Source organism: Brassica oleracea, chromosome C6, assembly GCF_000695525.1.
Source record: "Brassica oleracea var. oleracea cultivar TO1000 chromosome C6, BOL, whole genome shotgun sequence".
Taxonomy (NCBI): Eukaryota; Viridiplantae; Streptophyta; class Magnoliopsida; order Brassicales; family Brassicaceae; genus Brassica; species Brassica oleracea.
In genome coordinates, this window is record NC_027753.1 from 31,588,735 (window position 1) to 31,653,381 (window position 64,647).

A 64,647-nucleotide genomic window follows, 5' to 3' on the forward strand; every position below is an offset into this window, starting at 1 on the left:
CCCCGTTCCTGGAGACACCTGTTCAAAGACAGTAAGCAGTTAGTGAAACACAACAATGACAAACCGAAACACAAGCATGAAAGAAGAACTAACCTCCAGCCACTGGGGAAATCCGAAAGAGCCTCTTGCTCGATGGTCGTGTGCCTGACCATCTTCCTCTATGATAGATTGACCTTCACAGATTATTTTGAAGAAAGCAATGTGCTTCTCGCTCTTATTCGTGACACGCAGAATCGTTGTATCATGATTCTGGAGAATTATATTATTAGTGCTGACAACTGTTTCTGGAACCTTGCTTAACTCTCCAAGCATGACCTTGATTTTCTTATTCGTGTTTATGATGTTCCCCAATTCTTGTCTCCTAACTGATTCATCGACCCGGGCGATCTTTACGCTAAATACACAGCGCACAGGCTTGTGGTCACTGTCTGTTACATCCATGCACGCATCATACCTTCCAAAATCAAAATAAAGAAGTGCAACTTTCAATCCTTGCTCAATTCTAGGTTAATTATAAAGGAAGGTCAAGGACTGTTAAGTAGCAACAACCTATGCTTAAGTCCTTCGTTAAAGTAAGCTAAAAATTTGTTATCTCAAATGAGGACTGAAACACTTCTCATCATCTGTTAATGATCTAATAAAACATATGGAAACCTACTACCGTGATCCTCTATTTAGTCTGCTTTCTAGTTTTTTTTACCGTGAACTGACACAGAAACCTACTGAACGTATCCAAGGAAAAACAGGAAGCTTACTGTGATACAGAAGACACCACTGGACAATCCAAACTGCAGTCAGCTCCCACATGACTCTTGCTATCCCGATATAGAATCCTATCGCACCAGGCAGGAATCCGCTTCTTTTCCCCAGAATCATATCCTGCAGAAACACAGCTTCAATGTTCAAATACGATTTCGGCAACTCAATGCCCGTTCAATCCCAAAAGCCCTAGGCCTGGATATAGTAATATTATCACAGATACAGCCTCTTCCCATTGAAAAAAATCACGTGACCATATTATAGAAGCCAGTAGAAAGTTTGATATCACATATATTTAAATTTCCTAGGTAGATACAAGGCTAACTTTTCAAACTATAGTTTGTACTTTTCCTCTTAAGTACTACTGTACTAGGAGAAATCCACATTCTCAACTTTCCAAAGTATCGACCTTTAGGTTTTAGGCTACCTACCTAGCAGAGAAGAGCTTGGATGTTCACAATTCATAATGCAGTCAACTTAGGAAGATTTGGAACGATGAAAGAGAAAAAAAAGAAAGATTTGGTACAGAACCTTGAACTATGATTATACATAAGAAATTATTAGAAGCAACAAAGAGAAAATCACTGACCTGCTAAACCAGCTTGGTGCCTTTCAAACTTGTATGTTGGAGGAAACCTGATAATTGCCTCACGCATCCCTTGAAAGACATTCCCAGCTTCCATTTCAGTATGTAGCTGGTCTTTTTCTCTTAGCCAGTCAAAGCATCTTTGAGAAATGAAATCCCTTGTTTCATCATAAGTTATATCGTCCAAGCGGTAGTTAAAATCTCCAAGAAATACGATCATGTCTGCTTCAGATAATTCAGGCCTTGCTTCAAATGTGTTGACAGCCTGTGAAAATATAGCTCTTAGACTTTTGAAGAAATTACATATTACAGTCTCTGATAGAGAATGATAGCAAAAAAAAAAAAAAAAAAAAAAAAAAAAAAAAAAAAAAAAAAAAAAAAAAACTACAACAATCGAAGGAAGTACGTACATTTCCACCACGAGGCATCGAGACACCAACTGAAGCACTAGCTGCAATGGAAGAGATTAATAACAAGAGAGACCAATGAATAGGCCAAAATCGATAAGCCAAGAAGGCAACAGAGCAGGAGAGGAATATATTTCGCAGCATACCAGCTCCTGAACTGAGTGAACTAGACTGGCGTGAAAAGGCCATTGTTCGATAAACATGGTCAAAGTCAGCATTTCGCCGGCTAACAGCTTCAAGGTGTGCAGCAAAATGACAATTTACAAAGCACAGTATTCGATCATACATTCTGAGTCGAACACCTACTGCTCCCTGAAAAGACAAAAATGTTCTGTAATTATAGAGATGAGATGATAAAGAAATCAAATAGTGGACAAGAACCATAAGAGTTAACATCAAAATAATACTTGAGATAATCCCCTATTTTTTGTTGATGATACTCGTGAGCAACTATTGCCGAAACGCACCATACCTTATTACCAATCGCTCGTCCAAAACCACAAGGAACCGCAGCAGCGTCTACATCTCCCACGTGAGGCTTAAGGTCATGTCTCACCCTGAAAAATGTATCTCCTCTATAAGAATATAAACTTATAAAATTCATTCAATACTGGCAAGTGAAATGGTAAAACACGCCCAGAGAGAAAGTATGCAGCATATAAATCGGGGGAAAAGAATCGCCAGAGTCAACAAAGGAAGGATAAGTAACACCGTAATCTTTATTCTCTCTCCTTAACTTTAGGACCAAATATTTTAAAAAACCCAATAAAAATCAACCAAATCTGAAATAAGATAATTCAAAATGACAAGTTATTCCTATGCTGTTATTTAAGAACTGCTCTGTAGAAACAAGAATGAAAGAGAACATTTGGCAACTGACAATTAAACAACTCAGATGAGCATAAATAACACGGAGTATGCTTCATCTATAAACATAGATTGTCCAAATGAAATGAAACAATATAAGTGACTTCAAGAAGGACTAACCATACACATATGAGCAACCCTGCTAGCTGCCTAGAGCCAACACGAACAAACGATGAACCCTCATCCAAAGTTTTCCCTATCAGATCCATCCACCACTGACCTAGTGGACTACCCTCAAGTCCCACCTGCGTTTTCGAGGAAACAGAGTTGAGATTCAGAAAACCAAAACGCAATTTTTAACCAGAAAGAGAATAAAGAAAGATGTGTGTGTGTGTGTGTGGGCGCGCCCGTGTGCTTCTGATATTTTATTTACAAGAAAAAACTTAAAAGCAAAACAAAAGTCACGAGGATCAGGCAAAATGAGGGCCAATCAACTGAGGCAGTTAACCAGATTATGTTCATGTTGTCTACTCTTCTCTGAATTGCATAACTTAAATAGCCAGAAGAATGGCATACCCATAACACACAAATCTTTCCCGGTAATACTAGGTAAACGGCAACTTACTGTTTCTCTTGCTGCGGACATTGCAAGAACTCCTGCTCCCATTTCAACTTCTTGCAGTCCAACAACTACGATCTCAACTCCAGTTGCAGCACAGCCTAACCAAGATACAATTGAGTCGGTTGATGCTCTACCCTCTCCAACGTTCCACGTGCCAGCTAATATTTTCAGATTCTCGATCCTTGAATACAAAAATTCTTTCCCAGCCAACTCAGCCCGCAATACATTGTCAAGGGGACCTGGAGAAGTAACATTCCAACCTCGGATACCTCCATGATACGCAAGGGTAAATAAATAACCACCACCAATAGCCATTTTTATTACAGGGCCACTATGAGCCACCCATCCTCCAAGCAGCTTTCCCTCAAGGTCCAATACCTGAACAGTTCCATTGGAATAACCAACCCAGAGCCGAGAACAAAAAGTAAACATGCAGAGAATACCAGAAGACTGGTATGAGAACTCTTGCAAGCAATTACCATTCCCATCCCATCGCATAACTACGCCGTTTGCAGTTCCAGTCCAAATGAGTCCATCAGCAGATGTGACAATGGCCTCAGTCCTTTTACTATCATCACAAAACCCCCCTTTCACTGCAGCACGGCGAACAGCATCAGCTGCTCCCATAAGAGCATTACGCGACCGCTGAAAGAATCCAAGAGAAGACTGACTTTTCTCTTTCCTTGAAGCAGTGGCAATCCTCATCTTGGCATCTTCATCAATGCCAAAATCAGGAAATGCGGACATGTCATTTCGATTTTCAAGCTGCCCATCAATGTTGAATACTTTGATCAAATCCCTTGTGCGCGCATCCCTGACATGCAAAAAACAAACAGAAGACAAACAAAATTCACAACAAAGTTACTCAATGGTATACGAAGGTAGATAATGTTTATCAAGTGTATTGATTAAAATGCTTTGAAATTTGGAGATCAGACAGAATCATAAGGCTGAACATAAGAAAGGCAGACAAAAGCGTGTCTCCAACTTACCACAAAGCAAACGTCAGGGGACTAGCACTCCATACTTTTGCCCTTGTGTGATCAGATACCAAGAATGTAACATCTGATGTCAATGTATTAGCAAAACCATAGGCCGAAGTCTGGTTCCTTGGGTCAATATACGATCTCTCTACTGATATCACAGCCATGTGCCTCTGTTCCATTTTCAAAGAAAGAGACTTCCCCAGACCTTCCCAGGGCCAAACTTTAAGAGCGCCTCCCTCAGACCCGGACCATATATCTCCTAGACAACCGATAACAAAAGTTGTGACATGAGAGAAGGTTAAACAAACTATAACTCGTCTGCAAAGGTTCCATAGTTTATATTCAGAGGTAGAAATAGAGATTCCAAAAGGCAGTGAAAGGCTAACTCAACGAGATCATATATCCACCTAAGGAAGATCAAGTACAGGAAGTTTCAAGGTCACAACTTTTAAAGTGAAACAACGATAAATGAAAGCTGTAGAATCATTACTATATTTACTGTCTAAATTACTATATTTACTGTCTAACCCATACAAGTAAATTGAGAGGACCATTTTGTAGACTCCATAAAATAAAAACTCTAGCCAACTAGATCTAGAGGAGCCAAAATATGCGTTAGTCAGCAAAACAAACTGTTGTGACGGACCAGATAGAAGGTCAGATGCTCTACTAGAGCCAGACCGAATGCCCGTGTTGGGGCTAGACGCTCAACTAGAGCTAGATGTCCGTCTCCATTCTCTTGCTTAATATGATATTGTCTGTTTTAGGCCTAAGCCCTCACGGATTTAGGATTTGTTCTTGGGTCGGTCACTCCCATCTGGCTCTAGTTGAGCTGGCCCCAGCATGGGTCTGGCTCTAGTAGAGCATCTGACCCAGAAGGGCATCTGGTCCGTCACAACACAAACAGAATCCATCTAGCTAACCAAATAACATCAAATAGGTCCTGAAGCCAAGACTACCACAATAAAAATCTCAATATCCACATCCAATCTTCTTACTACTTAATCCATATCTATTGCTAAAATATCAAAAGACTCACCGTAAGAGGAGATGGCAATGGAGAGCACCGGACCGCGATGAGCTTGCCATGACAAAGCTTCTTCAATCACATGGTCATCTCTCAGTTTCCAACACCTAATCCTCCCGTCCCTATGCCCACTCCAAACCACTCTACTACCTTCATCTCCAATCATACAAACAACAGAGGACCCAATCTCAACCTCCGAGGTCTCCTTATACGGCGCCGTATCCTCCACCTCTAATCTCCTCCAGCTTCCGTACAGTCCGTCGAAGTCCCACACCTTCAACCCACCGTCCTCGGCTCCAGCCCACAGTTGCCTCTCCGTACTCGTCATCGTCCTCAAGAACCGCCCGATTTGACTTTCCCTCAGAGGATGAGGCCTAACCTCGAGGCTGGGAGGCCGATTCGGATGAACTGCGGACCTGATCGGAACCTTGAAGATCCCGGTCCCCCCGCACTTCCCGACGAACTCCGGCAGGGAATCGGAGCCGTCAGCGTCGTTCTCAGGCCCGATCGCGTCGAAATTGCCGTCTCGGCTGAGCCTCCGGTCGAGGAACTGGATCATGTAGTCGATTCGCTTGTTGCTGTCGTCGACGGAGGGAGCAGAAGGGTGAGATTCGTCGCCGGAGGAGGAGGAGGAGTATGAGCAAGGGTTAAAAAGCGTCGACGGAGTAGCCGCGGCGGAGGAGAAGTCGGAGTCGTTGGGAGTTGTGAAGAAGGAGAAAACGTCGTCGTTTTGATGATCTCCCATGACTTGGAGTTTTACTTTGAGCAGAGTCGAGAGAGATAGATAGAGAGACGAAGTTTTGGATTCGGTAAAGCCTCTCGAGAGGAGATATTTTTGAGAAGCAGAAAGAAGTGCTGAAACGTGTTGCTACGAACCTCCTCTGGTTATTATTATTTCCGGGCCAGTAAAAAAAAAATTATAAGATCAGATTGTACTAGACGAGAGTTTCCCACGATTATATGGCTACCGTGAATCACATTTTTTATGAATTTTGTAAATTAAAAAAAACATCGATCTACTGCATATAATAAGATTTTGACTAAAGTACATGTGGTTGACAAAAGAAAAAAACTAAAGTACATGTCAATATTAGTACGGGCTGCTTTTTTTTATCTGTTAAATTTATTCAACCAAAAACAATTTTACATCAAATATATCTATAAAAAAACTGTTTACATAATAATGAATCAAATAATTAACTTAATTCTACACTCTTGTCAATGATTTTTGCAAGTTGATATAGCAGTGAAATAAAGTTCGCCATGTCGTCTTTGATTCATTTCTCTCCAGATGCTATGAGCGCAGCTTGAAACAAGTATCGGTTTATGAAAGTGGTTGTCATGTCATGTATACTCTGCGAGATCAAAGCAATAATGGTATATCATTCTTTTTTCTTTTTTGCCAACAATATCTATACTAGTTCGAATTACACATTGATTCTAAAAACAAATCAATGAAATATAATCAACATAAAATATATTAGAAATCAGATTCTAAGCTCTTGTCTGAACTGGTTCAACTAATGCTCTAAGTCTGAAAATATCCCACTAATACTCTCAGTCTGAACTGATTTTACTGAGTCTATGTGAACAAGCTCAAAAATCTTGTTAGACATAATGTCTAAGAATTATTTATGTTGCATTTAACTTGTTTTCCACATATAGAAACATGTGTCACAAACATTTTCATTTGATGTCTCAAGTTTAGGTACCCCTTGAACCACATCTCTTTTGAAGTGGACTTTGAACATGAAAACTCATGTGTATCGTCTTCTTGCGCCGTAGATCGAGTTGAGATTTTACATACACCAAACGTTTACTGGATGCCCCTCACTTATAATAGTTCTTACTTGATCTAACACTGAGCATAACTCTACTTCTGGTTGCATCAATAGCCTTGAAATCAGTTTTAGTGAATATGACTTTCAAGTCATCATATCACATAACTAGCAAATACTGATGAAATTGGCTTTTAATCCTTTGGAAGGCACTCACAAGTTATGGCTGGTTTGAATTCTCAATGGAATCAACACCATGATTTTTTTTTCTTGTCCACGTCACTAAAAGTAACTCTTCCACCTATCATAGTAGAAAGCTAATCCAATATATCCTTTGTCTTCAGTCATATGTTGTGAACATTCATTGTCGAAATACCAAGAATTTGAATTTCCAGTCTCAGCTGAAGTGTAAGCTACATTCCCTTCATATTGATTTCAGTTTGATCCAATTGTCTTGAATTATTTTGACAAAGTTTCACACAACAACATCAGTCTTGCAATGCCTGCTTCTAGGAGAGTATAGATCCTGCTTTGCTATCCATATCTTGCCATCACATTGGTTCAATGAAGCACTTGTTAGACTCCAAGCTTGTTTGTCCTTTTCAAAAGTTAATACACGCAAATTAAAAACAATCTATTTTGAATTAGAAAAGCTCATCTATAATTTGAGAATTTAACAATATGTTTACGTGAATTCATTTGCGAGAAGACTAATAAAATTAATAGTCTCAAACAATATCCGTTCTAGCTATTAGCAACATGGATGATCTCCAAATAAAATAAAATAAAATACAAAGTAAATATTAAGAAATCATTTCTATTCTATGTTTATCAAATAGAATAGTACAACACAACGTGTACTGTTTATCTTTTCCGATAGCTATGTGCATTCTCTGGTTTTTAATCAACATATATCAAAAGTAACAAAATTGTAAAACCAATTAAATATATGAAGAAAAATAATCAGACAATCAGTTGTTGTGTCTGGAGATTATTTAGCGAAATCATGATCTTATGCTCATTAATCTAACCAGATTACTTTGATTCGTTCGTTTTGATTGCAAAGTTTCTTGCGAACTTTAACGGTTCTGTGACTTTTGTGTGATGAAAAGGAAAAAAAAATAGAAAGGAGAAGCGTGTGTGTTAATTGGTAAGAGCTTAGGGTAATTTTATATATATTGTAGATAATATATGCAATATCATAGCACATGTCTTATTATAGTTACTAGGTTTGTGTCCGTGCTACGCGCAGATTATATAATTATATATATTTTATAAAAAAATATTGAAAATATGAATTTGTTTCACAAAAGTCCATTAAACTATAAATTATGATGTAAAAAGATGGCGATACATATTGTATTTTTTATTGTAAATTTTGTTTTTAACTTTAACTTCAGAGTTTTCAATTTTAAATTATATTTTTTCTCATTGACAATAAATAGAACATTCATTTTGTTTTTGTAATAAATAAGCACTATATACTCAAATTTTAGGAAGTTAGTAGTACAACCTTTTTCTCCCCGCTTTTTACTTATTAATATTCTAAAATATTTAGTAGTTCTAATATTTTTAATCAGTTTTGATTAAATATTTATTTAGATAATTTCCTATTTATTTTTTGCTTTGAAGATAGAAAATATTTTGTTATATTTTATTTCTGTTTTATTATATAATAAGTTAATAATTTTCATTACATAAAATGAGTAGTAACTAACACATTAAAGATCAAAGAATATAGTTTATTTCTGAGTTTGTATGACTGTGCAATATTTTTAGAAATTAAGCATGATAACAAAAAAAACATAAAATCATTAACCATCTAAACCGACTCTTCTCTCTCCTACGTACTTTCTCTTTCTATTTCTCTCTACCATTTCTTTACAAATTTAATTTTCATTTTTTTGTTATTTGACAAATAGACTCTAATATTTTTATATTTTGTTTTTTTTTCCTAATTTCACTCTAAAGTTTTGAATAATTTTATCGGAAATTATATTCAATAACCAAAAAAACTATTTTCACTAACTAATTGTATCACTCTCCCCTTCTTTTCTTCTCTCTTCCTATCTCTCTCTCCTCTCTCTCTAGAAAACTATTTTTTTTTTGGTTATTCCACAAATTAACCCTAATTTTATAGAAGTAAAATTTTACTGATGGTATTTGAAGCGAGTGCTACTTTTGTTGTAGTTTGTTAATTTTGGTTATGTTGAATGTAACTTAGGCCATGATTATTGGCGTCCCACTTAGAATATCTTAGCATTAATAGGATTATAATTAAATGAAAAACATGCAATTAAAACTGGGACGACCTTAGTTAAGAGTTTTTTCGGTGGCGTCCTAAGGAGTCACGTGCCGTGTCGCGAATGGCCGAAAAAAGGGTAAGGCAAAATCGATTTGGGAACGAGAAACACTTTCCTCTTCTCTCTCGATCTCTCCTCTTCTCTCCCGATCTCTCGATCTCTACTCTTCTCTCCCGATCTCTCGACATTCGACGGTTCTCTCTTCTCTCTCGATCTCTCCTCATCTCTCCCGATCTCTCGACATTCGACGGTTCTCTCTCGACATTCGACTGTTCTCTCTCGACTCTCGACGGTTCTCTCTCGACTCAACAGCGGTTCTCTCTACTCAACAGCGTATTCATCTATTCGAAGTTGAAGAGGGTAGGTGTTCCTCCTCCGTATTGAGTCTTTGCATGTATTAGGATTCGCATCGTGTTGTAGAATTAGGGATTTCAGAAACCTATAATCGGCTTTCTAGTCTGTGAGAGTGTGAGAGAGTGTGATTTTTTGATGAAAGTATTCAACATGTGTTTCGGAAATCAATACTAATTTGATGAAGATAATTTTATTCTGAGTCTTTTGTTAGGTGTGGTTCGTCTGCAATTACCGGGAAAGGAAACAACTCTAAGTAAGAACAATCATTTCGTCCAAAGTTGAAGGTAATTGACTTTCTCTTCAGCTCTCAAAGTAATCTTGTTCGTATAATGACATGATAGTAATCTAGTTTGTATTCTTGAAATTACTCTCTAGTTTGTTTGCAACCAAATCGTCTAGAGTTGGACTCTTGTTTCTGTAATGAACTATGCTAGTTTGTATACCTTTATTGCTAGTTTGTCATGTTTGAAATGAAAGGCTAATGAACTATGCTAGTTTGTATACCTATATTGCTAGTTTGCCATGTTTGAAATGAAAGGCTAGTTTGATTGAGACCAAGTCTATTATGTAAATGTCATCATTAACGGTTACTTAATGCACTTGCAAAGTTGGTTGTGTAATGTGTATTAACTGAGATGTACTTTGGTAGTTAGGTCATTATGGTTGTGTTAATTACAGTTTCACCTATTAAACCGAGCTTCTAGGAGATAATTTTTTCACCATCATCTTCTTTCTCTTCTCTTCTCGGGTCCCTTCTCTCTTCTTACTGCTATGAATCCGTATAGCCAGTCCTCTAGTTATATGGGCCTTCTTCACAGTCAACAGGAAAGTGTTCTCCATGAAAACTCTCCTTATGAGAGTTTTCATTCTGGATCTTCAGAAATCCCTCAATTCAGTTCTCAACAATGTGAGGCTCCAACTCCACCTACAGACATACCCGTGGAGCGTGGGAAGAGACACAAATGGACCCCAGCGGATTAAACACATCTAAGGATGCTATAGTCGGCAATAACCAAAAGTCTGGGACCTTCTGGCAACGAGTAGGAGATTATTTCTTAGCGGCACTACTTAGAAGAGATGGTCGTCAAAGTAGAGAACATCTCCATTATAAGCAGAGGTGGCACAAGATCAATGATCAAACTAACAAGTTTTGTGGTGCATATGCGGCTGCAGAGAGGCAAATTAGTAGTGGTCAGAATGATAACGATGTTCTGAAGGTGGCCTATGACATCTTCTACTCTGATCAGGAATCGAAATTTACACTTGAGCATGCTTGGTGTGTGTTGAGGCATGAACAGAAATGGCTTAGCCTCAACACCACTAAAGCTTGTGGAAGTTCAAAGAGGAAAAGCGGTGAAACAGGTTCCCAACTGTCTTCCACCAGTGTTACTGACCATGAGATCCGGCCTGAAGGTGTCAAGGCTGCAAAAGCTAAAAGAAGTAATGGTCAGGGGAAGTCGGTTGCTGATTATACAAGCGTTTGGAAAATGAGGCAAAAGGATCTCGCGAGGAAAGAAAAACTCTCCAAGCTTGCCATACTAGACACTTTACTTGCCAAAAAAACCACTAAGTGAGGCTGAAGAAGTTGCCAAAAACAAGCTACTAGCCGAGTATATATAGCTTTCTAGTGTCGCATAAACCACCTCCTTAAGTGTCTTTAATTTATGCCTAGCTTTCTATGTTTTAATGTACTGCTTTGGTTACGAGCTCCTCTATGTTTTTAATGTCGCAAGAACAAGATCCTCTATGTTTTTAATGTACTTCTATCTTTATGTTGGTTAATCTATGAATGTATGTGCTTCGTGGTTGTTGAACTTGGTCGTTGGCTAATTAAAATGAATGGCCTTCTTTATTAATTAACTCTCTAATATTACCCTTGTTATTTTTACAGGTTTCATCAAACATGGGTCTTGACTACAGCTACACCCAACCTTCCCAATCTGAGGAGTTTGGTGGGGATGAGGCGGAAAGTGACAGCGAAATTGAAGCGCTAATTCGTCAAGGCCAGGCAGAGCTAAGTTACGTGAACGGTGAGGAGATTCTATACCCTCCGCAGCCTGAGGTTGAATTCGGTTTTCCACAGACATGCTACTGTGGTAGTCAACCCCAGCTAGCTACATCGTAGAGTAGAACCGATCCAGGTAGAAGATACTACACATGTTCTACGTTGATGATGGAGAGTGCCATGTTTGGAAATGGTGGGATGAGGCTGCAATGGAGGAGATGAGAGCCAGGGATAGACACACACTTCAGTTAGCCGAAAAGGTAGATTCTCTGAACTTCTTGAGTGACTACGACACTGAGCAGAAGCTGGTTAGGCTAGAGAACCTTGTGTTTGAGTTGGCAAAGAATAAATTAAGGTCTAGCTTTGATTACTTTGTTGCGGTTATGGCCATTGTCATTATTGTAATAGGTATTGTCCTCATCTTTATGTAATCTGTTTATGAGGAATTGATCATTGATCATGTTTATGTAATCTGTATAATGACTTATGTTTTTGATGAATTGATCATTGATCTAAGCTATAATGTGTTATGACTATTGGAACTCTTTGTATTTTCGTGAATGTCTTATGTATTGTCTTAATTTTGTCATGTCAAGTGTGCGAGTACTTGTATTGTCAAGTGTGCTCGTGAGTGACGGTCTTGTGATTGAATATAACACCAAAACTTAAGTGTGCTCGTGAGTGTATTGTGACAAGAAATAAAGTTAAAAGGTCACAAGTTGTAGTAAAGTGTCACAAGACTAACAAGAAACAATCAAAGAGTATGATCTTCTTTTTCCTATAAATAAGAGAAACCAATTTCACAATTATATATATCCACTTCTCGTTAAAAACATACTTCTCCTCTCTACTTATCTCATTCAAAACCTTTGTTTTTCTTTTCTTTCACAATGGCATCATCTTCCCATTATCACTACCACAAAGATGATGATGCTGAATTCGAATCTATGTTTGAAGAATTCTTAGAAATCCCAGATATTATTCCCGAACCAAAAGAGCGAAAAAACGTATTTTTATTGAGAGAAACCGAGAATACGGTCACAAGAAGCTTTGGAATGATTATTTTAGTGAAACTCCAACATTCCCGCACAATATATTCCGGAGACGGTTTCGAATGAACAAGTCATTGTTCTTGGGTATTGTGCATCGTCTCTCCCAAGAAATTTGAGTATTTTCAACCAAGAGAAGATGCAGCCGGACGGTCTAGTCTATCTCCGCTCCAAAAATATACCGCAGCAATTCGTCAATTGGCGTATGGTGGTGGGGCTGATGCCGTTGACGAATATGTCCGACTAGGTGAAACAACAACTAGAAAATGTTTGCACCATTTTACCGCCGGAATAATCCACTTGTTTGGCGATCAATACCTAAGACGTCCAACACCGGAGGATCTGGAAAGACTACTATATATTGGAGAACAACGTGGATTTCCAGGAATGGTTGGAAGCATCGACTGTATGCATTGGGAGTGGAAGAATTGCCCAGCCGCTTGGAAAAGAATGTATTCACGAGGAACCGAAAAACCCACAATTGTGTTGGAGGCGGTAGCTTCGTACGACCTCTGATATGGCACACATTTTTTGGAGTTCCAGGTACTATGAACAATCTTAATATTCTTGATCGATCACCTGTTTTTGATGAAATAATTAACGGAAACGCTCCGGAAGTCAATTTCCATGTCAACGGAAGGGAGTACCATTTGGCTTACTATCTCGCCGATGGTATTTATCCGAAATAGACTACTTTTATTCAATCTATCTGACTCCCACAAGGTCCAAAACATTGTTTATTTGCTAAACACCAAGAAGCCGTCCGAAAAGATGTTGAGCGTGCCTTCGGTGTCCTCCAAGCTAGATTCGCGGTTGTTAGAAATTCATCTAATTTATGGTATAAAAACAAAATAGGAAATATTATGAGAGCATGTATCATACTCCATAATATGATTATCGAAGATGAACGAGATTCATACATTAACGCTTCAGAATTTCAACAAAGAGTAGATGTGGATCCCACTTTTGTAGTCAAACGGACTACAAATCTCGGTACTACAATGGGACGTCGAGCAGAAGTTCGGAATACACAAGGCCATCAATAATTAAAAAAAAATTTAATTGAAAATATATGGGTTAATTTTGGACATTTCCCGAATATCTAGAATGTTTAAGTTTCTATGAATTCAATAAAATGTTAGTTTGCTTTTTTTTATAATGTTTGTAATTTTTCTCCTTGTTTTTTTTTCAAGTTTGTAATTTTCTCATGTTTTATATTTTAATGTTAAATATTTTATTTTAAATTTATCTTTAAAATGTCATTACTTATTAAAAATGTATACTTTAATAACTAAGAGATATCTAAAAGTCCTACCAATAATCCTAACTTTTAGCATTGTTTTTAACTTTTTCTCTTAACATCAAAATAATAGTAAACTAATCTAAGGACTTAGAAATTAGTCCCACCAATAATCATGCCCTTAGTTACAACTTCTTTTTCTTTTGCCTTGCTACGTTTTACTATTTGTTTAGAATATTTATGTTGTCTATGCCTAACTCCGTTGAAATTAAAATATTTATATTTAACACTTAACAATATAAATTAAGATTTCAAAAATACAACTAAAATAGAAACCAACTATGATTTTATATTTAACCAATTAGTTCTCTTGTATATTATGTGGACCATAAAACAACGTTCAAGAATTTATTGGAAGACTAATTTTAACAACTTAATTTAACTATAATGTTTGTGTAAGGAAGATTTGGAGCACAACAGAAGAGGGAAAATAAACATTAAAGAAAAGAGCGGAGGACAGTAGACAACTTTAAAAGCCATAAAGAACTGATGGTGAAATGGTGGTCTTAGGCAGACATGGTATGTGTAGGTGGAGAGTTGGAGAGTTGGAGCAATTAGGTGATACACTTGGAACGCTTGGCTTCCTTCTCTTCGTTAGTGTCTTTGGTAAGTGTACTTGTCTCAGCAGACCTCTTTTCTACCTCATTTGGAGCTCACGACTTATATAGTTGCAAAGCTGTTGTGTCCATCCCCTTCGTTTATTGGATTGTCATTCACTGGTTTGGAAGACGGAAGTCTGCAGCGTATACAACCTTAGTGACTGATGGTCTGTCTTTTGCAATGAAGTTGTAGCTAGTCAGACCCTGAATTTGTGTGTCTGGCCAATTGTATCCACCATACATTGTGGGACTGGGACCTCATGCTCAGCACCCATGTATCCATTAGCCTAGGAATATAGAACATAATGTGAGTGAGTTTAAATGGTTAGGGAGGTGAACGCTGTGGGAGAATAGGATCCCTCCAAGTAGGCATCCATTAATTCGGAAGCATGTCTTCCCGTCAGCTCTTTAATCGTGACACCAAGCAGGACAATAGTAGCCGTGTCAACTGTCAACATTGCTGTAGAGCGATATTTCTACTCGATACCTAAAATTTTAAAACACACGTCATAATGTTTTCATTTAGAAACATACGCTAATAGACAGAGCTAACGCGACATGTAATCTAAAAATAAAAATGATCAGATGTTTGAAACAACACGTACAATAATTGGTAAACAAAATTTTTTTTTGGTAAACCAAGACGGACGACCTAATGTTTAATTTTAAAACAAATACTAATATGCAGACCAAACACTATTTGTAATTCAAAAACAAAGCAATCCGTAATTTGAAAACAAAGACGAATTGAATTTAAAACAAACACGACCTATTGTTTAATTTAATGAATACTCTGGAGGGGGACATTGAGCTGAGCGTAAGGTTGCGTATGGAGCAAGGAGATAAGAGAACATTATAAAAATGACAATGTTAGTTAACAGGTGAATAAGCATCACAGCAGTGTAGTTCTTCTTACAGGAAAAATACAATGGAAAACCCAAAATAATAAAAAGCAACCAAAATGCTAGGCATGAAAAATGTGGAGACATTGTTTTATCTCCCACTCTTTTTGGATACACGATTGTAACCAATTAAGAGTACGGTAGCGGTACTTCCACTTCGTCGAAACTCTTCCGCAACTCTGTCCCACAAATACACATTTAAAATTGGTCCCCTACAGATGGTGATATTTACACCGTTAGAGGTATTATGCATGACATCTGAAGAAGAGTTCTAAACTGAAATTGAAAATGCTTGCTCTTTAGCCTGTAGATGAACATACACTCGCCCAGTCATTGTTCCATCAATGCTCTCAAGAACAGCCTAACATGGCGTTACTGTTCGAGAAGTTGGCTGTTGATTAGCTTAATGTGCTCCACCACATTTAAGACACTGATGGTAGATATTTTTTCCGGGGGAGATGTTAACCAAATCATGTTACACTTTTGAAATATTTGTTTGTGAAAGTTTTTTTTTTGGTAAAATTTGTCTCTGAAAGTTGCTGTAAAGATCCCTTATTTGGACGCAGTTAGCTTCGAAACCTGAACCTCTGTGATTCAATCATCACCATATATCTTCTATCTCGAGAAAAACAGAATTGTGAGAGAAAGCTTGAGCCGACAGAACTCTGTCCATATACCATATAAGAATTAGCGAGTTTATAAATTGACAAATACGAAAAATATAGGAACACATGTCGAATGTTGAATGTTGAATGTCGATGTATATGTTCTTAATCATAAGCTCTTAATCAGAAGCAATTCTACCAATGAGCTTACTTGGGTTACAGGCTTCCCAGATCAGCTTCGTCTTATCCAAAATCGAATAAAACAGCTGCTTGACCCACGCCCGTTGATTTTGAGGAGTTTGACGCCATAGATGCGGTGGTTTAGTTTTCCTGGTCTATGAAATAGGTTGCGAAGCATAATGAAATTATAGAGTGAGGAGGGAAATTGAAGGGGTGACTGTCATGGTTGAAAAGTCGAAGAAAATATTAATGGATCACGTAGTTTAATATTGAAGAAGATCTATTTAAGTAGAGGAAGAGATGGCTGGAGTTAAGCCGCAGATTTGAAACGGCGTAAATTTGTCAAAAAGAAGGGTTGAAGTTGAATAAAATAGAAAAGGAAGGTGAGTAGTTACGATTGGATTTAAAATGGGCTTAGAAAGAAAGAAAATAAATTAACCGATCAAGCAAATACTATTCATATTTTAACCCAATATTGAATGAATGTGTTGACATGTCAAAATGATTGGGTAGGAATATTTCTGCCCATGTGACAGTGTTTAGAAGTTCTTATTTTATATAGTAGTGATGTACTTAATTTTTCTTTTGCGATGGTCATGTCCCCTAATTTCTCTAAATAATACGATATCGATGAACATAATCCTCGTTGACAAAAGAAAAGGTAACATAGCGTCATAGCCCAGTTGACCTAACCAATGAAAATCACATCAACAATATCAATATTACCAAATTCTCACCAAAATCATTAACAGATAAACGAAACAGTCTTCAATTATTCACCTATTTTCTTCATACACCTTTTGCTTCTTCTTCTTCTTTCTTTTTGTAAATATTTATTTAAAATAAAATTCAACGCATCAAATAACATGAGACTATATTATTATGTAAAAAATACTATGTTACTGGATTTTTTCGTACATCCATCTTTCTTCATCAAACACATAATTTTATCGTCAATCAAACATGCTCCTATACGGTTCAAAATATTCACTAAACAATATAATATACTTTTGACCCAAAGCCGATATAATATACTTTCTATTATTAATAAGAAAATCCATTTTCGCATTTCTAGCATATGGTACATGAACTAACACTAATTCAGAAAACACTCTTTATACAGCCCCCAATTTCGTCAATTTAGAGGGTAAAATCAACTATTCATGTGAATTGTATATAGTTCTCAATGTACATGTAAATAAATATTATCCACGTTTCATAATAAATATTCTACGTTTTATAATTTTGTATTACAAGCAAGAGTTTTTTTTTTTAAATCACTTTAACATGAATAGTATTTCAGCTTATCTTTTTTTTTTGCCAGCAGTACTTCAGCTTATCGAATAGGTAAAAAGGTGTAGTTAAACTAAGGTATCACAATTTATATATTTTCCCTTAATACGTGTAAAGACAATTTTTTTTAAACTGAAGTGTACAGACAATTTTTGAGAATTAGATTTTTTTTTTAACTTAAGAATTAGAGATTTGTTGATTAAAAAAAAAGAATTAGAGATTTATAATGAAATAGATATGTCTATATAAAGAGCGAGATTTCTAAGCTTTGAATCCTGAGATTCTCCTTCATTTCTGCTACGAAATTTTTTTATATTAAAAACCATTTTTGTTATTTTACTTGTTCCTATCTCCCTGACTGAGAGAGATAAAATGAGAGGTATAGCAACAAAGATCTCCGGCGTTGCGCCGTTGTTTTTGCTATTCATCGCCGGGGCAGTCTCCGCCTTTGAGGACATCGAAAAGTTAAGGATTTGGCCTTTACCGGCGGAAGTTAGCCACGGTGGCCGGAGAATGTATTTAAGCGAAGATTTCAAGCTTGTGACGGAGGGAAGCAAATACGAGGATCCTTCAGGCATTTTGAAAGAAGGATTCGATAGAATGCTTGCAGTTGTGAGGCTGAGCCACGTCGTCTCTGGCCATCGGAACTCTTCAAGCTCCGGCGGATCTGCTCTGCTTGAGGGACTCCACGTCATCATATCTTCCTCCACCGATGAGGTTAGCTTCATCATCCCACTCACTGTCAACGAATAAAGTCACTTTTTCATGAAATTAATGATGAATACTTTGCTTACGTTTAGTTTTTAGAATGATGCCCTTATTATTTGAAAAGTATAAAAAAACAGTTATAAGAAAAAAGTATTAACAAAATTGAAAAGGAGAAGAAGAAAAAGTTAAGTTGATAAGATAAATATTCTTCTTCTTTTTTTTGTTTGTGGATGAAGATCATTTTCTTTGTTTTCTTCTAGTAAATTGTCATCGCATTTTATGCTGAAAACTTTTTAAGTTGAAATTATCATTTTTAGCAAAAATTTTTTTATCATTTATGAAAATGTTTACCATTCTCACCCTAACTAGTACAAAGTAACTACTGGCATTATCTTCGTAGAAGAATTTCTTATTGCTTAAAATAGAGTATTTTAAATATAATATTTTTTATATGTGCAGCAAAGAGATATAAAATTGGATCTGTAGATGTATCGATTCTCCAACTTCTTATTTTTTAAATGTTTGCTTGCTTGGTTTTGCTGATTGATGTCTGGCGAGTCGTTGGTTGTGTGGTGGTCCACCGCAGTCACGGACATCTTCATTGCATAATTAAAGTTCTTAACTCTTGGCACAAAACTGGGAAAACATAATTTACGTGAGTTTTGAAAGACCTTATTAAGTAAAGGTATATTTTCGGTATATTATTTTATAGAATTTTTTAATATATATGTTTTGCTAATGTTTAATTTATCGTAGATGAATTCTATTCATTTTGAAAATCTTATATATTAAAACAAAATTCACAACCTTAGTCACAACTTTAATTCATGTGTGATTTTTTAAAAAATGGATCCAATAGACATATTTCTATAAAGTCATGTTACATTTAATCTCTAATCTTATCATTTATATTTTGGGCATACCAAAAAATTTTATTGGGCTATCAATAATTAGATTTAAACAATAGATGATCCATTGGATTTATAGATAGTATAAATTAAATAAATATAATTTAATGTTGTAATACTATACCTCCATATGTTAATTATTTAAATATTTGTCGATGTTAACTTTTAAATTATAAAGATTTTTTTTTAAATAACAAAAATCATATTATCTAACATTCATTAATCTTTACTACCTTAAACCAATGAAAACAAATTTTAAAGTATATAGTTTATTTTAAAAATTAAACAAAAACTAAATGTTTAATTATTTACTCGATAATATAAATCTATGAAGCGAAAATTTTAATTTTTTAAAAACTTTCTAAATTTTTGAAATGTTACAATATTTTTGAATATGACAATAAAACGATATTTTACTAATCTTTATATATATATTTACGATTTTAATAGTGAAATAATAATCTGAAAATATATATATATAGAAGAAGATACAAATACATGTGAAAGTTTGAAACACTCTATTCAATGAAAAAAATATACCATAAACTTATGTATTAAAAAATGATAGACACATAAAATGATATATACCAATTTAGAATTGAAAACAAAATGTTTATATAAAAATAAATGAAAACAAAAACTCGCGCGGTTGCGCGGATCGAAATCTAGTACTAGTACTTAAAACAATTCTTAATTAGTAGGGGTGGGCGTTCGGATACCCGTTCGGATTCGGGTCGGGTATTTTGGATTTTCGGGTATTTTGGTATAGGGATAGAGAACCCGTTCGGGTATTTCTGTACTTCGGGTCGGGTTCAGGTATTTTTATTTCGGATTCGGTTATTTTGAATCGGGTTCAGATATTTAGATTTTAAAAGAAAAAAAATTAAAATTTTCATTTTCTAAGTTTCTTGTATTTAAAAATATTGATTTCACTTAACTGATTTTTTATTTTTTATAAATTGAATGATTAATAGGTTTTGAGATAATATTTTAAAAACAAATAGATATTAATTTGGGTATTGTTTTTAAACTTTGAATGTAACTTTTGTTAATAAATGAAACAAAAAGTTTGACATGCATTTTAAATGAATATCAAATCATTTTTTCCGTAATTATATATATACTTATGATCTTAGAGTATGTGTAACATCAATATAAATATTTTTAAAAAATGAGAGATGTAAACTAGAAATATAAAGGTAAGTTTATATATGTTCGGTTATCTTCGGATATCCATTCGGGTTCGGATATTACCCGTTCGGGTTCGGATATCCAATCTCTCCTAACTTAATACCCGTTCGGGTATTTTGCTACTTCGGTTCGGATTTTTCGGATCGGGTGCGGTTTCGGGTATCGGATAAAGTACCCACCCCTATTAATTAGTACACTATTTAGACTGATATCGTTTCATCATTTATTACAAAATTATAACAGCGACCATTGTTCTAAAACGCTGTCGCCATGACCAATTATATTGCGGGTTGTGTTTGTGACCGTGGCCATTTGCCAAGATCAGTTACAAAATAGGAGATAACAAATTGAATGTCAAGTTTTAGCATCTTCCGATCAGTAGCATAATTCCAAACACGACTGTAAATAGTACCCACTTTTTATTTTGTGCATTTTTTATGAGTAGTTTAATTCTGAATCATCACTTTGCTTAAAAATTAAGGATGCAGGGTCCTTACTGTTTGATTTGAGTAAAATAATACTTTTAGTTCAAGGATAAGATTGCAGAGATCCACCAAATATGCAATATTAGAATCCTAGATCCAGATTTTAATCAGATTATTTTCTTTATGATCCACGATGTATGATAGTAATCCAATGTTCACAATGGTTAAAGACACTAAATTCTATTTATTATTTTCTTCTTCTGAACAAATGCAAGTCTGTAAGTCGGTTATAAAAGTAGTGACCTATATTTTATAAAATTTGAAGAAGTTTTTAAATACAAACATTTCAATATTAGTGAGATATGATAATGAATTCATCGTTTATTTGTTTCTTTTGACTTCGACAGATTATCTGGTATCCACTTCTAATAGTCATTAATAACGAATTTTTTTATTCCATTAACTTTTTTTAAAATTAAAAATCATTTTTTTTAATAATTTGACCATTACGAACTTAAAGAAAATATTGTCTGCGTGATTTTATTAAAAACCAAGCAATATTATATTATTATTACTATTATTATTATTATTATCGGTGTGATTGGTATCAATTGACTCACAAGGCTTTAGTTTAAATAAAAATTGATGTTTTATTGTTTTTTTTTTCTGGTAAAATGTTTATATAAAAAGGTGGTTTCACCTCTTTGCTAGAAACCCAAACATTATAAATAGTCTCTTTCACAGTCAATTGAACCCGAATGGCGGTAGTTACAACATAATCCCTTTGCCACTAGGCCAACTTTTTGGTCTTTTATTGTTTTTAATAAACAAAGTTCTTTGTTATGGTTATGAGATTAGTCATCTGATCATTTGGCCGTTACCAGTTTAAAGAAAATATTGTTTGTGTAATTTTATCAAAAATCCAAAAATATTGTTGTTATTATTAAAATCTGTGTGATTGGAATGGTGCAGTTGGAATATGGAGCAGACGAATCGTACAAATTAGTGGTTGCATCCCGAGAGAAGCCGTATGCACAACTTGAGGTTAGTAGTTCCCACGCACCAACTAAAAACTAGTACTACCTTTTATCATTTTTTCTGCCCACTTATTATTATATATCCATAAAAGATTTAAATGTGAATTCAGCTTTATTAGCCATAAAAGACACCAACTTTGAATATTTGGTTGCTCTCTTTTATAGTTGAGTTCGACATCTAATTGATTCCACTGGAAAATATACATTTAAGAGAAAAACATACGTGTTTCAAAATAAAAAGGGGAAATACAAATACTTCTATTTGACGTTGCAGTTTTGTTCCTTCTAATTGTAAATATTTCATTTCTCAAAAAATATATTTCATTTTCTGTCGCCAATAAATCAACAAATAATGATATTATTCCTCATCACCTTCGAGTCGAAAAGATTAACAAAAAATCCATTATTCTGGCCACTATATATCACAATAGAGGCTCATGTAGGACCTGCGATGGTTGCCTCCACGTGAACCATACTTAACCATGATGGGCTTAGTATGGTCTTTTCTTTATAGTTTGTTCTTTCATGTACTAGAATACAAATATGCAAGCAGAAGTCGTGATCTGCTTATGTGTCGATTACTATTTCCCGTTGTTTTTAATTTAGAAAATACATACACAGACCACTAATTCAGACAATAGTACAAAAAAAAACATGAAAGGGTATGATAATGTGTGATTCCACTAGTGTTTGTTGATCTCTTGTGCTAATATATGAAAAAGAAAAACTTAATAATGCAATCGTGAACCTCTCCACTGATATCTGTGTTGCAACGCAGGCAAAAAGCGTTTACGGTGCATTGCATGGCCTACAGGTTTGTGTTTATTATTTTCTGAACTTAGTTTTCATTCTACGAAAGAAGGATGTAATTAGTTATCGAAGAAAATAAATAAATAAAATTATAAATGCAGACATTCAGCCAGTTATGCCATTTTAATATGAAGAAAAAGGTAATAGAGATTTTAATGACTCCATGGAATATCACAGACCAGCCCAGATTCTCTTACCGTGGTCTTTTGATCGGTAAGCAAGTTTTCAGTTATTTCTAAATTAAACGTTACCAATATATATTGAACTTGTTTTTAGGATATAATAAATAGAATTGCAATATCTTCTCTTAATATGTGAAATGGATGAAATAAGATATGAGACATTGTTTGTTGCTACAGATACATCCCGACATTATTTGCCACTACCTGTTATGAAGAACGTGATTGATTCTATGACATACACCAAGCTAGTAAGCTCTTTTTTATTGTTCAATTTGGTTGGTTGATGAATCGTATCACTTATAATTCTCTGGTTGGGTTGTACGCGTAGAATGTACTTCATTGGCACATTGTGGACACACAGTCATTTCCCTTAGAGATTCCTTCGTATCCAAAACTATGGAATGGCGCTTATTCTCCCACTCAGAGATACACCTTCGAAGACGCTGCAGAGATCGTCAAGTAATGTTGGGATTCATAAATGATATATATAAAAAAATTATGACTGTTAGGAATCCCATATCTGAACTACTTTTGTATATATGTAAAATAAACATATAGTTATGCTGGGCGACGAGGGATTCATGTCTTAGCTGAGATTGATGTTCCAGGCCACGCTCTCTCATGGTAATTTCTTTTTGTTACCCTTCTTCATATCCCATTTCTTTATATTCAAAATTATTTTCGATGAGAATAATTTTCATTCAAATAAATAAATAAAAGGGGAAAGGGATATCCTTCCTTGTGGCCGTCCAAGAATTGTCAAGAACCGCTTGACGTGAGTAGTGACTTTACATTCAAGGTCATTGATGGCATTCTCTCCGGTACGATCTTTAAAAACACTTTCTTTCAGCTCATCATATTTATATCATTATACGCTTAACCAAACCTTTTCTAATGGAATTAACTTTTTCAGATTTCAGCAAGATCTTTAAGTTTAAATTTATCCACTTGGGAGGTGACGAAGTAAATACAAGTAAGAAATTATCCACTGTTTAACAAATACATTTCTTCTCTATCGTGTTTAGTTTCCTGGTATATTAACTTCATGTACTTTCGTTGCAGCTTGCTGGTCTACAACACCTCGAATATCCAAATGGTAATGATACTTGTAGACATTTCATCTGCTCATGTTATTTATTTGAACTATCTAACCTACAGGCTAAAAAAACATCGGAAAACTGAAGCAGAAGCTTATGAATATTTCGTACTGAGGGCGCAAAAAATTGCTTCGTCACACGGATATGAAATCATCAACTGGTAATTTAAAATATCCTTTCATTGGACAGGAAAAAAATGCTAACCAAAGTAGCTTTTTCTTAGTAACTACATTTTGCTCTAATGTTATATACTGTAGGGAAGAAACCTTCAACAACTTTGGAAACAAATTAAACCCAAAAACGGTGGTCCACAACTGGTAAATGCAAACCATAAATTGTGTACAAGACAACATTGAATACTTATCTTTTTACTTGGTGAATCAGGCTTGGTACAGGAGTTGTTGGGAGAGTGACGGCGGCCGGTTTAAGGTGCATAATGAGTAACCAAGACAAATGGTATTTGGACCATATAGACACACCGTGGCAAATGTTTTACGCGAACGAGCCATTTGAGATGATAAAGGATGAAAAGCGACAAAGTCTAGTACTTGGTGGTGAAGTGTGCATGTGGGGTGAACATATTGATGCTTCTGACATTCAGCAAACCATTTGGCCTCGTGCTGCCGCAGCTGCAGGTACATATATAAACCTTTTCCTATACATCTTGCAAAATATTTTATTTTTACATTTTGTATGCTACTTTTTTGCTAAAAATATTAACGTTTTATATTCTGGTGTTTGATAGAGCGGTTGTGGACACCCTACACAAAGTTGGCTGAAAATCCAGACAAGGTAACTACGAGGTTGGCTCACTTTAGATGCTTGTTGAATGAAAGAGGAGTTGCAGCTGCACCTTTGGTTGGTGGAGGACGAGTCGCGCCTTTCGAGCCAGGTTCATGTCTCGCTCAGTAACGATCGAAATGGTTTAGATTGTAGAATATGTTACAGTCAGCGGTATCGTGGCTGAGCACAAGCAACAGCCAGCAATCAAGTGAAATTCAAATATAAAATAGTTTATTTTAACTGGAGATGGAAATTTATCTTTTTGTCTTTATGATTTGATTCTCTATGTTATAACTCATAAGTTATAACTGATTCTCCAATATGTATTTCTTTTGTCTTATATGGAATTATAACCACTCTGCTTCATAATAGTAACTAGTAAGTAATGAATCAATATATTATAGTTGTTTTGAATACATATTTTGATTAAGACCACAATCTTATTCTTACTATTTCAACTTATATATATATTTATATATTTTGTTTTTTAACATCGAAAATCTATTTTATTACTCAAATTTGAGGTGGTCTGGGTAAGCAAACCGGAATAAAACAACTAATGAAATAGAGTACTTTATGGAAAGATCTTGCAGTCCTGACTAAGAAATCTAAAATCTGATTTTGCGCTCGTAAAATATGAGTAATCTTATATATCAGAGAGAAGCTTAATCAATGCTTTAATAATGGGGTCTTTACTAATATAAATTTACACAGTTTCTTAATTAATATTTGTGGATAATGAACTAAGAGCAATACTTCAGCCAATGATGATACTACATTAATTTTTATGTTGTCTAGTTACCGTACAAGTAATTTATTGATTCGTATTTCGTAGCAACGATACCCTTTTTCTAATTCATTTTTATTCTAAAAAATAAAGAAAAATTGCCACATATAGCTTCTTTTTTGTTATCAACTAATACTTGTTTTTAACTTTTTAATATTGGATAACACATTACCTTATCAGATAATCTCTCTATTAGATATGATGATCTACATATAGCTCTAAAACATGGATTTGTTTTCAAACTAAGCCATAAGGGTTTATAATGACTAAATATATTACATTAAATGGGTAAATGATAATTATACAATTTCATACATATATGTTAAATAAATAAATATTTAAATATTTTTTTGATTTTTTTTCAAATTTTTGTTTTTTATATTTTTTTCAAAAACTTTTTTATAAAAAAACTTTAAATTTAAAATATATTGATAAATATGAATATATATTTACTCAATTTGAATTATATGTATATTTAGTAAAATATTCTTAAATATGTATAACATATTTCTAAAGTTTAAGTAAGACCTTCTTGAATTTGATATCTAAATTTTATAAAAATCTTATACAAATTTATATATTCATATAAATAAAATTTAGTAAAATGTCTTACACATTTAAGAACGCTTTCCTAAATATATATACAAGTTACATTTAAAGTAATAATAATCTAATTATACGTTTATGAAGGCATTCATGAATTAGATATTTTTTCACAAACTCAAAAGAAAATTTGATTTGATTTGATTTGATTATTTTTAACGTCTATTTATTTTTATATATGTCATAAATAATTAACTAATTTTATAAATGAAGGAATAATTATTATTTACCCATTTAATAAAACCTAATTTGGTAACTTTGATCATATATTGGAGGTTATTTAGAAACAAAAACTAAAAAGGATATTTAGGAAATCTCCCCAATTTTTTTTATCACTGAATAATATAATAAACTTTAAAAGTGCTAATTTAGAGATTTGACATTTTAATATATGGAAGTAAAAGTAAAAATCGAACCGAAAGCTCTATCTATAAACAGGTCCATATGATTTTCTTGCAGCACATTTAGAGGTTGCTTACTCTCTAATATAAGCTACAACTATTATAAGATCGTCAGAAGTTCCAACAAAGTTCAAACAAAAGAAATGTTTTTCGGGTCTGTTCGTATTCTTATTCTTCGTTGCTCTAACACTAGCAGCCAGATCGTTAATACCACCTTTTCTCGCCGCTTTTCTTCCGTTCCGGCGGCGGAAAAGGCAAAGGATTCTGTTATTGATTTGGCGCTGAACTCGGTGGTGAAAGTGTTTTGCAGCTCTTCCAAGTCTACTAACGTTTTGCAACCTTGGCAAAAAAATCTCCCGCGACAATGTTCTGGCTCTGGTAACAGATAGACAGACATACGTCACATACCTCTCCTCTTGTGGATTTTTTCTTTTTATCTTTTTTACAATATTCGTCACATGACGCTTAGATATTGATGTATGTGGAATTAGGATAATCATCCAAAATATTTGTATTGTAATCATAATTATATTTTGATAGTAAGGAAAGAAACTAATTATTCATGTTCTAGTTGTTTTTGGTATTTTTGCAAAAATCAATATCCGAGAAACCCTAAATTTTGGATTACTAATGTGCATGTTATTTGTTTACTTAATTAGGGTGTTACGTACACTTGCCTGTTTGTTTTTCTTCTTTGCATGGTTTTAAATCATATCGTTGTTTCTAATTCATGTAGGATTTGTCATATCAAACAATAAGATTCTTAGTGGCTGATCACACATTCGTGCAAGTCAGAAAGCATGGTTCACCAACCAAATTCAAAGCAGAAGTCGAATCAGTTGGTCATGCTTGTGATTTGGCAATTTTGAAGATTAAAAGCAAAACGTTTTGGAAGGATTTGAAGCCTTTGGACTTCGGAGACGTACCCTTTCCTAAAGAAACTGTGTTTGTTGTTGGATATCCAAGAGGTAAAATTCAGATTATTGTTTGAGTATATAGGAAATAATAGAGTAACTAAGACAGCTAAAATGACCATGGTTTCGTTTTATATTTCAAATATCGTTAGATGGATATTTTAGTAAAAGATTTCATGTTAGTCTATCTGATACAATGCTATATTTGGAAAACCATAGACAATAAAACGCAGCACTTGTTTTCGGTTTATATCATATGATAGGCAACAATTTTGCTGAAAGTAATAAGAAAATGACTATTGATTTATGTTATGAACTCAATTTGCAGGGGGTGATAACATTTGCATTACGAAAGGTGTTGTCTCTAGGATTGAAGTTACCAGATACTCATCTCACAGCAAAACTAGTTTAATGACAATACAAACAGACGCAGCTATTAATCATGGAAATAGTGGTGGTCCAGCATTCATGGATAACAAAGTTGTTGGTGTAGCCTTTCAAGGTTATAAGAATACAGGGTAAGTTGAAACTGTTATAATATTTGAATAAATGGAGACGAGACAAGCCTTTTTCAAACTTTTTTGGTGATTATCATATGCAGCTACATTATCCCAACTCCAGTAGTTAAGCATTTCATATCTGGTGTAGAAGAAAATGACCAATTCCCTGGATTCTGCTCGTTGGGTATATTGTGTCAGCATATGCAGAACGCTCGTATGCGTAATTACTTCAAGATGACCTCTAAAATGACAGGAATTCTAATAAAAAGAATAAACCCGTTGTCTAGTTCTCATGGTATTCTGAAAGGATGACGTTCTTCTCTCGATTGATGGTGTTTCCACAGGAAACGATGAGACAGGTAATACACAAAACTCTTTTTCAATATTGATTCAATTGTGAAAATTCACCATCTTTATGTTTGATACAGTTGTTTTTTCGGAAGACAGAAAGCATAAATTTCAGTCACTTGGTTTCTATGAAGAAACCATGTGAAACAACAACTCTGAAAGTCCTAAGAGATGGAAAAACACATGAATTCAATATCAATATAACCCCCGTAAGTTAATGAACGTCCATTTTTTTTTTAACTTCGTTGTATGATTTTTGTAACTTCTTTCTGAATTATTGGATATTGTGTTTTTTTTTTCTAGTTCAACCGATCTTTTACATTTTGTGTTATGCATGGTAGCTTACGTAGGTGGAACCTCTAATTCAAGTGTGTCAATTTGATAAGCTTCCAAGTTATTACATATTTGCCGGTTTGGTCTTTTTGCCCTCTACTCCTCAGCCAGGAACGATACCCAAGAAAGCCGGTGAACATATCGTCCTACTTTCTCAGGTGTCAGAGGATGAAACCACTGTAGGATACACGTTTTTGAACAATTCGCGGGTAACTTTTGTTCTCGAGTCTTGTTTGTATTATAATATGGCCGGTGACACCATGAATCGTCTCAGTTTTTAATTTAACTGACTTAACGTTGAAAGATATGAATCATATAGTTTCACACTTGTAAGATAATTTTTTAGACTATGCAAATCATATTTGTGGTGGAAACAGGTAAAGAAAGTGAACGGAGTGCAAGTGGAGAATCTGAAGCATCTACGTCAGCTCATAGAGAAATGTTGCACTGGGGGTTTGAGAATTGATCTAGAGAACGATAATACCATCATCATCGGCTACAAGTCTGGGAAAAAAGAGCAACTCCTAAGATTTTAAAACGTTACGGAATACCATCGACCAGGTCTAAGGACCTTCAGTCTTTGTAGCCGAATTGTAGCTAACCAAAGAGTTTTGATCTAGATCTTTTGATTTTCTTTCGATCAACTTCTGATCAACAAGGAAAATTATTTTGTCATTTTAGTGAATATATATGTGCGAAAATGTTTTAACTATGTGGGATTGAGTAGGGGACAAGACTGAAGTCTATGTTCTCCATGCATGTTGATCAAATACCTTACACTTGCCATAGCATACATGCTATGGGCACTTTCTCCACTACGTTCAGTACCACAACCTTGCCTCCATAAATCTTTGAGAAGTCGCCAATGTTCAAGAATCTCACATATTTACATTCCATGATTCTTTTTATTCTTATTTTTGTTGGAGATGGATTACTTCTCTAGAATAAGGCACATTGAATCAAGTAAAGTGAATCTCGGTCTAGTTGACTAAGTACCGGCTAAGAACCATACCCTAATAAGTAATTTCTTAGCTTTTTAGTCAAAAGTTAAGAAACATATTCTTAGAGCATGATTAACGATAAACTCGTTTATGCGGTTTTCCAAAAAAAAAAAAATTTGATTTTTTTTTGATCTAAAAATAAAAAGGGTGAACCAATCGCGGGTTGCCACGTGTCGGTGGGGCCGCAAACAGTGGCAGAAATATCCCAAGATCGATCCTTACTTCGCGACTTAAAGGACCGTTTTTTTAAAAAAAATTAAGGCCTACACGTTAATTTTCTGCAGAAACCAGTTTAGGAAACCGCGATATTCATGACCTTATATTCCGCGAGAAACCCACCCTAATTCGGCACGAAAACTAGAAATAGAAATCCAGTGTCGTCGTTAGAAATAGAAATCCAGTGTCGTCGTCAGATTGAGTTTATACAGTTGATGGACCTCTTTCTTGATGGGCCGAAGACATTCTTAGTGGGTCTTTTGCGATTGGACTGTGCCAACTCGAGGGGGACTTGCTATTCTATTGTAGTTGGTTTAAATACAGAGGCAAAAACTTGGTATGTCGAGATTAACTTTGGTTAGTTTCTTTTCATAAACTCTCAAAGAGAGTTGATCTTGCTTGACAGAGGTCTCATAACACACTATTTTTAAGTTAAAAACCTTTCAGATAGAGAATTTTAAATGTAAAACCAACAAAACCATTAGAAACCACCTTCACGTAGAGAAAATCTATTTCTTGTGTGATAAAAAACAGAAACACAAAAGACTTAAATAAACAACAAGAGAGTGTATCAAATGCTTTTTTGGCAAGACCGACATAAACAAGTTCTGGTTTTTCTCAAGTGGAGCTTTCTGTTTTCTGCTTCTTGGCCTTCTCAATCAGAGGTTTCAACTGTTTCTTCTCCGCAAGAAGCTTGAGGAAGTTGAACAAAAACGGAATGTAATTGTGCTTCCTCCTAACATTCTCCGTTTTCCACTTCATGAACTTCTCTTCCTCCATCACAATCTTATCGCTCACAGCTTCTATCCCACTCTTCACCTGGCCAATCAACACCTCGAGCTCTCCCGCACGGCTCTTCTCCGCACCAGCCAACTCCTGCAGCATCTGCTCCTTCTGCCTCTGAAGCTCCTTGAGCTCCGCCGTGTAAATATCCTTCCTGTTCTTAATCACAGCCAGAAGATTGAACCTGATCTCGCTCTGCGAGTACCTCTCGATCCTTTCTTGGATCACCGGCTGAACCAGTTGCAGCCACTCGATACCGCTTTGGTCCCCAGGGCAAGGGCCAAGGCTTATAGGTCCTTCCTTGAGACCATCGAGCTCGTACAAGACTCCGTCCACAGGTACGTAGCTTATGAAATGGTAGACGTCATCGTCTTTTGTAGCAGTCTTTTGTTCCTCTGGGACGAATGGCTCGGGCCTTGCGAAACTGTTGTGGGCAGTCCTTATCGCCTCGCTGTTGTTGATGGCCAAGCCCTTGAGGTCAGATGGAAAGTTCTTGGTGAACTCTTTCAGTGTGGATAGTTCGGGACCGATGTCAACCTGGGGAGAGTTCAAGAGGATAGACAAGATCGCTTGGGTCGCACAAGCATTGTTAATGACCTGTGAAGTATAGAACGTTTAAGATTTGAGGTTGAATAAGAAAAAGATAATATGTTATTTAATACAAAACCTGGTTTGCAAAAAAGAGGTTAGAAACTGGATCTTGTATTGTTGGACGATCATCTTTTACCCCAGCTTGCCATTTGAAGAGAAAGATCAAACCGTACACGGGTCTACAAGGCAGCCACAAGGTTGGAAAAAACATATATTAATAAGGGCATAGATATAACATAGAGTTGAAAGTCTTAACCCATTTACGTTCCATTGAAAAATAAGGTGGAGCAATATAATTGTAGATGTAACTACTCACTTGAGGTTATTGAGAGAATCAAGATCAAGGGAGTACAATTCTTCAACCTACAGAACAAAGAGTATACATCAAAATGGATTGGAATAATCATAAACAAGTGGTAAAAGCTGACAAAAAGAAATCGTTTCAATAGCCAGTTTCAGCTTTGACGATGCACTTGGACATCTAAAAGGAACGAGTAAAGATGTTTGACAGTAAAGACACTAAATAGCATCAGTTCAGAAGGAAGCTACAGAACATGAGTACGAAAAACTTAAGAAAGTTTAGATATCTTCTTCAGGATTGAAGTCTGCTAAAGAGTATACAGAAAATTAAAAACAGAAAGATAACATGAAGAGTAATATTAATTACCTGGACACCTTTGACTTGCATTTGTTGAATGAGCTCTGTAAACACACCTGTTGTTACATATACAAATCAATTAGCAAAAACACACCAATGGAACATCAGTAGATTAAAAGCTAAAGACAGTTACAGAGTGCAGAACCTTGGACACAGATCTATATACGAACTTGTTTACTATATAAACTCCAAAAATTACAATCAGTTTCTTTAACTTCCAAAGCCTAACACTGAACTCTTGAAAACAGGAGCTAAAATAACCTTAGACCAGAATTTTCAAAGTTTGAGTCTTTGAGATAAGACTGCATGTTTTATATAGTACCAAAGGCACACATTCAGATACTCACAGGGCTTGAGAACAACACTAGAAACATAAATTTCAAATCTTTTTTTTTTTTTTATAAAAGAATTAAAATAAACAGAACTTTGGATTTAACATATCGAATTCAAGTGAGTGAGAATTAGTAACCCAACACCATTATTTATCCATCGCAAGAGAAGATGAGGAAGAGACCAAACGTACCAGGATCCGACTCGATCGTGCACCAAGACATGACGAAACGAGCTAAGAGAGGAAAAGCGAACGCCTTTTTTGAAGGAGAGAGGGAGAGAGACGGACTTGGGATTCTCGAGATCGAATCCGATTTGGGAATTAGGGTTTAAACCTCACTGATTTCGCCATATACTATTTTCTTCTTTTTTTTTATATACCACCGCCTTCTCCTATCCTGGTTAGTCTTGGTTCCTTGTTTTTTTTTTTTTGAGGAAATTTCAACTCTTTTACCATCTTTTAAATTTATTTTTGAATTTTTTTTATAAATATTTAAGTTTGTGATTAAAAGACTAAGCTAACTTTTTCTAATCATAAAAGTAATTTATAGAACATTTATAAAATTTTATAAATCTAATTCTTTATCCTAAACATTAACCTTTAAATAATAATCTGTAAACCATAAATTCAAATGTCAAATTATTTTAATTGATTGTATTTTTAACACGTGGTATCTAACTTATAATATTTCAATTAATTTTCTTTTTTTATCAGTTTATTAGTTTAAAGATGATATAAATATATATGAAAATAAAAATAATAAATACTATAATAAAAATGACTAGAAGACAAGAATAGATCAAGTGAAGTAAACTGTAGAAATGATTTACTTTCCAAAATTTCTTCTAGTGAGCTTTAGAGATATAGAATCGAAGATATTAATTCAATCGTAAACATTAAAATTTGAGATTGTCAATTTTCTAACGATTATAAAAAAAAATAGTCATACAACAAATAAAATACATCTTCCATTCTGTACTGTAGCTTTTTCATATTAAAAACGAACACTTTAATTGGTTCATTTGCATTTGATTAGTGAGTTTCCTCAAATAAGTTTTGTATTCGCTTCAGCCTTCAAGGATTGGAATAAAAAAGCTCCCGAAAAACATTACGGAAACCTGGTTTAGAAGATAAAAATTATCTCTCACTAGGATCGCAAATGAAGTCTAAAGCGTTTGACATAGAACCTTAGGATAGACAAAGCACACAAACTCCAAGACAAACTAATCCAAACTGTTTGCAATCTTTCTCTTCTGTTTAGTACTCGTCATAACTATTTTTCAATCAATGCACGACGGGTTTCAAAGGATGAGCCCTCAGTTTCGAAAAATCCAGGCTAGCATCAAGCTCCTCGTCCAGCTCCCCAATAACACCTCTGATCAAAAACATATAACACAAAACTTTTATTAAACAAAAAAAAATCATCAAGACGATAATGTGAGCAGGGATGAGTCTTTTTACATGTTGTCGCCTCTGATAATGTACAAACCCAACACATGTTGTTGTACTCCTTCCTGAAAACATCAAGACACGTAAAACATCAACAACACTTTAAGAGAGGTCCTAGTGCTCATTAACTGACCTTGTTTAGGTTTACAATAGACAGTAATGGAGGGTAATTAACAAGAAACTAAAGACACAACTCATTTGAGATCACGTGCCTTTTCTCCGTTTCCTAACATGTTTTAATTACACACTCACAATGAATACTGGACTCACCTAGAAGGCTAGAACTTCTAGCGAATGAACTCACACTTTTCTCATCTAATCATAACATTTGACGAATCACACTATTCACTAGTACTAAATCAATATCAATGTAGGGTTGTAAGCTCCATCGCCATATCCGTACTGGCAAATTCACACTACCTGAGGCCAATTATTTTTTCTGTATCCACCATTCTCTCACAAAACAAACTACTGCACGGACCAGCCTGTCTAAAATGTCAGAATATGTTTGTTCCACAATGTAAAGCTAGAAATCAAATGACCAATACCGGATGAAGAGGGATGCTCTGACAAAGAACAAAGCTAATCTCGCACAATCTATTTCTAGTATTTAACTCCACACAAGACGTAGTAGCCACTTAACTGAAAGTGAAGGATGCACAAGCCATTCTAAAATGGAGTGAACAAAGTTACACAGGTCATGAAATATCCATTTCTTTATGGAGAGAAGTACTTATATCCATTCAATTTGGTAAAATTTAAAATGAAAAAAAAAAAAAAAAAAGGGTTAAACCCGGGTCTATTAAAGACACATACCTAATCTCCGGGTGGAGGTACAGAAAATTTAAAAAAAAAAAAAAAAAAAAAAAAACAGGAATCAGAAGCTTTACCTTAGTGGAGAAGACGCGTTCATGAGATTCATCCAGGATTATATTAGTAGCCTGGTCAAAACCTTTCAGAACTCCCTAATAAGCAAAACAACAGTGTTCTTTTTGCTAAGTTACTTGCTTTTAAAATCAATATAACAAAATAGAGAGAGAGAGAATAATAACATACCACAATGTTGCGTCCATCGTTGGTAATCACCGAAATAATCTCTGCAGCACCAATCCAAAAGATAAGATTTTTCAGACAAATGATGCGACAGAAGATCAAGAAGTGGCAAAAAAAAAAAAAAAAAAAAAAATCGAAAAGACAACTTACGATCGACAAGAGACTCAAGTCCAGTAGTTGTCGCCATGCTACAGTTGAAAGTCCTGAAAAGGTTACAATGATAGTTCAGCAGGAGTTTCATCGAACACTTGGTGGGCATTACGGATAACAAACATAAATCAACAGAATCCGGATAAGAACCCAGAATTACGAGAAAAAAACAAAGATCATTCCAGCATAATTCGACACCCTTCCTTTCGAAAAAGAAAAAAAAAATCTTAAAGGGAAGGAATCAAAGGAAAACGAATGTAAATTTGGTTATAGCTCATGGAAGAGGGTTCAACAGTATTCAGGACACGTATGAGGAAAACGAGAGAGAAAAGATTCTACCTTTGCTGCTTCTGAATCTAAGCCCTTTTCCTCTCAATGTTAAATCCCTAATTAAAACTCGGGTTTGTGTTTTCTTAGATTATTAAACCCGCCTTTGAACCGGTGATCCATATAAAATCCAATTCGAATTAAATTAAAAATCATCAATTTAAAAACACAATAATAAATGAATTTTTATATTGACTTAAATTTTCATTGGTTAAAAATCTTTTACTAATATAGTATTATATAATAAAATTTATTAATTTATTTGTTTATATCTCATTCATAAGTATCAGTGACTGGGCGATCCAAAAAATAATTAGATTGTGTCTAAATTCACTTTAAATACATTGAATAACTTACCATAAACAAATCAGAATCTTTTAAATCCAGATCCATGGATAAACTTAGATTAATCTTCGAAAGGAAGACATATGTTAGTCTTTTTGATTGTTCTACAAATCGATAGGCGGGCTGACCAGAGCATCTCCAACCTATAACACTATTTATTGTCAAAACCACACTATTTTAATGTAGTTTTAACACTAAAAAATGTTTTTTTCTAACCACAACACTAAACTTCACAATAAAAGTTATTTTATAATATTATATATATTTAACTATTTATTTATCATTTATTTAATTATATATTTTATTAATAAAATAAGTAAATAGTATTATAATGCGGTAAATAGTATTATATTGCGGTGAATAGTATTATAGTGTGGTGAATAATATCACACCAAATTTAATGTAAAATTATAGTGTGACATTAAAATAATATGATTTTTGTAGTTGGGTTGGAGAGGTTTTAGTGTAAAAATTACACTAAAATAGTATTTTGAGTTTGGTTGGAGATGGCCTAAGTCGAACATTTAAACAGATTTTTTTAGAAAAATTAGTTTGAAAAAATTGTTTGGCTCATGTTCAATTTGCCTAAATCATTAAGCCGACGCATACGTGATTTTTTTAACGTTTAAACCCGATTTAAAAAAAAAATTATGAAAAAATTGTTTCGCTAATATCAGATTCGCCGATTAGGCCAGCACCTAGACATCTACACCAATTTTTAGAACACCCGTTTTTCCACAGATTTTCAAAGGGAATTTTCAAATAAAAACTTATACCTATGTAGCCAAACGAGTTTAATGCCGTGGAGACAACTTCAAATAGGAATTTCCATTAAATTCACTCACTTACTAATTATATCAAATCCGTGTGTGTGTTTTTTTTAATATTATTTGTTTTCAATTTTATTAAATGTTAATTTATAAATAGAAATTAATTCCTAACACATAATTTTACTAACGAAGTTTTTTTTGAACTCTGTCTTCTTACCAAAATTTTCATCTCATTTCTTTTATTAGAAATAGAGTGAATAAGAAGTCTATAATACCAAACTGACTTTATGACTCGTGACTCGTTTTCGACCGCTTATCCGCTATTACCCATCCAGATAATAGACAGCCCCAATAAATAAAATGTGAAAGAAACCTCTCTCTCTCTCTCTCACCCATCTCTTTCTCTCACCTGTCTCTTTCTCTCTCTCCCTCACTACAGTTCCAAGGTCCTTTTAGACAGTGACGGAAACTGCTTCGGAGCTGATTTTAATTCCACTGAAAGCGATGTGAGACATCTCTTTTCCTTATCTTCTTCCTCCTCTACTCTCTCCACAAATATCTGACCGCAAGTTTTTTTTGTTCTTTCTCTTGTCTCTTCCTCCAATGTTTTCTGCAGTTGAGTGTTCCAATGCGTATCTGTAGCTCTGAAGACTGATTTCAAGTTGTCAGAAAATGGGTTCTCTCTGATTCGACTGTGAGAGCAGAAAGTGTGAGTTTTTCTTTGGGGGGGTAAGGAGAAGAAGGAGATGGAGAAAGAAGAGTTTGTCTTGCTAGACCTGAAGATTTATAGTTGGTGTAGTAGTTGGAAGTGAAGAAATTTGTACGGACAATTAGGGCTATTTGCTAATTTCATTTTAGTTTTAATTTGGTGTGTAAAACATGAATCTTTCATCATCTGGGTTTGGTCATCAGAGTCATGAAGGTAAAGTTTAAACTTGTCTCTCTTGCTTTTTGCTTTTAGTACTTGGCGTTTCAAAGAGTCTGTTTTTGTTTCTGTAAACAACAGGAGAGAAGAAGTGTTTGAACTCTGAGCTATGGCATGCTTGCGCTGGACCATTGGTCTCTCTTCCATCATCTGGTAGCCGTGTTGTCTATTTTCCTCAAGGTCACAGTGAACAGGTTCTCTATCTCTAATCTTTAATTTTGTTTTTGTGTGTGTTTTCCTCTTTGAGATTTTTTTTGTTGCATTAAATGATTTTGGAACTTGCAAACAAGTCACAAGCTAAGGAAGCCTTTATTCTATTTATAGGTTGCTGCTACGACTAATAAGGAAGTGGAAGGTCACATACCCAATTATCCAACTCTACCACCACAACTAATTTGTCAGCTCCATAATGTTACTATGCATGTGCGTAGTTTTGTTAGTTCCCTGTCCTTTTCTCTTGGGATGTTGTGTTTCGTAAGTTTATGGGTCTTTTTTGGTTTTTTATATTTTTTAGGCAGACTTGGAGACCGATGAGGTGTATGCTCAAATGGTACTTCAACCATTGACACAGGTAACACACAAGAAATGGTTTCAGTATTTGTTACAATGCAATGGTTTTTTTGAGCTGTTATTGATTTTTAGGAGGAGCAGAAGGATACATTTGTACCGATTGAATTGGGAATCCCAAGCAAGCAACCTAGCAATTACTTCTGCAAGACGCTGACGGCTAGTGATACTAGTACACACGGAGGGTTCTCTGTTCCTAGACGCGCTGCTGAGAAAGTCTTTCCTCCATTGGTGAGTACTTCTAATTAGCATAGTGGCTAATACTGTGAGATATGTTCTGAGATGTCTCGCGTTGCTGCAGGATTACACACAGCAGCCACCAGCGCAAGAGTTGATTGCAAAGGATCTCCATGACAATGAATGGAAGTTTAGGCATATCTTTCGGGGTAGGTTTCACCTTTCTTCTTTTTGTACATCCTTTTAACTACTTATAGTTGCCTTGTCTGCTTGGTTTTAATCCTTTTTTGGCTATTAAAGTAAAATATCTTAGAAAAAAAAGATTCTTCACTTGTGTGTTGCAGGACAGCCCAAACGGCATCTGCTTACTACTGGATGGAGTGTCTTTGTCAGTGCCAAGCGACTCGTAACGGGAGACTCTGTCATATTCATCAGGTCTTAACTCCTCTCTTTTTAATTCGTTATGATTACAAATATTATAACCTTTATTTCTTGCTTTTCAGGAATGAAAGGAATCAACTCCTTTTGGGAATACGTCACGCCACTCGGCCACAGACTATTGTACCATCGTCTATGTTGTCTAGTGATAGCATGCATATTGGACTCCTCGCTGCAGCTGCTCATGCGGCTGCTACTAATAGCTGTTTTACTGTGTTTTATCATCCAAGGTTGAACAACAGCTTCTTCCTCCTCTCTCAGTTTCTTACAATGCCTACACTGAAAAACATTGTCTCTTTAATGCTCTCATCAGGTCTAGCTCATCTGAGTTTGTGCTACCACTTCCTAAGTACATTAAAGCTGTTTTTCACACGCGTATTTCGGTTGGCATGCGCTTTCGTATGCTCTTTGAGACAGAAGAGTCTAGTGTTCGAAGGTAAAGTCACTTCGAAAAATGCAATTTCTACCTTTTCTGCTTGAGAAAAAAATTATCAGTTTGTCACACAACTGTTTCATATTCTGACAATGAAGTGGTGTTTTTTTTTTTCAGGTACATGGGTACTATAACTGGCATCGGTGATTTGGATTCTGTTCTTTGGCCGAACTCTCATTGGCGGTCTGTGAAGGTAAATCATATTTACACGCTTTGGTTTATAACAAGAAATCATTATTTACAATAATCTGACGATATATCCCTCATCTTGTTTCCATAATTAATCTGATATTCTTTTTCAATAATTAAGTTGCCTTTAAGCTGAGAACTTTTTTCTTAAAACTTCATTTAATATGAAAGATATAAATATTATTTGATGAAGGTTGGTTGGGATGAGTCGACGGCTGGAGAAAGACAGGCAAGGGCTTCTTTATGGGAGATTGAACCTCTTACCACTTTTCCCATGTATCCATCACTCTTTCCTCTCAGGCTCAAGCGTCCTTGGCATCCTGGTGCTTCCTCATTTCAAGGTATACACCATTGGCTCTTGGATCTGCGTCCCTTTTTACTCAAAACATACAGGATATTAGACAATCAACTATTCATTTAATGTCTTATGAGCAAAGTTGTAGATGGAGTCTAACTTTCTACATATGGAAGTCTTGCATGCAAATAGTGATGCAGATGTGATAATGTAGTTGTGAGTATGCTAGGATTCTAGATTCTTATGTCAGATTAGCTTTAAGAGAAGAGAGCCTTGGGTTGCATAACTCATTTTAGGTAATTTACACAACTCATGTAATGTTGTTACAGATAGCAGAGGTGACCTAACATGGCTTAGGGGTGGAGCTGGAGAGAACGGATTGCTTCCCTTAAACTACCCGTCTCCTAATGTATTCCCATGGATGCAACAGAGGCTCGATCTACTAGGAACCGATCAGAATCAGCAGTACCAAGCAATGTTGGCAGCCGGTTTGCAGCTAAACTTCGGAGGTGGTGGTGGTGATCCTCTGAGACAGCAGTTTGTCCATCTCCAAGAGCCAAACCACCAATATCTTCAACAGCAATCAGCTCCCATCATCCACAATTCAGATTTGCAGCAACATCACCAACAGCAGCAAATGCCACGTCATCTTCTGCAGGCTCAGCCGCAGATTCTGACTGAGAACATTCCTCAGCAGAATATGTCACAAGAAGTTAGTAACCAGGCACAACAACCTGACCGTGTGTGGCAGCATTCTGATTTGCTTTCACCTTCAGATTTTACCAACAAGTTCACATCAGCGGCTAGTAATCCAGTGCAACAACAAAACTTGACCCTTCAAGGCTCTGGAGATAGTAGTAGCCACCTGTTGAATTTCTCTATAACTGGTCAGTCTGAGCAGTTACCGACACAGGATTGGTCTCTAAAACACTCTCATCATCCTGAAACCAACTATTTTTCTGAGCCATTGTCGCTTGGACAAGCCTACGGTAGAGCAAGTCCTTCCTCTCTGGAACCTCCTCCAAGTACCCAAAACCTCTCTCTTTTCGGTGTTGATTCGGACTCTGGACTTTTCCTCCCAACCACGGTTCCTCGTTTTGGTGGTGATACCTCCTCAATGCCACTGGCAGATTCTGGATTTCAGAACAATTTGCAAGAAACTACCGAGTTAGCAGCACATGGGGTGGTTGAACACACAAATAACTTTGTTAAGGTGCTGTGTTTTTTGTCTGACTTTTTTCCATCCATTGGTTTGTTTTTATGTAACATTAATTGTATGGTGAAGGTGTATAAATCTGGATCGGTGGGGAGGTCACTGGACATATCACGGTTCAGCAGCTATAATGAGCTGAGAGAAGAGTTGGGTAAAATGTTTGACATCAGAGGGTTGTTGGAAGACGCCTTTAGATCAGGCTGGCAGCTTGTATTCGTGGACAAGGAGGATGACATTCTTCTTCTCGGCGATGATCCTTGGGAGTTAGTTCTCTTTCTCTTCCTTCCTTTTCTTCCCTTCATATGTTCTCAAGTGTGATTGAAAATGGGTGAAATTTATGCAGGTCATTTGTGAATAGCGTTTGGTACATAAAGATACTGTCGCCAGATGATGTTCACAAAATGGGTGAACATGGGTCCTTCCCACAGAACCTCACCCATTTCTGATTGATCTATCTCGTTTGGGGGCATCATCACAATGTTTCCCTTGCTTTTATCTGTTTGAATGTGTCTGTATGAACGTATCATTTCGCAAGTACACTTGGTCTGTACGCACCGTCTTAAAAACATATGTTTCTTTGGTTAACTCGTCTTGCTGTAATAATTAGACTCTTCTGTTATTGTAATGCCCCTGTGCTACTTTTTATCAGGCTTTATAAACATAGTTTAGTCAATAGCGGAAATGAAATTATATGATTTGAAAGCAAAATCTGAAGTTGGGAACTCTGAAGGAACTGATGTTCTTGGAGAAAAATTAAGGCATAAAAAAACTACAATCAAACTAATAGAAAGGGACAAAAAGGATTCATATCTGAAAGTCGGTATCAGGATAGATCACTGATAGACTAGAGTTAAACCAAGAAGCAAAAGGTTGAGAGGGACAGATCCAGAAAAGAAAACCATCTAACTGTTTCTCCACTTTCAAAATGATACACGCTTTAAGGCTCTAGACATACAAAAAGATCATCACTAAACTGTCATAAGCAATACAAACTAATCAAATACATATTGCGACTTACTTAGCGAGTCAGCAAGACAATAAGAAATGGAGTGTATCATCTCCAAAACGATCCACCACATGGGTGACGAGATAATGAATAAAAATCTATCTGCCTATCTCTGAAGACAAGAGTAACATCATAATCACACTTTAAATTATAAACATCCACAAACACAAATCGTAAAGCACTGATAATATTTCATCAGTATATATATATATAAAATAGCTATAGATAAATCCATAAAAACACTCGAATTTAACTGATAATCAACGCGACATAGATAGACGTAATATGTAGAAACTAAATTCACGAAAGGTCTGTTTTGGTAATTAGGATAGGAAGAGCCTCGAATTTAAGCAGCTTCCTTGACAGGATCAGGGATCTTGACGTAACCCAGCTTCTTCAAGCTAGCTGCATCGGACTCCTCGTTCTCGTAATCATCCTCCTCGAAATTGTACCCATGGCGATTCACAACCAGGGCCCACACGAGGTACATGGTCGCCGCGGTCAAGGCGCCGCATCCGACTCCGAACAAGAGAGCCATCACGACGCTGAGGATGTCCCTCGTGCGATCTTTGACGTTCTCGGAGACGAAAGGGAAAGACGGCTGAGAAGGACGATTCTCCTGGATCTGAGGCTTCTCGGAAGGGAGGATTCCGTGGCGGCGATTGACGAAGAAAGGGACGGTCGGGTTGGGGCTGAGGCGGCGGATCGTGAAGACGGTGACGAATCGGGTCGAGGGGAGGTCGGATTGGGGATCGAGGTTAGGGTTTTCTGGGGTTATCGAGAGGGAATAGGAGGAGATGAGGAAGGTTTTGCAGGGACGTGCGGAGGTGGTGGAGATTGAGAGGGAAGAGACGGTGATCGCGACGAGGAGGAGGAGGAGGTAAGAGGATGAGGACGACGCCATTGTTGTTGTTGTGTGTATCGTCTTTGACTTCTTCTTCTTCCTGCTTTGGAATAAAAGATGCCAGAAGATTCGGCGGAGATATTATTATTAACAAGCCCCTCTATTATTGTGTTTAACCATAAAGACTACTTAACGTTAGACACATTTTCCGTCAATGTTCGAAGCTTTACGTCGTCAACGTTACATTGGGAACGTCGGGTTTGTTTTTCTCTTTTTTTTTCTTTTCTTCAAAGAAAATTCCATAACGTAACCCTACTATCACATGACTTTTTATGTGGTAAATCCAAGCTAATTGATGAGCTCAACTTTGGTGGTGGGGACAATAACAAGAACAAGTGTGTAAGCGTTCAAATTTCTGTTTTAAATTTTTTATATGTGAATGTTTACTCGTAGCATGTTTACGGGAGAGTTTTAGGTTGGGATTCTTAGTGTAATATAAAAAATTGTCTGTTAACTTTTATAGTTAAAAGTTAAGAGACAGTTTTTTATATTCCGTTAACAACCCGAACCTAAGAACCCCCAATAAACATGCTTTTAGTGATTACAAAAATATTAATTTATCGGCCAAATGTGAATTGTTTAAGACATCTACAAGCCGCTTTACAGTTTACTACAAAAAAAATAACAAATATTCTAATCTCACTTTATGTTACACCCCCCTAAAAGAGTAAACATCAATAAATAGAATAATAATTTCATTGTTTATTTATTACTTCATTTATTATTTCATTATTCATCTGATGTTTATAGTAAGATTGGAATAAACTTAACTCCATTACAAATTATTTTATTTTAGAAGGTTTTACATTGCAAATACTCTCAGAAATGAATGAGTATCAGCCAACTATTCACGTAGATTATCGATATGATTTAAATCTGGTGTTATTCAATGAATGATTTAAATCTAATTTTGAAAATCTAGTGTTATTAAACTTCAGATGATTTAAAAAAAATACAGGGTTTGTTTTTCTCTTCTTTTTTTCCTCAAATGAAAATTCCACAATGTAACCCTACTATGATACTATCACATGACTTTTTATGTGGTAAATCCAAGCTAATTGATGAGCTCAACTTTGGTGGTGGGGACAATAACAAGAGCAAGTGATGTAAGAGTTCAAATTTCTGTTTTAAATTTTATATGTAAATGCTTACTTAGAACATGTTTATTGGAGGGTTTTTTGGTTGACATTCTTTAGAGCATCTTTATCCCACAACTCCATAATGGGTTTCTTATTTTTTTAATAGTATTTAATGAATAAAGTTGGTTAAGAGACTTGGTTAAGAAACTTGAGCTTTTTATGCCTCCATTGCAAGTCTCTTATTTTGGGTTTTTAAAAATAAAATAATATTAAACATTTTTTTATTAAAATTAAAAAATTTTAATTACATAAAACATAATAAAAGATAATATTTTAAACAAAGACTTTTAAATAAAAACATGAAAACAAAGATTATTACAATAAACGAGAATTATTTGAAAGAAGCATGGGAGATCAGTTGTTTTCTTCATCACGTCCAAATTTTTGCCAAATATGTTCAACCAAATTATCTTTCAGCTGTTGATGCATTTGTCTATCACGAATTCTTGTTCGAACACCCATCATATTAGCGATATTTGTAGGGATATCTGTAGAATACGTGAGATCGACATGTGAACTTCCGTTGTCTTCTCATTGTTGGAACTCTGAAACATCAAATTGAGTGTATCCATCTCGTTCGTCTTCTACTATCATATTATGGAGTATGATACATGCTCTCATAATCTTCCCAATTTTGACTTTATCCCAAAACAACGCCGGATTTTTAACAATGGCAAAGCGAGCTTGCAAGACTCCAAAAGCACGCTCGACATCTTTTCGGACAGCTTCTTGACGTTGGGCAAATAAAACTGCTTTCGGCCCTTGTGGTAGTGGAATAGATTGGATAAAAGTAGTCTATTTCGGATAAATACCATCGGTGAGATAGTAAGTCATATGATACTCTCTTCCATTGACATAGAAAGTGACTTGAGAAACTTGACCTTTTATTATGTCATCAAAAACAGGTGAGCGATCAAGAACATTGATATCATTTAAGGTACCTGGAGGTCCAAAAAACGCATGCCATATCCAGAGATCATACGAAGCAACCACCTCTAACACGATTGTTGGTTTACCCGAACCACGAGAATATTGCCCTTTCCAAGCGGTGGGACAATTCTTCCTCTCCCAATGCATACAATCGATGTTTCCTATCATCCCGGAAAATCCACTATGCTCTCCAATATCAAGTAGGCGTTGAAGGTCAGCCGGTGTTGGTCTTCTTAGGTACTCATCGCCGAATAAATATATTATTTCTTCTACGAAATTTTGTACACATAACCGAGTAGTTGTTTCACCGAGCCGGAGGTATTCGTCGACCGTATCAGCCGCAGAACCATATGCCAAGACACGAATGGTTGCAGTACACTTTTGAATAGAAGAGAGACTATTCCTTCCGATACCATCTTTCTTTTCCCGGAAGTATTGAACTTCGTTGGAGATTCGATCAACAATGTGCATGAACAACCGCTTGTTCATTCTAAAACGTCGTCGTAAGAAATTTTAAGGATACGTAGGAGTTTCACTGAAATAATCATTCCATAAACGATTATGCCCTTCTTCACGATTTCTTTCTATATAAGCTCATTTTTTTCTTTGTTTACTTGCTTCTTCTTGATAACCAATGACTAAATTCTCTAAGGTTTGATCAAAATATTGATCAAACGTATCATCAAGTGATTCTTCAAAAGGGTTTTGAGAAGAAGATGTCATATTTGTGATTGAAAAGAGAATTTTTTTTGAATAAGTAATCTTGGTTTGGTAAGAAGAGGGTAAATGGCTTTGATCTTGGGTTGATAAGAAGTCGGGAAATTATTTTGTGATTTGGCGATGACTTTGTGATCAAAGATGACATTGTTTTTGAGAATGAGATTTGAGGATTTTGTGTTTGGTGAGAAGGAGAAGGAGATAATAAGATGTTGGAGAAGGAGATAATAAGAGGTTGCAAACGATTCGATGAGAGCAGATGATATTGTTTTTCATTCTTATGTTTGGTGAGAATGAGAGAATGCAAACTATATAGAAAACATTGGCCAAGTTCGTGATACAACACAACAACAAACAGTCCGTGATACACAAAACACAAGTACAAAAGTTATACAACCCGTGATACACTAAACAACAAGAACATGACTCAATGAACTGACACTCTTCTTGACCGGTGACACTCTTGTGAAAAAAGAAAACAGTCCATGACAAGTGACGCCAATGCTACACGCCAATGCTCCACTTGTGACCAACAACAAGTTCAGTACAAGTGACGCCAATGCTCCATGCCTGAAAGAAACAAGAAGATGAATCAATAACCAGATTGCTTAAATCAGAGACATAAATATCTCAAGAACAATGACCAATGAGAACATAAATATTACAAGAACATAGAACACGAGCAAGAACAAATAGAGAACTAGTTCAGTTAACCTAAAACAAAGAACCTAAAACAGAGAACAAGCAACAACAAATTAAGTTAACCAAAAATAAATAGAGAACTAATTCACTTAACCTAATTAGCCATCAACTCAAGAATGAGCTTCTTCTTCATCACCTAGTGGTCCTTGCTTTGCAATCAGACTGTCAAGTAGCTTAATCTTCCCAAGCCTCTCCTTTGTATCCAAATCCGCCTTCTTGATGCTCCACATCATCTGAAATTCAAAGATCTCCTTCCCCTCAACCACCGACTTCTTCTTCCCCCTGGCTTTTGCTGCCTTAACACCAGGGGGTGGGTCGTTCCGTCATCATCTACAACAGCATCATTATCTTTTACAGATTCGCTTGCTGAATGAGAACCATCATCAAACTTCCTCCTTTTGTTGTTGCTTTCATTGCCACACCATTTCTGGTTATTTCGAAACTCCTTCCACGCATTCTCAGGTGTAAACTTCTTCTTATAGTTGTTGTAGAAGATCTCGTGAGCATGTTTCAGAACATCAGTCTCATTTTGGCCGCTTGTCTTCTCTCTTGTTGCAGCTTCGTACGCTCCACTAAACTTGGACACAAGATCATTGATCTTGTGCCAACGTTGCTTGTAGTGGCTTCCTTCTCTCTCTTCACCGGGTGCAACCTTCGGACTGGCCGTATAGTATGCTGCAATCCTTGACCAGAAGGCACCAGAACGTTGCTCATTCCCTACTAGAGGATCTTTACTGGTGTTTAACCAGGAGGGGATGAGCACCACATCATCTGATGGCATCCAAGTCCTTCTTTCTCTACGCTCTATACGCTTCTCTGTACCATCTTTCGAAGCTTCACTACAAGAAGAACCGAAGACAGGAACCTGTGATGAACAAGGTTCAACACTGCCTTATACTAAACGAAAGACACTGTCTTGTTGGCTATTAAGAAGCTCAACAAAGTTGGCTGTGTGCGCATATGGAGTAGAATCCATATCCGGAATTGGAGAGAAGAAGATGAAAAGAATGAGAAGATGATATCTCCAACAGAAGAAGGAATGAAGAAGGAAGGCAGATGAAAAGGAAGAGATTAAACTTAAGAAGATGAAAAGAAAGAGAACAAGGAATGAAGAAAGAAGGCAGATGAAACTTAAAGCTCATATTTAACTCTAAACATACATCACAGCCAACCAAATGCATTCATCACAACCAACCACCCTAAACGACTTGACATTTATCCACCACATTCAACACACTTGAACTACGATTTTCTATCTAAGCATCAGTTCTATTTATTATACACAACCATAATCCTACACTAAGCAAAGCATTAATTACAATCGACACTAACACTAACCTAACTGCAAATTCAATTATTTTCATAACAGAAGCTAATTCTCCATTCATTTCATTCCATTTGCGAGAGTAACACTAACCTGAGAAGCAATTGAAGACCTTTGTTTGATGAAGCTTCCTCGTGTCTCTTTCCACAGAACATAGCAATAGCCATTTGATCCCTCCATCTCACCACGAAAAGACAGAAACAATTAAATCGAATCAACAGAAAGCAAACCAAGTGAAAATTGATAAACTTCCATCAAACAAATCACAATTGGTCAACAAATCGAAAGAACAAACGAGAATCAAAAACAAAACCAGACACAAAATATTTGATCTCTACCTAAAATCCAAAACAACAATCAAATAGGAAACAACAGAAGCTTTACCTGAGCCATACGAGGAGAGCCACCGAGTGAGACCTCCACCGCGGTCGACCAGAGCCACGGAGAGACAGAATCGAACCGACAAACACACAAAACTTGCAATCAGAACCAGATTAAGCCTAATCTAAGACATGCATAATATAAAAGAACATAACAATACCTTTTCCGTTTAGATTCGAGGAGAGCCGCAGAGAGATATCGGTCCGTCGCAGTCGAGGAGACTCGCGGAGCGGGAGAGAATCAGCGTTCTTGTCGTCGACAGCTCGCCACTGAGAGAATGCGGTCGCTCGCCGTCGAGGAGACCCACAGAGTGGGAGAGAATCACCGTTCTTGTCGTCGACAGCTCGCCACCGAGAGAGAGCGGTCGCTCGCCGTCTCGTCGAGGATCCACGGAGAGAGAGAGCCGCAGAGCGATTCCCCTTCTCTCGATCGGTTTCGAGACAGAGAGAGAAAGAACCGAAGCAGCAAAACATCGAACTCGTCTTCACCTCTCCTCTCTCCTCTATTTTCTCAACACGTGGCGCTAAGCGACATATGTAATTTAGCCTAATTAAGATACGCCTCTTAAGCTTAATTTCTTTTTTGATTTTGTTTTAATTGAAAAAAGGCCTAAGAGACCCACTATTAACTACCGATAATGATGCTCTTAGTGGAATATAAGAAATTGTCTCTTAACTTTTAACTAAAAATGTCAAGAGACAATTTCTTATATTCCGCTAAGAACCTGAACCTAAGAACCCCCAATAAACATGCTCTTAGCGATTACAAAAATATTAATTTATCGGCCAAATGTGAATTGTTTAAGACATCTACAGGCCGCTTTATAGTTTACTACAAAAAAATAACAAATATTCTAATCTTACTTTATGTTACACCCCCGTAAAAGAGTAAACATCAATAAATAGAATAATAATTTCATTGTTTATTTATTATTTCAATTATTATTTCATTATTCATCTCATGTTTATAGTAAAATTGGAATAAACTTAACTCCATTAAAAATTATTTTATTTTAGAAAGTTTTACATTGTAAATACTCTCAGAATTGAATAAGAATCAGCCAACTATTCTTATAGATTATCGACATAATTTAAATCTAATGTTATTCGGTGAATGATTTAAATCCAATTTTTAAAATCTAGTGTTATTTAACTTCAGATGATTTTAAAAAAATATGGGGTGTGTTTTTCTCTCTCTTTTTTTCCTTAGAAGAAAATTCCACAATGTAACCCTACTATGCTACTATCACATGACTTTTTATGTGGTAAATCCAAGCTAATTGATGAGCTCAACTTCGGTGGTGGGGACAATAACAAGAACAAGTGATGTAAGCGTTCAAATTTCTGTCTACATTTTTTAATGTAAATGTTTACTCAGCGATTACAGAAAATATTATCAGCCAAATGTGAATTGTTTAAGGCATCTACAAGCCATTTTATTATTTAATACAAAAAATAACAAATATTCTAGTCTCACTTTATGTTACACCCAATAAAAGAGTAAACATCAATATATAGAATAATAATTTCATTGTTTATTTATTACTTCATTTATTATTTCATTATTCATCTCATGTTTATAGCAAGATTAAAATAAACTTAACTCCATTAAAAATTATTTTATTTTAAAATAAAAATGAAATTTTACATTGCAAATACTCTTAGAAATGAATAAGAATCAGCCAACTATTCACGTAGATTATTGACATGATTTAAATTTGGTGTTATTCAATGAATGATTTAAATCCAGTTTTTAAAATCTAGTGTTATTCAACTTGTAAAGATTTTAAAAAATCTTTGTATTTAAAATTGATTTCAAATCATTTGTGACTCATGTAGAAATAATTGAAAATCCATTAGCTAAAAATTATACATTGAATAACATATCCTAAGCTTTAACACTGAATATTATTTTTGATTACTTATATAATTAGACTCTTCGAAATTAAGGTGATTACAACATATAAAACATGCTTTCCAATTAATAATACCAAAATTTTGAGATTTTTTATTTTAAAGATATTTACTATTTAAGTTATTTAAAAAGAAAATTAGAACACAATTACTAATTAATAAAATAAAGCAAAAATAGTAATAATGAAAATTATTTATAATAATTAAATTCACTAAAAATATATGAGTAATTTTTTTTTTTTTTTGTGAAATTAACATGAAAAGGACAATGTTACGTATGACTTTGAAAAGAACACTAAAGAGAGTTTTTATTGCGATTCAAAATCTAGATTTATAAATTATTGGAAGTCATCCTGTTTCTATGAGTACTACTACTAAATAAAAATAAGCTAAAATGTAAACGGGGCCAAATAGTGAAAATGTTAAACCGGATCTCTACTCATTAGTAAAGACGTGGCCCGTGTGTACAGAATCGGTGTTTAGAGAAAATAGAGCATTGACTACAAATATAGAATGTGAAACAGATTCGCTCTCTTTCTCACACATGTTATAGAAGAATCAGTTTTCGATTTCCTCCTCAATAGCCGCTTTTCTCTCCTCAGATTCTCTTTATAAAACAAACCTTCTCCTCTCTCCCTCTCTAGGTCAGATCCGAGTTAGTTATGGAAGTCGAGCGAGCCAAGAAAGACGACGATCTCAACTCCGCAGACGGAGGAGGAGGATCCGCCGAAGAAGTCTCCGTCGAGAGGATCTTCGAAGAGAGCGCCGACGCTCCTCCCCCGTGGCAGAACCAGCTCACGTTCAGAGCGATGATCGTGAGCTTCATCCTCTCGATCCTCTTCACCTTCGTGGTGATGAAGCTGAACCTCACGACGGGGATCATCCCCTCGCTCAACATCTCCGCGGGGCTGCTGAGCTTCTTCTTCGTGAAGACGTGGACGAAGATACTCAACAAAGCTGGGATTCTGAAGCAGCCGTTCACGAGGCAGGAGAACACCGTTATTCAGACGTGCGTCGTCGCTTCCTCCGGCATCGCCTTTAGCGGTACGTTCATTTTCTCCGATCAAACTCTGTTGTTTCCTTTAAAAAAAAAATAAAAAAATTGATAGTTTTCTTTGGTGAGTAGATAAAGTTGAAATCTAGTGGATTTTCTTAGGTCAGCTGAATCGTAACGGATTCCAACTCGTTCTTGTCACCGTCTATATTTTTTTACCTTTTTCCGGCTCTGTGAAAAGACAGATAATATCCTTTTGTAGTTTTGTGGATTTTTTTGAGTTATTTATTTATTCTTAATTTAACTATTAAGTCACGTGTTATGAACATGTGGTGAAAATTAGTTGTTAAAATATCTTCTTCTTTTTCATTTCTGACGTCAATTGTAAAAGATATTATGAATATTTATTACTATTTTCAATTTAAATAATATTTTATACTAAATGAAATAATTATAAATTATATAATTTTCTCTTTAACATATCTATCAATGATTTTAAACATACGAATTACTTTTAAAAATTATTGACACTACTTAGGTAGGTCCGCATTAGACTAGTATATTCATATAGTTAGCATAATTATCCAGATTAAAAGTTTATATAGTTATAGTTAAATTTTAAAATAAAAAATAATTAAATTTTAATTTATTTTCTTAATATGTGTACAAAGGAAACAAATTTATTAATTTAAAACATAAAAAGTAATAAATATTTTTGTATAGGCGTATTTTCTGCTAGTACTTACTAAATGTATTTTTTGGAAAATGCCAAATTTAATGTAAGTGATGTTACATTTAAAATCGGAGAGCAATGTTAAATGACTTTGTGATAACATTAAAAGATATCTACACGGCAAGATTATTAGGTCAACTAGATCTTTTGTTTGCATATGATTTCGGCGCTTTATAAGGAAGTTCGGTTTTTGCATTTACATTTATTTTAGAAATAAAATTGTGGCTTAGCTATTTTTATAAGCCACATTTATCTTAAATAAGGACTTTAAAATTGTGCCTTTTCTATGGAGTCGGGTTTAAATTAAGTTTAGTAAAACTAAATATTAAAATAATTAAAAATAGTGATTTTAAGAAATTATCTAAAATATAATATTTATATTATATGTATATTAGTTATATGTGTTTAATTTAACATTTTTTAATTAAATGATGTGAAAAAACATTTTGTTATTAAAGAAGTGAATATTATCTAAGGTTGTTTGCAATAGCGCATTAAATTTAGTATGATATTGTGATTCAATACTACTAGATAGTTTGTTACTTTGTTTGATTAAGAAAAAGAGTACTATTAGATAGTGTGATTTTTAGTGTTTAGTAGAAAAGGTTTTTATGAAAAGTAGCACTTTATTAAAATAAAGTTTTTGTGTTTGGTAGAAAATTATCTAAGTGAAGCCATGACTTTCCAAGTAAACAGGAGTTGGAAAGGAGTTGACTTGCTAGTTGTTCAAAAAAAAAAAAAAAAAAAAAAAACTATACATGCATTCTCTTTTGATCTAGACTATGCCAAGATCAGTATGATAGAGGCAATAGTCAAAAAAAAAAAAAAAAAAAAAAAAGGAGTTGACTTGCTGTGTCCACCACCACCATGTGTGGGCAAATGGGAACATGTAGTAACGTAGAGTGGACTAGATGCAGTGATGTACACACGTCATCCTTAATTTCAATTAAGCAACAGGATTAGATCACTAATTAAGTAGATGGGATTATATTTATTATATTTTAGTTTGTTTTAAACTAAAGTCACTAATCCACATCTAAAACATTAACTATTCAACACTAGATCTTAATAAATAATCTAACTTACCATATAAATATTTTTAAAGTGTTTAATTATATATTTAATATGTGCATTCAAGTTAAATAGTAAAACTTTATTTACTTGTTGAAAATTGTTAAATGATAAATGCAGTAAATATGCTCTTAATGTGAGCTTTCTTAGATCCAAAATTGTGTAATTGTATATTAAATTTATAATTCATATATATCATGTCAACGTTGCTTTCCTGTTTTGTGTGTGTCCACTGTCCACCATGTGTGCCAAATGGGAACAATTAGTAACGTAGAGCTGGCTAGATGTGTACACACATGATCCTTAATTTAAACTAATCGAAAGGATCAGATCACTGATTAAGTAGAGGGAATTCGAGTTATGATTGGATTTTGCTTTGGTTTTTAATTAAAGGAATCAGTTTACATGAAACGACGTTAATTTTTCAATTAAAAACTAGTTATTTCGTATATGAATAAAATTTTGTTTAAAGGGGTTTGTATATGTTAGTATGAATAAAATTACAAGTGATATAATACTCAATAGTTGAAAGATTTATAGTTCTGTCATGATGTGAGATATTAGGATCCTCTGCTTTGTGTAATTGCTATCATAACCTGTATGTGAAGATCCTCAACTCAACGCTGCTTGTTCGGTTTGACTTAATATTTTGTGATACAGGAGGGTTTGGTAGTTATCTCTTTGGGATGAGTGAAGTTGTTGCTAAACAATCACCCGAAGCTAATACTCCTCTCAACATAAAGAATCCTCATTTGGGTTGGATGATTGGATTTCTCTTTACCGTTAGCTTTCTCGGTCTCTTTTCTGTTGTTCCCCTTCGAAAGGTACGTCCTTAATTTACATCTCTGGTCACATTTGAAATACATTTTTGTAGCAAAAAGTCTTATCTACTGAAATTCTGTTTTCAGATCATGATAGTGGACTTCAAATTGACATATCCTAGTGGTACTGCAACTGCTCATCTCATCAACAGCTTCCACACACCTCAGGGTGCCAAGCTCGCAAAGTAAATAATCTTTCATACTCCTCAATGTTACTACGAGGTTTTTCTTCTCTGAATACTGATGATCACATTCTTTTTCGAATAACACAGGAAGCAAGTGAGAGCATTGGGAAAGTTCTTCTCATTCAGTTTCTTATGGGGTTTCTTCCAATGGTTCTTCACTTCTGGTGACGGCTGTGGATTTGCTAACTTCCCTACATTTGGTCTCGAAGCCTATGAAAACAAGTACGTCAACTTTTCACAATTGTTACGACTTGAGCTTAATTCTTATTTTCTGTGAATATCATCAAAACAGGTTCTACTTTGATTTCTCGGCTACATATGTTGGTGTTGGAATGATATGTCCATATCTAATCAATGTGTCCCTTCTCGTTGGATCAATACTATCATGGGGCGTTATGTGGCCTCTCATAGGTGCCCAAAAAGGCAACTGGTACTCTGCTGATCTTAGTTCAACTAGTCTCCACGGCCTTCAAGGCTACAAGGTATGATCACTCTCCCTCTCTCTCTCTCTCTCTCTTTTCTCACAAAGTTCCTTGACATTTACTATTTTTTCTTTCAATGCACCAGGTGTTCATAGCCATAGCTATGATCCTCGGTGACGGTCTCTACAACTTCATCAAAGTCCTAGGCCGCACCATCGTTGGTCTATACAAGCAGTTCAAGAACAGAGACGCTCTTCCCGTAAACGACCGGTCACCATCAAACACCGTAACCATTTCTTACGACGACAAACGAAGAACAGAGCTTTTCCTCAAAGACAGAATCCCCTCATGGATCGCTGTAACCGGTTACGTAGTCATGGCCATAGTCTCGATCGTCACAGTCCCCCACATCTTCCCTCAGCTCAGATGGTACCACATCTTGACCATGTACATAATCGCTCCCGTCCTAGCCTTCTGCAACGCCTACGGTTGCGGACTCACCGACTGGTCCTTAGCTTCCACTTACGGCAAACTCGCCATCTTCACCATCGGAGCTTGGGCTGGTTCAGCCAACGGAGGCGTCTTGGCGGGACTCGCGGCTTGTGGTGTCATGATGAACATTGTCTCCACCGCTTCTGATCTCATGCAAGATTTCAAAACCGGTTACATGACGCTAGCTTCCCCGAGATCAATGTTCTTGAGCCAAGCGATTGGTACAGCGATGGGCTGCGTCATCTCCCCTTGCGTCTTCTGGCTATTCTACAAAGCCTTTCCCGACTTCGGTCAAACCGGGACCGCGTACCCCGCGCCATACGCGTTGGTCTACCGAAACATGTCGATACTCGGAGTTGAAGGCTTCTCTGCTTTGCCCCAGCACTGCCTCATGATATGTTACATATTCTTCGCAGCGGCGGTGTTTGTGAACGGTGCGAGGGACGCCGTGGGGCCTAACTGGTCTCGGTTCATCCCTCTGCCCATGGCTATGGCGATTCCGTTTTACATCGGAGGTTACTTCACGATCGATATGTGCGTGGGGAGTCTCATTCTGTTCGTGTGGAGGAAGCTGAATAGACCAAAAGCTGATGCTTACTCTTCAGCTGTTGCTTCTGGTTTGATATGTGGTGAAGGTATATGGACGTTACCAAGCTCTGTGCTTGCTTTAGCTGGTGTTAAGCCTCCTATCTGCATGAAGTTCTTGTCTGGCGCTACCAATGTTAAGGTTGATTCTTTCTTAAACCCTTCTTAAACTGTGTTTTCTTTTCATTTGTTATCCTAGAATTATTTTTTTTTCTTTCTATGGTTCTTTGTCTATCTTTCTTAGTTTTAATTGTTTTAAGTTTGTGGTTAATATCATTCTACTCGATGAATGGATTTATTGGTTTTAAAAACATTCTTATTTTGAGTCAAAAACTTGATACAGAAGTTGCCATTCTATATGCTACCAAAAAGAATTTGTACAGATGAGTTCTTTAAAAGTTAAAACTCATTCAGACCAAAAAAAAACACTAAAGGCAGATACAGTCCTCATACGAGGAAAACCATGTCACAGAGTAATTGAGGAAAGAAGATGGCTTAACCGGTCTATTTCGATATCCTCTTCTTCTTTTTCATCTTCCAGAGAGTCACTACACGCCACAAAGGAACCAGTGAGAGTTTGCTCAAATGTACTTTAATTATGTGTGCACATATATAACTTACTTTGGTTGTTCAGAAGTCATCATTTCTGCCGCAAGGTTGGGTGATCCAAATGTCTCATCCATAACGTCGCTTCCATTTGCACTTGTAGACTCTAAAGACCATCGCAAGGGTACAACTATGTCTCTGAATCGATCAATGTGAAAGAATCAGTGTTTGACTTGTTAGGAACGTTCTGTCAGAAAACTGTCACTCACCCACTGATACATCTGGCTCTGCACTTTTCCACCTCGTCTCCTGTATATTTCATATGGTGTACCTTTAGACTTTTAACAGCTTCATAAGCATCAGATGATGGCACAACATCCCATATCTTCAGAACTTGGTTATATTCAAACTCTTCCTTGACAATCTCTACAGACCAAATCAGCCTTAGAACATCATCGATCTTGCTTTGTTTTATCAAACTATCTCTCTCTGACTCTTCTTCTTTATGGAGCCAACCCTGTGATATCTTTTCTAAGAAACTCTTGATCTTCCTGTACATCTCCGGGTTCTTAATCTCTCCCACAGATTTCTTGAACTCGTCGCTGAAGCAAACCTGTTGAAACAAGCAAAACCAGAGTCAGTCTCAAAGAACCAAAAGCTAAAAAGAACACAAAAATCAATGTTCATCCATCCATCACCTTCCATCTTGATTTGTTCAGTGGTGTATCAAGCTCGATTTTCGCGGTATCAATAATAGCACGAGCTAATGACTCGTCTTCTTCAACATTATAAATACAGTCACGCTTTCTCGCGTCTTGTATCAGATACCTCCACACAGACTTGCTATTCATCATAGTCGCCTCGTTTCCAAGTATCCATAAACAGAACCTTGCTCTAGTGAGTAACACATTTGTTCTTCTTCTGTCTGCAAGAAACCCAACTCTTCCAATACCATTGGACCTAACAGTTGAAACTATGATTATATCCTCCTCACCTCCTTGAAACCCATCCACTGACCTAATCTTCAACGAAAACAGTCCTCCTGCATCACCTCCACTACATGTCTCCTGAATCTTTTCTTGGATTGCCATTACTTGAGACTTATAAGGTGAAATAACACCAACGCTTATGCGTGTCTTTGTTCTCTCCGAAACTGCATTCAAACATTAAAAGCTAGCTTCATTGAGAGACAGAGAGAAAACAACATTTTCATTCAAAAGAGAGTTCACCTTGGAGAAGGTTAGCTATTATATCCGAGACAACAGCAACCTCAACGTTGTTTCTCAGACTACGTCCTTGGCCATACTGTTCTTCACCATGTGCTATGTTGATGAAAGAGTAGGGACCATACATTTTGCCAGGAAGATATTGCTTTGTGTAGTTTCTTTGCTTAACCGTTGGAGCATCTTGAATCTGCATTCCATAGAACTCTCTGTTTGGGAAGATGCTTATCGATGGATGCATCCTGTATTGGATGTTTAGCAAGTACTTCTTGTGTTTAAGAATGGCCAATCTTTCAAATAGACTTCTCCCAAATCCTGCCTCCAAAGCAATCTGTTTAGTGTTGTTATAGGTAAAATGTTAGTTATAGGCAGTGTTTTTAAAACTGGACCGACCCCATGGTTGGATCAGGTTTCGACTATGAACTGGTCATGTAGCCAGTGGCGGAGGTAGGAAAATTTGTCAATGGGGTCAAATTCATAATGACCATGTATCATAGGGATCAATTTACTAAATTTTAGATTATTTTCCCAGATTTTCAAAGAAATATACATGTAAATTTTTTTTTATTTATAAACTCACATGGGTCAATTGACCCAGATGCTAACAAGGTAGTTCCACCACTGCATGTAACTGGGTTGGGTCTAATATTTGGTTCGACCATGAACCGGATTGAATTTCAAAGTTATTGAACTAGATGAAAATCATTAAAACTACCAAAAATCCATCAACTAAACAAAGAAAACTAGTTTATGCTTATAATTTTTATTTTTGATATTTATTTATATTTTAGTTATGTATCATATTTACTAACATTACTTTAAAATTTATATATTTAATCAAGTTTAAGCCGGTCGGATCATATTGAACCCAAATATTTATCCGGTTCATTTTCCGGTTCGGTTTTAAGAACATTGGTTATAGGAGAATGACCCAAGCTGGTTATTTACACAAGCTGAGCAGGGAGCATACCTGGCTTTCGACCATTGCAGGAAGTTGTTTCTCATCCCCAATCAAAATCGAATGCTGGATTCCTGGAAGCAGGAGAGGAATGGCTGTCTCACATTCTTTTAACTGAGCAGCTTCGTCGACCACAAGAAGCTGTATTGGTTGTCCAGTGTATAGCCTTGCAGAGCATGACGCTGTAGAGAAAAGCAGACAAGCGTGTCCCAAGCAAAGCTCTCTAATAAGATGCCTATCACAACCACCTGGAAGTGTGGATATTTCAGGGATCAATCTCAACAGCTTTAGATAATAATCTTCTACTCTGTCACTCCCTATTCCATTAACAGCGAGGATTGATTTTAGTCCTTCACCACTCACACCTTCTGAAATTGTAGCGTCTTTGACAAGGTCAATAGATTCATACATACGCGTTGCGGCTTGTGTTGAGAGCAAAGCAGTAGGCAAATGCGTGCATAAACTTGAGAAAGCAAGCTCCAGATCTTTCCTAAGTTCACTGAACCTCTCTGGTAGATATTCCTGAAACGATTTAGAAACATTGTCTTTGCTTTTCTCCAAGAACTGATTATACTGTCCTTGTGGATCCTCGAGTAGACGTATCATTGAACTGATACAAGCTCTCCACCCGTAAAACGGCAAGAAACACGGGTAAAGCTTATCAACGCGTTCGTCAATGAAGAAGTCAACGAGATCTTTCCTCTCTTTGATCTTCATCCTCTCCCCGTTCCCAAACAAAACCACATCTCCAAGACCGTAGCTACCGATCTTTAAAGACTTAGAGACTAGTTTGACAACTCTCGACGCCACTTCGAGAACAGAAACATTCGTTGGAGTACAAGTCAACGTTCTGCATCTCGCGTTCAAAAGCGTGAACAGAAGTATACTCGTTGTCTTGGTCTTCCCTGTCCCCGGTGGACCCCAAATCAGTTTGATGGTGTTCCCATGGCGGCATCTTCTAACGTCCAAACAGCTCAGTATTGCATCTTCCTGTGAAGGATTCAGGTTCAGGAAACGACTAGGGACAAGACCGTCACTCTCTCCAAATCTACACGGAACGCAAACTCCATCATCATCAGTGTTGTTTCTCCGAAGGACTGTTGAGAGAAGATTCAAGTTCCCACCTTGTAAACCAAGATGCAGTGAGTGCCAGATACGAACGTTGGTGGTTATGTTAGTCATATAAACACCAAAAAGGCTTTCTCTCTTCTCGTTCTTTCTCATTTGATGAAGGTTCTCAAGCAAAAGTGGTTTTGAAGCTAAGATAGTGATAACATTAGGCCTGTCTGGATCTGCTTTACACACTATAGCAACTACATAAGGCTCGTTGGTAATGTTGAAGCCGTCAACACGATTAGGCCTTTTATCTGTAAGCGCAATGAGATCTTTTGGTATCAGTGACGACTCGTCGGTGCTCAAATGCACTTTATAGAACAAGTTATTAGGAAGCTCGAACTCAGCTGTTGGGGCAATGTAGGTGATTTCAACCACAGGGGACCGCCACAATGTCTTTATGCTGGACGATAAAGCAGCGTGTGTTTCTTCGATAAGTGAAGGGATAAAGGACTTGAAGTAGTCTGAGGTTGAGTCGAACTCAGTAGGAATCGTACCCACCTGTTTGAAACCAAATCAAATACAGAACATCAAGCAAATCAGATTGTCTTGTGTCTTAAAATCGACAAGAAGAAAAGGGAATATAAAACAGAACCTGTCCTTTATAAAGATCCACATCGAGTACTTCTTCAAGAGACCAACATAGCACGAGATCGATCAAGTCTCTTCCTTCAATACGCATTTTGCCAACTCTGAAAAATCAAAAGGAAAGAAAGAATCGATTTTTTTTTTTTAAAACCCCTAATCATTAAACCCTCAAAGTCTCAAACTTTACACATAGCGAAGCAAAAGAACGAGACCCATCAATCATCGCAAGTTTTTTATTTGTCTGGTGAAAACAAAAGTCTATAGCTTTTTGCGATTTGAAACCCTAAAACTCTGCGTTGCCTAGAACCATCAAAACCCTGAAGCTTACTTTGATTTTGTTACTGCTGTGAGGTTGAATACTGCGAGAAGAAAGGGTTGCTTTTCTGAGGCGCAAACTATGGTTTTTGTGTTTGGGTCTGTGTGTTTGATAGAGGAAGGAGATGGGAATTGGAGGGAAAGCTGAAGGAGTAATTTACTATTGCTTCCAATGTACTGAACTTCTGGGGCTTTCTTGAAGTTTTGGTTTTGTTGAGGGTCTAGTTTGTAAATTATTTACTTATTCCTTTTTCTTCTTTTGAGTATTCTTTTTGTTTGAAAGATAATTGACCAGATTATTACATATTTTTGATCGGTTAACCTGGCTCTCTTTGCTAACTGATCAATATGTTAAACTATTTACTTTTTCCAATTTAAGCTGTTTTTACAATACATGTTTGTATTTTAAGCCCTGTTCTAAAACTCGGCCGCCTAGGCGGCCGAGGCGTTACGCGTCACTTTTCCGCCCTGATTTATGTCAAATCGGTTTAAAAAATCGGATATCCGATTTTTTTCCGCCTAGACCGCTTAAATGACCGCCTAGCCGCCTAAATGACCGCCTAGCCGCCTAATCTATTTTTTTATTTATTTTTTATTTTTATTTTTTATTTTTTTTAATTTTTTTTATTTTTTTTATTTTTAATAATATTTTTATTTATTTATTTGATCTAAAATTTTATAAATATCATTTATATTCATAATTTTGATGAAAATTACACTATATTAAGTTTATATATTCTATTTGTGTGTTTTATACAATCTTAAACATGAAAATGTATTAATGTTATACATAATTAAAGATTAACATGTTTTATAACATAGTAAACCATCTTAAAATTCCGCTCCGCATAATTTTCGATTAATCCCCGATTTTCTCTTTAGGCGCTAGGCCCAACCCGACCGCCCGACTAGCGCCTAGCGCGTTCCCGAACAGGGATTTTAAGTAAGGAACCGTAGAGAAAAGTCGTGGAAGTATTTTTCTTGGTCTTCTTATTTGTATTTTAACCTGCCTATTTTAGTTCTCTACAGTACTTTTCTTGGTATTTTTCTTAGTCTTCTTGTTTGTATTTGAAATATCAAAGATCTGTTGACTATAGAGTTGACCTAGCAAATATTATCATATTATCAATTCTTTTTCAATTTATTCCCAATATATGTATACCAACCAAACAAATCAAACTGCAATTTGGGATAATGGTAAAAGTAAACAAACTCCCAGGTTAGACGTTTTGATTAAAAAGTTTTATGGACTATATCACTAGCCAAATAGTACCAGAGATCGTTACTCAATTATGGTGACTGATGAAATGAAACTGAGAACTGTAAGAAGAACTATGATTCCTTTTATAGTTCGAGGATCGGTACCAGTGTTGACTATTTTATTACGTTGACTATTTCAAAATTTATTTTTTTGTTCAATGAACCATTTTAGAGCACCTCCAATGGGGGGGTTCTACCCATTAGAGTTCTAAAAATTCATGTGTATAATTATATGTTGTATATGTGTATGTATGTGTGGAGTCCATTATTTTGTGAAGAACCCCACTTTTAAAGTTCTAAGAGCAAGTCCATTGGTTAGAGACATTTATGGGCTCTAATGAATAAATTAGTAATTAATTTTGTGATTTAAAAAGTTTAGAATCCTTGTTAGTTTAATTAAATTTTTCATGGTCCAATGAGGTTCTTAAATATTTGTTTTTTAGAAGTTGAATTATTAAATTTAAATTTAACAAAACTTATAAATTATTGGATTTCATAAAATTTAAACAAATATGACATAGAAACATATTAAAAATAGAAATACAAATTTATAATTAAAATTTTTAAACAAACTTGAAAGAAACAAAATAAAACTTCCTATAGAATTTGACACAAAAGCTAGACAAACACTAGAACACTAGAATCAAAATCGGGTGAGAAGTGTTTTTGAGCATATATACCTTAATGACAAGCTCAAAGCATACAAGCGTACACAGGTAATTTGTTTCACCATGGTTCTACATCACATGAAATATAATAATAAACGCGTTTAGTGTGTCTAAATTAATAATTTTCTTTGTCTACGTTCCAAATTAGCAACGTAACCCACCTAACATTAGTGCATGCTCTCTACATATAAATACATATACATATACAAATTACAACCTGATCAAACTTAGAGTATAGACCAACCAAAAAAATGTACACGGTTCGGTTGATAACCTTGATTATTCACTTGTTCTTTGCATCTTTGAACACAATCGTCTTCGCTGGATTAACATACCAGTAAGTTTACTGTTGCTATGGGAAACTTCTTCTCTCATCTCTTGATGGTTTGGGATCAGAAGGTCGTCAACAGTGTCAGGGTGGCAGTAGGACCAGTCTCTCACGGCCTGTGCGTCAGTACTGATTAAGTCCATGGATTGCAATTTAAAAGGGATTTTGGGATATGCTTAGTTTGTTCTAAAACCGAAGATAAGGAACCAAACCCCGAGTAGCTTCAGAGAACTGTACATGCCCTTTAATTTGTGCAACACAGACAAAAGTTTATTCAACGGTATTTTGTCAAAATAAGCTAGACCGTCTACAAGTAGAACCATGGTGAAACAATGAAAATTGCATTGAGTCATCCCATAAGAACAAGACATGATCAATCACGCAATGACACTCTCTTTCTACCCGAAACATACCATACATATCTCCCTTCCTAACTCTGACCATTAATTGGGGAACATACTTCGACTATTCTTTTTGATAACTCTGGTATCTGGGCAGCCACATTCCCAACTATCCTCCGAAAAAGGTCCAGCGCCCCAACGGAAGGGATGTTAAATCCGTTGTGGCCAAGGCTCGAACCCGGGTGGCGGACAGTACAGCTGTACCTCCTTTACCACCAAGCTACTTCGACTATTCTTGGTACGAGATCCCCGATGTGGGTAAGCTTCACATGGGTTTCATAGAAGCGATGGGTTTAGGCACAAGAGACTACACTCCCACTTTCGATTACCATCTCGTCGAGCCAAACTCCTCTGAGAAAGAGGATCCTGTTAAGAATTTTCCAGAGATGGTGGAGAGAAGCGCTTATTACAAAATACTGAAATTAAGAAACAAACGAAGCTCAGAGATGGGAGCTTTATACGAGCTAACAACATCCTCAATCATGTCAAGAAGAGCAAAGAAGACGAACCTCGATCATGTCAATGAAGCGGATGATGTGGGGGTGATTGATCTTCCTCGAGATGAAAATCCCCGACATCGCGATCTCCATGGCGATCTCCTTGATAGCAACCACGTTCCATACCACCGAAAACGATCCCCACCCAATTTGTTGTCCCCATCGATTTCTCAGGCAAAAAAGAAGAACAAAGAACGAAGACGAAGAGACGACGAAGAGGAAGAGAAAGAAGGCAAAAAAAAAAAACCAATAATAAAGCGAAACGTATGGGGTTTTTAACAACTCTACTTCCTCTCTTCTCATTTTAGCATTTTTTATTTTTATTTTTTGCTTTTTTACTTTAGAACTTCTCCTTAGAACTACAAACCGATAGAGGTGGTGTAAAAACTTTGTTTTAAGAACCTTAAGGGTGGAGTTCTCCACAAAATAATGGATCCCACATCTACATACACATATACAACATATACTTATACACATATGAATTTTTAGAACTCCAATAGGTAGAACCCTCATTGGAGTTGCTCTTAGATAATAAAAAGAATCAGTTGTTCGTTCCAAAAAAAAGAAGAAACAGTTGTTAAAGCAAGTTCAGTGTTTTTTTATTGGTTCTGAAATTTTTTTTTTTTGTCAATATTTTCGTTCCTAAAATATTGTATTACAGTGGTTATTAGTTGCACCAGATTATTACATATTTTTGATTGGTCAACCTGGCTCTCATTGCTAGCTGATCAAAATGTTGCACAAAGTTTCTAGGAACATGGCTAAAAGAGAAGTTATTAAGCTTGGAAAATTTAAGGATGTCTTGGACCATTATCATTGCCTCATTGATGGTAGAGTCTTGCGGTCCTCCTGCTGATGGTGATTGCAATTTGCAAGCTCTTGAATAGTTAGTTGTACGCAATCACCTAGAAACATGACGTTCTTGTATGACAAGCCCGTTTAACTTTTGAACACTTAAATTGCCTATACGCACCCAAAAAAAAAAGACCAAGAAAAGTACTGTAGAGAAAACTCGTGGAAGTATCGTTGAACAAACAACATGGCTGACATCTCCAACCATATGTGTGTATATATTTTCTCATAACTCAAGACAATGGCGTAGAGGGCAAAAGAGAGAGAGAAAAAATGAGAAGTTCACCAAACTACCACCATCCTTACACCTTCGTCTTCGTCGTCATTTTGTTTCCAGCTTTAGCTGTCTCTTACAAAACACTGTTGGCGACAGAATCTCTCACTATCTCAAGCAACGAAACCATTGTATCTCATAACGAAACCTTCGAGCTCGGTTTCTTCACTCCCGGAACAAGTTCTCGTTGGTATCTCGGGATATGGTACAAGAAAATCCCCACCAGAACGTACGTATGGGTTGCCAACAGAGACAACCCTCTTTCTCGTCCCAACGGATCTCTCAAAATATCTTCAGACAATAACCTCTTCATTTACGATCACTCCTCCAACACACCTGTTTGGTCAACGAATCTAACCGTTGGCACTTCGAGATCTCCACTGGTGGCAGAGCTTCTCGATAACGGCAACTTCGTGCTCAGGCACTCCAACAATAACGAGTACTTGTGGCAGAGTTTCGATTTTCCGACGGATACTTTACTTCCGGATATGAAACTCGGCTGGGATAACAAAACCGGTTTAGACCGAGTCTGATAATTTGTGAGATTATGAGAGCTTCTAAGTGTTTTAACCGTGATGAAGCACACGAACAAAGTAAAAAGGAGTGAAGTAACCGTAAGTATTTGAGAGAGAAGAGAAATTTGAGAATTTAAGAGAATGAGAGGATTTGTGAGATTGAGAGAATGAAAGAAATGTTTGTATTGAATTGTGTGTTTAATTGTGTAACATACATGGTGTATTTAAAGGAAACAAAAGCAATAAGCACTCAATGGTGGAAGAATAAATAACTAGTAGTGGACTAGCCA

At 35.9% G+C, this 64,647-nt stretch overlaps 10 protein-coding genes and 2 pseudogenes across 11 annotated transcripts in view; 6 read left to right on the forward strand and 6 right to left on the reverse strand.

Annotated features, from left to right (window-relative positions):
- The window catches only part of LOC106300178 (type II inositol polyphosphate 5-phosphatase 15), a 6,707-nt gene extending 591 nt beyond the window's left edge, over positions 1-6,116 (reverse strand). The window contains exons 1-11 of the mRNA XM_013736272.1: positions 5,207-6,116; positions 4,174-4,426; positions 3,185-3,995; positions 2,740-2,864; positions 2,225-2,309; positions 1,899-2,064; positions 1,756-1,796; positions 1,349-1,610; positions 756-879; positions 94-454; positions 1-18 (exon numbers count right to left, since the gene is read on the reverse strand). The exon at positions 1-18 is cut by the window's left edge and continues 591 nt beyond it. Coding sequence (XP_013591726.1) covers positions 1-18; positions 94-454; positions 756-879; positions 1,349-1,610; positions 1,756-1,796; positions 1,899-2,064; positions 2,225-2,309; positions 2,740-2,864; positions 3,185-3,995; positions 4,174-4,426; positions 5,207-5,939 — 2,979 coding nt within the window. The 5' untranslated portion in view covers positions 5,940-6,116. The remainder of the gene's footprint in view (positions 19-93; positions 455-755; positions 880-1,348; positions 1,611-1,755; positions 1,797-1,898; positions 2,065-2,224; positions 2,310-2,739; positions 2,865-3,184; positions 3,996-4,173; positions 4,427-5,206) is intronic.
- Positions 6,117-10,591: 4,475 nt separating this feature from the next.
- Positions 10,592-11,203, forward strand: LOC106298005 (glutathione S-transferase T3-like). The gene has a single exon (XM_013734113.1). The coding sequence runs from the start codon at positions 10,592-10,594 to the stop codon at positions 11,201-11,203; it is 612 nt and encodes a 203-aa protein (XP_013589567.1).
- Positions 11,204-17,802: 6,599 nt separating this feature from the next.
- Positions 17,803-25,059, forward strand: LOC106296416 (beta-hexosaminidase 3). Its single transcript, XM_013732551.1, has 14 exons — positions 17,803-18,279; positions 21,767-21,838; positions 22,610-22,645; positions 22,743-22,854; positions 23,001-23,071; positions 23,152-23,282; positions 23,382-23,447; positions 23,544-23,644; positions 23,737-23,796; positions 23,886-23,919; positions 23,982-24,080; positions 24,178-24,237; positions 24,305-24,555; positions 24,666-25,059. Exons 1-14 carry the CDS (start codon positions 17,935-17,937, stop codon positions 24,830-24,832), a joined length of 1,605 nt encoding a protein of 534 aa, XP_013588005.1. The 5' UTR covers positions 17,803-17,934; the 3' UTR covers positions 24,833-25,059.
- A 1,578-nt stretch (positions 25,060-26,637) lies between these two features.
- LOC106298006 lies at positions 26,638-29,175 on the forward strand (annotated as a pseudogene).
- A 1,093-nt stretch (positions 29,176-30,268) lies between these two features.
- Positions 30,269-32,553, reverse strand: LOC106296671 (ubiquitin carboxyl-terminal hydrolase isozyme L5). The gene is made up of 5 exons (XM_013732863.1): positions 32,362-32,553; positions 31,848-31,894; positions 31,497-31,543; positions 31,257-31,359; positions 30,269-31,186 (listed from the first exon to the last, which is right to left on the reverse strand). Exons 1-5 carry the CDS (start codon positions 32,390-32,392, stop codon positions 30,425-30,427), a joined length of 990 nt encoding a protein of 329 aa, XP_013588317.1. The 5' UTR covers positions 32,393-32,553; the 3' UTR covers positions 30,269-30,424.
- Positions 32,554-33,221: 668 nt separating this feature from the next.
- Positions 33,222-35,257, reverse strand: LOC106298641 (sm-like protein LSM8). The gene is made up of 6 exons (XM_013734774.1): positions 35,161-35,257; positions 34,822-34,874; positions 34,675-34,715; positions 34,509-34,583; positions 33,631-33,683; positions 33,222-33,544 (listed from the first exon to the last, which is right to left on the reverse strand). The coding sequence occupies exons 2-6, from the start codon at positions 34,856-34,858 to the stop codon at positions 33,454-33,456; spliced, it is 297 nt and encodes a 98-aa protein (XP_013590228.1). The 5' UTR covers positions 34,859-34,874; positions 35,161-35,257; the 3' UTR covers positions 33,222-33,453.
- Positions 35,258-36,642: 1,385 nt separating this feature from the next.
- LOC106300467 (auxin response factor 8-like) lies at positions 36,643-41,173 on the forward strand. 2 transcript variants are annotated; one of them, XM_013736616.1, is made up of 15 exons: positions 36,643-36,769; positions 36,880-37,185; positions 37,270-37,382; positions 37,513-37,611; positions 37,703-37,759; positions 37,831-37,986; positions 38,057-38,141; positions 38,277-38,367; positions 38,436-38,600; positions 38,684-38,806; positions 38,921-38,996; positions 39,186-39,333; positions 39,617-40,500; positions 40,573-40,763; positions 40,844-41,173. In XM_013736616.1, exons 2-15 carry the CDS (start codon positions 37,143-37,145, stop codon positions 40,944-40,946), a joined length of 2,334 nt encoding a protein of 777 aa, XP_013592070.1. In that variant the 5' UTR covers positions 36,643-36,769; positions 36,880-37,142; the 3' UTR covers positions 40,947-41,173. The 2 variants fall into 2 exon arrangements, with proteins under 2 accessions (XP_013592070.1, XP_013592069.1); XM_013736615.1 differs by lacking the exon at positions 36,643-36,769 and having other exon boundaries at positions 36,777-37,185.
- A 458-nt stretch (positions 41,174-41,631) lies between these two features.
- Positions 41,632-42,570, reverse strand: LOC106296492. Its single transcript, XM_013732630.1, has one exon. The coding sequence runs from the start codon at positions 42,408-42,410 to the stop codon at positions 41,853-41,855; it is 558 nt and encodes a 185-aa protein (XP_013588084.1). The 5' UTR covers positions 42,411-42,570; the 3' UTR covers positions 41,632-41,852.
- Positions 42,571-46,008: 3,438 nt separating this feature from the next.
- LOC106298007 (glutathione S-transferase T3-like) lies at positions 46,009-47,402 on the reverse strand. The gene is made up of 3 exons (XM_013734114.1): positions 47,316-47,402; positions 46,254-46,763; positions 46,009-46,194 (listed from the first exon to the last, which is right to left on the reverse strand). Exons 1-3 carry the CDS (start codon positions 47,400-47,402, stop codon positions 46,009-46,011), a joined length of 783 nt encoding a protein of 260 aa, XP_013589568.1.
- Positions 47,403-50,178: 2,776 nt separating this feature from the next.
- On the forward strand, positions 50,179-55,157 carry LOC106299868 (probable metal-nicotianamine transporter YSL7). Its single transcript, XM_013735878.1, has 6 exons — positions 50,179-50,560; positions 52,975-53,138; positions 53,223-53,320; positions 53,408-53,542; positions 53,613-53,802; positions 53,888-55,157. Exons 1-6 carry the CDS (start codon positions 50,179-50,181, stop codon positions 54,986-54,988), a joined length of 2,070 nt encoding a protein of 689 aa, XP_013591332.1. The 3' UTR covers positions 54,989-55,157.
- Positions 55,158-55,217: 60 nt separating this feature from the next.
- On the reverse strand, positions 55,218-59,710 carry LOC106299863 (helicase sen1). Its single transcript, XM_013735872.1, has 8 exons — positions 59,576-59,710; positions 59,255-59,351; positions 57,559-59,160; positions 56,595-56,919; positions 56,064-56,518; positions 55,635-55,978; positions 55,441-55,563; positions 55,218-55,367 (listed from the first exon to the last, which is right to left on the reverse strand). Exons 2-8 carry the CDS (start codon positions 59,339-59,341, stop codon positions 55,286-55,288), a joined length of 3,018 nt encoding a protein of 1,005 aa, XP_013591326.1. The 5' UTR covers positions 59,342-59,351; positions 59,576-59,710; the 3' UTR covers positions 55,218-55,285.
- Positions 59,711-63,841: 4,131 nt separating this feature from the next.
- The window catches only part of LOC106299866, a 7,447-nt pseudogene continuing 6,641 nt past the window's right edge, over positions 63,842-64,647 (forward strand).

Bases quoted from the DNA above. Each gene is read 5' to 3' on its own strand.
- LOC106296416 (XM_013732551.1), top strand. From the start codon at position 17,935: ATGAGAGGTATAGCAACAAAGATCTCCGGCGTTGCGCCGTTGTTTTTG. The intron at 22,646-22,742 runs GTTTGTGTTTAT...TTATAAATGCAG, and splicing joins GTGCATTGCATGGCCTACAG to ACATTCAGCCAGTTATGCCA. The intron at 23,797-23,885 runs GTAAGAAATTAT...CTTTCGTTGCAG, and splicing joins AGGTGACGAAGTAAATACAA to CTTGCTGGTCTACAACACCT.
- LOC106299868 (XM_013735878.1), top strand. From the start codon at position 50,179: ATGGAAGTCGAGCGAGCCAAGAAAGACGACGATCTCAACTCCGCAGAC. The intron at 53,139-53,222 runs GTACGTCCTTAA...TTCTGTTTTCAG, and splicing joins CTGTTGTTCCCCTTCGAAAG to ATCATGATAGTGGACTTCAA. The intron at 53,543-53,612 runs GTACGTCAACTT...TCATCAAAACAG, and splicing joins CTCGAAGCCTATGAAAACAA to GTTCTACTTTGATTTCTCGG.
- LOC106296671 (XM_013732863.1), bottom strand. From the start codon at position 32,392: ATGTCTTGGTGCACGATCGAGTCGGATCCTG. The intron at 31,895-32,361 runs GTACGTTTGGTC...ATGTAACAACAG, and splicing joins CACGATCGAGTCGGATCCTG to GTGTGTTTACAGAGCTCATT. The intron at 31,360-31,496 runs GTGAGTAGTTAC...GCTGCCTTGTAG, and splicing joins GATTCTCTCAATAACCTCAA to ACCCGTGTACGGTTTGATCT.
- LOC106298005 (XM_013734113.1), top strand. From the start codon at position 10,592: ATGGACCCCAGCGGATTAAACACATCTAAGGATGCTATAGTCGGCAAT.
- LOC106298007 (XM_013734114.1), bottom strand. From the start codon at position 47,402: ATGGAGGGATCAAATGGCTATTGCTATGTTCTGTGGAAAGAGACACGA. The intron at 46,764-47,315 runs GTTAGTGTTACT...TGTTCATCACAG, and splicing joins GGTCTTCAATTGCTTCTCAG to GTTCCTGTCTTCGGTTCTTC. The intron at 46,195-46,253 runs GTAAAAGATAAT...CCTGGTGTTAAG, and splicing joins CTCATTCAGCAAGCGAATCT to GCAGCAAAAGCCAGGGGGAA.
- LOC106299863 (XM_013735872.1), bottom strand. From the start codon at position 59,341: ATGCGTATTGAAGGAAGAGACTTGATCGATCTCGTGCTATGTTGGTCT. The intron at 59,161-59,254 runs GTTCTGTTTTAT...GGTTTCAAACAG, and splicing joins TGGATCTTTATAAAGGACAG to GTGGGTACGATTCCTACTGA. The intron at 55,564-55,634 runs GTGAGTGACAGT...TGATCGATTCAG, and splicing joins AGAGCCAGATGTATCAGTGG to AGACATAGTTGTACCCTTGC.
- LOC106296492 (XM_013732630.1), bottom strand. From the start codon at position 42,410: ATGGCGTCGTCCTCATCCTCTTACCTCCTCCTCCTCCTCGTCGCGATC.
- LOC106300467 (XM_013736616.1), top strand. From the start codon at position 37,143: ATGAATCTTTCATCATCTGGGTTTGGTCATCAGAGTCATGAAG. The intron at 37,383-37,512 runs GTTCTCTATCTC...TTCTATTTATAG, and splicing joins CTCAAGGTCACAGTGAACAG to GTTGCTGCTACGACTAATAA. The intron at 38,368-38,435 runs GTCTTAACTCCT...CTTGCTTTTCAG, and splicing joins GACTCTGTCATATTCATCAG to GAATGAAAGGAATCAACTCC.
- LOC106298641 (XM_013734774.1), bottom strand. From the start codon at position 34,858: ATGGCGACAACTACTGGACTTGAGTCTCTTGTCGATC. The intron at 33,684-34,508 runs GTAAAGCTTCTG...TGATGTTTTCAG, and splicing joins AACGCGTCTTCTCCACTAAG to GAAGGAGTACAACAACATGT. The intron at 33,545-33,630 runs GTAAAAAGACTC...GTTTTTGATCAG, and splicing joins ATTATCAGAGGCGACAACAT to AGGTGTTATTGGGGAGCTGG.